This window comes from Prionailurus viverrinus, chromosome B1 (genome assembly GCF_022837055.1).
Source record: "Prionailurus viverrinus isolate Anna chromosome B1, UM_Priviv_1.0, whole genome shotgun sequence".
NCBI lineage: Eukaryota > Metazoa > Chordata > Mammalia > Carnivora > Felidae > Prionailurus > Prionailurus viverrinus.
This window is the reverse complement of record NC_062564.1, coordinates 113,364,171-113,436,259: the sequence shown is the minus strand read 5'-3', so window position 1 is coordinate 113,436,259 and position 72,089 is coordinate 113,364,171.

Sequence of the window (72,089 nt, the reverse complement as noted above, 5' to 3'; positions counted from 1 at the left end):
AATTTCTGAGCCAAATTTTTGGAGTTTTAGGTAGGAACAGCGATGTGCTTCTTTCTGAGTAATACGTCTGCTTTAGCAACTGGGTACTTGGCAGAGGTGTGAAGAGTAGTCTCTGGGCTTCTCAGCTCCAGCAAATAAGCTCTCCTTATGAAGGAACCAGAAGAAGGGCAACTGGGACCCCACTATTCTGAGGCACTGCCCCCAAGTTAGAGCCTCTATCCCATGAGTTGGGGTGGTTGATAGAAGGGACCATCATTGGAACCCCTGTTCAAAGTCTCCTCTGTATTATACTGCAGGGAATTCCATTTCCCATAATCCCCTTCCCCATCTGATTCTGAGTTAGATTTTGCTGATGCCAAACTTGAAAGAGATCCACAGAGGCATTTGAGAACCACCTGCTTCAGTGCTTTGGAGTTAATTAGTTGATGGAAACTTGTTGAGAGAAACTTGAAAATTCCAATTCTCCCTATGGACTTTAGCTAGATAATGTGTTGCCTTAGTGCTTCAGGTTGTGGCCATCAGTGTCTGTTTCACTTTTCCTGACCATTGGTGGTGAATTCCCCATTATTTGTTCTCCCAGCTCTTCCATCCTTCAGGTAAATTTTAATTCTTACATTAAACCCTTTGTTTTTGGAATTTGTAGAGTGCCTCTGCTTTCTTAACTAAATCTAGACTGAAAGGAAACCAATTCCTAGGGCAGATGTTTTAGTAGTTGTTGTTTAGGTGAGAGAGACCACAAATACCAAGAAGATAATGGAAGTATTATAAGTAAGACTTAGAGGGACAATAAGGTCCTGGGGAAGACAGAAGGGATCGAGGCCAATAATATTGTTGAATGAACTACCCTTGAGCAGGAGGAGGAAGGAACATATCCTTAAGGCTAGAAAGAAGTTAATGGATTTTGTGTTAGCTTGGTTCCTCTGAGAAGCAGACATCAGGATGGAATTAAGTGTGCACATTATTTGTCAGGGAAAATGCGTTGGAAGGAAAATGGGAAGGAAGGTGGAGGGGGCTGGAGCACTTTGCTTTAGGCATGACTTCTGTGAGGGAAAGAGGGAAGGAAAAAAGATTGAGTAGGATGTGTCGTAGTTGCAGTGCGGTTCTATGAAGATTTTGACAAGGCCATGGGAGGTCCTTGAGTCAAAGTCAGAGGAGTCTCACAACTTGCAGGAGTGAGTCTACCTTTGTATCTCTTCACCTTAGTCATTGGCTGCCATGTGGGAATTGTGGTCACAGCTGAAACTCTGGTGGATTTGGAGCATTAGCAGTTGGGGCCATCAGTGGTTATATTCCCCGCGGCCAGGAAACCACGAGGCACATTTTCGTGTCCACTACTGATAGAGATCTAGATGTTGGTTCGTAGGTTTCAGAGGAACAAGAAGTTGAGGTGGTTCATACCTTAGTTTTCTCATTTGGGAAATGGGGTAACTAGAATAATAATTTGAAAAGTTCCTTATGCTTCTTAATCCTAATATTTCCAAGTAATACAGCACCTTTGTTTTTTTTGTTTCATTTAAAATAAGAATAAATTAAACCAGTGTAATTACTGTATGCTTTTCAAAACTCACATGATACAGAAGAGTTTGTAATGATACTAACAATACTAGCCATAATGATGATGATACTAACAATGTTGTTCACTGAATGCTTTCTAAGCAATTTTTATGAAATCACTCAGTCTGGGCCCTATTCTTTTCACATTAAATTCTGCTCTACCAGGGCAATTTATTCTAGTAATTTCTATTTTGAGTACTTCTGAGGGTTACTTCCATATCTTTAATATGTTTAGATTGGTATTTCCTGGCTTATCACCTTTGTCTATTATTTTGTGATAGGTGGTCACCTTGAAAAGCTGCTTTGGTTTCAAGAGTTAGGTGCTATGAATGGGTAGCTTACCCTTTCCATAATAAAGGATAGAGAATATGGTCCAAAAGGATTTGGTATCTGTAAATAAGAAACATGTAATCGACTATTATGGCTATAGGCGAATATATATAAAATACATCTAACACAATAAAACACAGAAATAACCAAATACATTTCACTAATCCTTTTTTTTTTAATTTTTAAAAAATTTTTTATTAAAAAAAATTTTTTTTTCAACGTTTATTTCTTTTTGGGACAGAGAGAGACAGAGCATGAACGGGGGAGGGGCAGAGAGAGAGGGAGACACAGAATCGGAAGCAGGCTCCAGGCTCCGAGCCATCAGCCCAGAGCCTGACGTGGGGCTCGAACTCATGGACCGCGAGATCGTGACCTGGCTGAAGTCGGACGCTTAACCGACTGCGCCACCCAGGGGCCCCTTCACTACTCCTTTTGAGCGATATGCATCAAATTGTAGTTACCTATTCCTCATTGCCTTGAGGAAGTAAAAGGATGGCATGGAGACTGCCATTCCAAACATTATCCATGATATGCTATAAATGTCAGAGGTTAATTAATTACAGGATTCATATGTGCCACATGATCATAGGGGCACATGTTGGGCATTTGTGAAATAATGGATAGTTCCTTTATCAATTGGCTTTGTCTACATGCTTATATGTAACCTAATTACTGAGTAATACCTTTATTAGAGTGATCATTTCTTTTTTGAATCACTCTGAATCACGTAGCTTACATCTTATTCATGATGCAATCTGTGTGCTGTATGTAAACATTTTATCTCTTCTTTCTACTAAAAGTAAGAGCTCATTAAAAAAAATCCAAGAAAAACAGAAAGAAGAAAAATATCAAACGAATTGTGAGAGAATTATTTAAGTTTTTAACATTTTTTCTATTTAAACCATATCTGTCTTACACAATAGGAAACGGTATAGTGTTTCTCTACTGGAAGTATGGCTTCTAAGAGGGAGGAGAAAAAAAATCTATGTATTTCTCGTCAAATTGCTGGCCGTTAAGGCACAATTTTGGTCATTTTAAACAGGCTTATTTAGACTGATGTATGTGGGGAACATATTGAACAATCATGCTGACAGTTTGAAATAGGTTCTGTCAACACTGCACTGAATTATTTCAATAGTTTATTTTCTCCCTTTGTGCAGCTACCCAAAAGGAGAGGATAGGTGAGGTCCAACATTTACATTGAAATTAGTCCAATTAGAACTTTGGCAGCAGAACCATAACCTCGCCAGCTATGGACTGAGTATTTTCGAGATACTTGCGTGTGGTCAAGGCATGTACGTGGAATGCCTTGGACTTTGGGTATAGGCCATTCACAGCATGATAAGTTAGTCTGAGTCACTTATTCACTCTGTTTACGGAGTGAAGAATGATCCTTCCCTGGGGGGATTATCACGTTCACAGTGGAACTGAGGACGTCAAAAGTATCAATACCATGTTCTCTTCAGTTTATGCCAGTGTCTTGCTTTTATCTGTATTGAATTGAAATGTGGATTTATTGGGTTACTAATCTTAAAAACAGGAAAAAAATGTAGATCTTATCTTCCAGTGAATACATCTCCTACTCTCTGTAGTGGCTTGGAGCTCCTGATGTTAGAAGCGCATAACTGATTTTTGTTGATTCAATATGTAATAATGGCCCATTCTGAAGGCCTTGATCCTGCCTCTGGAATAACTTCTGAATGGAGTGACACCATCTTAGGCAAATTGTAATGTTTGTTGATGATGCGTTGCTGTATTTTTTCCCCCTGGCAAACAGTAAGCCCTCACTACGCGTTAGCTGCTCCTATTATTACCACCACCACCACTGCCACTCCTACCCCCTTTCCTCTTCCTGCTGGCTCCCCACGTCACCACGCTATTTCACATTTCTGTGTCTTTGCTGATGCTATGCCTTCTCCCTGGAATTGCTCTTTTTTTTTTTTTTTTTTTTTTTTTTGCCTAACTTCTCGTTCTTTAAAAAAAAAATCTGTTTATGTTCTTTCTTCTTCAGATAATCCTGTCTAATGTCTCAGGTCAGGCTAAGCGGCCATATTTCCGTGTAAACCTGTGAAAACTTTGATCGCATTGCTAAATACACCATAATATGTTATAATCATCTAATGTTATTTGCCAACTATAGCAGTGGTTAACACATTACAGTCCTGGGGCCAACTCCAACTCACTTCGGCCTGAAATGAGTTATATGGAAATAATATTTTCCTAAAACACAAACACACTGATGTGTTTATGTATGGCTACTTTTATGCCGCAAAGGCAGAGTTCAGTAGTTGTGATAGAGACCCTATGGCCCACAAAACCATATCTTTGCTATCAATTTGCATCTTTTTTTTTTTTTTTTTGAGAAATGCTTTAAATTACATATTTGTTTTCTTAACTGGGTACAGAACTATTCAGATTTTTCATGTTTTTCTGCATTAGTTTTCATAAATAATATTTCTTAGGAGTTTTTAAAATTGAGACATAATTGACACATAACATTATATTAGTTTTAGGTGTACAACATAATGATTTTGTATTTGTTTATATTGTGAAATGATCACCACCATAAATTTTTTTTATTAAAACAATTAAAAAAAAATTTTTTTTTAACGTTTATTTTATTTTTGAGACAGAGAGAGACACAGCATGAACGGGGGAGGGGCAGAGAGAGAGGGAGACACAGAATCGGAAACAGGCTCCAGGCTCTGAGCCATCAGGCCAGAGCCCCACGCGGGGCTCGAACCCGCGGACCTCGAGATCGTGACCTGAGCTGAAGTCAGACGCTCAACCGACTGAGCCACCCAGGCGCCCCTAAAACAATTTTTTTTAACATTTATTCATGTTTTTGAGAGTGAGAGAGACAGAGCCTGAGTGGGGGAGGGGCAGAGACAGAGGGAGACAGAATCTGAAATAGGCTCCAGGCTCTGAGATGTCAGCGCAGAGGCCGATGCCGGGCTCGAACTCACAAACCGCGAGTTCATGACCTGAGCTAAAGTCGACTGCCTAACCGACTGAGCCACCCAGGCATCCCGATCACCACTATAAGTTAACATTCATCACCACACAGTTCTAAAATTAATTTTCTTTTAAGATCTATCCTCTTCGCAGCTTTAAATTATGCAATACAATACTAGTGACCATAGTCACTCTGCTGTACATCATATCCCCATGACTTATTTATTTTATAACTGGAAGTTTGTACCTTTTGATCTCTTTCATCCATTTTGCTCATCCTCACCTTATACCCCTCCTCCCTGGCCTCTGGCACTCATCAATCTGTTCTCTGTACGTATGAGTCGTTTATTTTTTTTGTTTCAAATTTTTAAAGATTTTATTTAAATTCAAGTTAGTTAACATATAGTGTAGTATTGATCTCCGGACTAGAATTTAGTGATTCATCACTTACATATAACACCCAGTGCTCACTCAACAAGCGCCCTCCTTAATGCCCATCACCCATTTAGCCCATCCTCCACCCACCTCTCTCCAGCAGCCCTCAGTTTGTTCTCTATAGTTAAGAATTTCTTACGTTTGCCTCCCTCTCTGTTTTTATCTTACTTTTCCTTCCCTTCCCCCATGTTCATCTGTTTTGTTGCTTATATTCCACATATGAGTGAAATTATATGGCATTTACCTTTCTCTGACTGACTTACTTCACTCAGCATAATACTCTTTAGCTCCATCCATGTCATTGCAAATGGCAAGATATCCCTCTTTTGAGTAATATTCCATTGTATTATATACCATATCTTAAATTTTTTTTAAATGTTTATTTATTTTTGAAAGAGAGAGAGACAGAGAGACGGAGCACGAGCAGAGAGAGGGAGACACAGGATCTGGAGCAGGCTCCAGGCTCCGAGCTGTCAGCACAGAGCCTGACGCAGGGCTCAAACCCATGAACTATGAGATCATGACCTGAGCTGAAGTTGGACACTTAACCGACTGAGCCACCCAGACACCCTATACCACATCTTCTTTATCCATTTGTTAGTTGAAGGACATTTGGGCTCTTTCCACAATTTGGCTATTGTTGTTAGTGCTGCTATAAACATCAGGCTGCATGCGCCTCTTCAAATCAGTATTTTTGTATCATTTGGATAGGTTTGGATATCCAAACCTTTGGATAGGTTTTGTGTCCAAATAGTTTTGGATAAATACCTAGTAGTGCAATTGCTAGATTGTAGGGTAGTTCTATCTTTAACTTTCTGAGTTTTTTTTTTTTTTTTAATTTCTACATATAAGTTAGGTCATGCAGTATTTGTCTTGGTCTAACTTATTTCTTTTAGCATAATGTCCTCAAAGTCCATCTATGTTGTTACAAATGGCAAGATTTCATTTTTTTAATGCCTAAATAATATTCCACTATATATATATGTATGTGTATATATATGTATGTATCTATATATGTATGTATCTATATATGTAGGTATCTATATATACATACATACCACATTTTTAAAAATTCACCAATGGACACTTAGGTTGTTTCCATATTTGTACTATTGTAAATCATGCTATAATATACATGGGGGTGCATATATCTTTTTTGAGTTAGTGTCATATTCTTTGGGATAAATAACCATATGTAGAATTGCTGAATCATATGGTAGTGCTATTTTTAATTTTTTGAGGAATCTCCACACTACTTTTCGTAGTGGCCAGACAACTTTACATTCCTGCCAACAGTGCACAAGGGTTCCCTTTTCTCCACATTCTTTCCAACACTTGTTATTTCCTGTCTTTTAATGATAACCACTCTAACAGGTGTGAGATGATATCTTATTGTGGTTTTGATTTGCATTTCCCTGGTGATTGGTGATGTTGAGCATCTTTTCAGGTACCTGTTGGCTCTTTGTGTGTCTTCTTTGGCAAAATGTCTATTCAGAACTTCTACCTATTTTTAAAGCAGATTTTTAATTTTTTTAATTTTTTGCTCTTCAGTTGTGTGAGTTCTTTATATATTTGGATGTTAGTCCTTTATCAGGTATATGATTTGCAAATATTTTCTCCCATTCACCAGGTTACTTTTTCATTTGTTGATGATTTCCTTTACTGTGCAAAGGCTTTAGTTAATGTAGTCCCATTTGTTTCTTTTTGCTTATGTTGCCTTTGCTTTTGGTGTCAGATTCAAAGATATCATTGACTAATGTTAAGAAGCTTACTGCCTATGTTTTCTTCCAGAGGTTTTATGGTTTCAGGTCTTACATTCAAGTCTTTAATCTATTTTGAGTTAATTTTTGTGTGTGGTGTAAGATAGGGATGCAGTTTCATGCTTTTGGATGTAGTTGTCCAACTGGAAAACTTTCTGAGCACCACTTATTGGGGAAACACCCTTTCTTTATTCTATATTATTGGCTTCTTTGTTGTAAATTAATTAACGATTTATGTGTGGGTTGATTTCTGGGTTTGACAGTTCATTAGTGTTCTTTTTTGTTCCATTTCCAAGCTGTTGTTTTTTACAATAAAGTTTTCCAAAGGCTGACAAAGGAGAGTATATTTTAGACTTACACTGTTCAGTATGGTAACCATTAGCTACCTGAGCTATTAAACATTGAAATATGGCTAGTTCACTTTAAGATGTTTTGTAAGTATAAATACATACCAGATTTCAAGTCTTAATACAAAAATTATGTAAATTAGTTATTGATTATATGTTGAATCAATAACATATATATACATATATACTGAATAATTTTAGCTCTTTATTTTTACATATGTGGCTCACATTATATTTATATTGGACAACATGGATATAGAATATTCCAGAAGGAAAGATGAAGAAGTATCAGGATATTTGCCTACTACAAGGCAAGAAAAAGACTTAAAAAAAAAAGCAAAGAAAAATCAGAGTGAATAGAAATCAGGAAAAATATGGTGGGAATAAAATAAATATATAAGTAGTCATAATAGATATAGAAGTTTCATGACCTTGCAGATGAGTTCAGAGACATTTATGTGAGACAAATGTGCTCACGAAAGGATCAAGTGTCTTTTTCAGTTTTTCAAATTATTCTGTGCCGGGAATATTGGCATGTTGTATTTAGTCTTTTCTTCTAATGCTAGGGCTATGGGCATACTGCTTTAGAGACAGGTGGAGGAAAAAATTTAAGAACTGTGCCAAAGAGAAAAAAAAAAGATTTCTCTTAAAATTATATTTTATTATCAGGGACAAGGAGCTATATAACAGCTAATCATCTCAACGGTATTATTGCTCTGAGTACCATGTTATTACACTCATAATTTTGAATCCCTTTCTATTTAATTTCAAAGATTCTGTTCTTAAAAAAATAACTTGCATTTTGAAAATATACAAGAGGGGTGCCTGGGTGGCTCAGTTGGTTAAGCACCGACTTTGGCTCAGGTCATGGTCTCATGGCTCGTGAGTTTAAGCCCGTATCAGGCTCTGTGCTGAGAGTTCAGAGCCTGGACCCTGCTACAGATTCTGTCTCTCCCTCTCTCTCTACCCCTCCCCCATTCATGCTCCGGCTCTCTCTCTCTCAAAATGAATAAACATTAAAAAAAAAAGAAAATATACAAGAAATTACACGAATTATTTTTCATTTGAATAGGAGAAAGGATATATAGTCATGTGCAAGTTGTATGTTCCTAAGTTAAACATGTCCATCTGTTAGAAGCAATTAGTAGCTATCTTCAACAGTTAACACTTACAATTTTGGTTAAAATCATTCAACACCTGGCATTTTTGCAAGATTAGAAAGGATTGCAATTTACGACAGTAAAATAGGTATTTATTTATTTATTTATTTATTTATTTATTTCAACGTTTATTTATTTTTGGGACAGAGAGAGACAGAGCATGAACGGGGGAGGGGCAGAGAGAGAGGGAGACACAGAATCGGAAACAGGCTCCAGGCTCTGAGCCATCAGCCCAGAGCCCGACGCGGGGCTCGAACTCCCGGACCGTGAGATCGTGACCTGGCTGAAGTCGGACGCTTAACCGACTGCGCCACCCAGGCGCCCCAATAGGTAATGATTTATTAACTTACCTAAATTTCCATTTAAATTTGGTGGGAGAGAACATCCAAATATTATGAAAGGAAAATTCGGAACCATCAAACCCCTGAAAATCTACTACATGTCCAAACATGTCTCGTAAACTTAATTTTGTGGCTAGCCTAGTTATGACAAAGAAGACTTTGAGGAATTGTGTTTTTGGCAATTCCTTGCTGATATATTAAATTCATTTGGAGTTCAATTATTTAAAAGTAATAGAACGACCCCAAGTTCATTATTATAAATATTGTCATTAGTTTACTTTATCCAGAGAATAGTATGGCAACATGCCATTTTCTTTCATTGGGTTTTCCATTCATTCATTTATTCAGTAAGTGAATATTTATCTATACCTACCATGTGCCCATAATTTGACACAAATAAGTATTTGTTGATCTCCTGAAATTCAACTAACTAACTGAAGTATTAGGATTCAGAATAGCAAAAGACATGTTCATGATGTTATGTTGCTGTCAACCTAGTGGAGGAAATAGCCATATGAGCAGATCAGTCGAATCTAATGAGGGAAGGGGTGTGAAAGGGAGTTGAACCAAGTGTAGTTCAACAGGGAGCAAATGAGTAACTTCTTGGTGGGCAGGTAGAAAGAACTTTAGAGTAGAGACTTTTGAACCAGGCCTTGAAGGATGAGTTAATGAGAAGAAACTTGAGGACTGGATCATTCTTGACAGGTGAGGAGTATGTACAAAACAGAGAGGCATGAATGACGTTGGGGAAAGATGAAGAATAGAGTGAAGATAGTAGTGGTTTTAATCTTGTATTTCACAGTAATGAATCCAGGAGTATCAATAATTTTATAAAAGATAGAAATTTTCATTTAAAGACAATCGATTTCTTTCACAAAAAGGATACAAGGCAATGCATTTTTTATTTCTGCAAATACTCAAATTGAGTAAATATTTCTAATTAGATGCTATAGCTGCTCCTGTATTTATGAATGGGGAATTTCACTATCTACTACAATGTATTTTGTACATTCTGCATGCACCTCTGAGCACAGAAGGAAAATCATTATGCAGCAGAAGAAAATAATTTTATAGAGAGCACAAGGTGCTCGAGCTGAGTTTCCTGTTAGTAAGTAGCAAAGAGATGGTTACAAAGAAAAGGCTTCAATCAAATGGCAACACAAGCAGCCAGCAGCAAACATCTGCTTTCATTTATGTTTACATAGTATTTTAGACAATGGAATTTGGTGCCAATCAATCTTGGGTTAAATATATTTTGGCTTTGCCATTTACTAATTGTGAAAACTTGGGAAAGTCAATCAATTTCTTGAAGCTTTAGTTTCTTCCTATGAAAAGTGAGGATAATAATAATACTTTATAGAGTTATTCTGAGGAGTAAATGAGAAAATTTTGGTAAAACTTGGCACAGAGCCTGTGAATAGGACATGTTTAGTAAATGGCAAGTATAAGTATTAATTTTCTTTGTCAAGTTATTTAATTTTTTTTTTTTTTTTTACATTGGCTATTGGTCCTCTGGCACTGTTTTGGGGACTTCTCTTACTCTCTGAGGCTGATTGGTAGTTAACAAAGGGGAAAATTTATGGGGAGACTGGTGCCAGATCTAGAAGAAATAGCCACCTGTTTCTAGAGCTTTCTTTCCCAGAAAATACAAACTGGGGAGAAGCATCTAATTCTAATACAATCTGAAATTGGAGCCACAGATTATTCAGCCCAACCCTATAGATAAGGAAACTGTGTATCAGAGAGATCCAATGATATGGTCTACATAATTTTGTGCCCATAATTTGACACAAATAAGTATTTGTCGATCTCCTGAAGTTCAAATTATTTTGTTGTTTATTTATTTTTGAGGGAGAGAGAGAGAGGGAATCCGAAGCAGTTTCCAGGCTCTGAACTGCCAAGTACAGAGCTCGCCTTGGGGCTCAGACTCACAAACTGCGAGATCATGACGTGAGCAGAAGTTGGACGCTTAACCTATTGAGCCACCTAGGCGCCCTCCTGAAGTTTAACCTTGGGTGCTATCCACAATACTTCTCCTCAGTTTGAGTTTTCTAGGAAAGAAAGCACTAGAAACAGTACCTAAAACTGAGGGACTTAGAACAGTAGAAATGTGCTGTTTTATAGATTTGGAGGCTAGAAGTTTGTGATCAAGTTGTTGGCAGGGCTGGATTTTCTCGAGGGTTTTAAGAGAAAATCAGTTCCACAAACTCTCTCCTAGCTTCTGAAAGTTTGGTGGCAATCTTTGGTGTTTCTCGTCTTGTAGGCACATCATTCTGATCTCTGCCATGCTCACATGGCATTGTCCTTTTGTGCATGTCTATGACCAAATTTCCCCTTTTTAAAAGGATATCAATCACATTGGCTGTGGGCTCACCCTACTTTACTATCACCTCATCATAACTAATGACATCTACAATGATTCTGTTTACAAATATGGCCACCTTTTGGGGCATCTGGGTGACTCAGCTGGTTAAGCATCCGACTTCAGCTAAGGTCATGATCTCACAGTTTGCGAGTTCAAGCCCTGCATCGGGCTCTGTGCTGACAGCTCAGAGCCTGGAGGCTGCTTCAGATTCTGTGTCTCCCTCTCTCTCTGCCCCCTCCTGCTCTTACTCTCTCTCTCTCTCTCAAAAATAAATAAAAATTTAAAAAATTTTTTTAAAAAGAATATTCATCGGGCACCTGGGTGGCTCAGTCAGTTAGGCATCGACCTCAGCTCAGGTCATGATCTCACAGTTTGTGAGTTCAAGCCTCGCGTCAGGCTCTGTGCTGACAGCTCGGAGCCTGGAGCCTGCTTCGGATTCTGTGTCTCCCTCTCTCTCTGCCCCTTCCCTGCTCATGCTCACTCTCTCTCTCTCTCTCTCAAAAAAAATAAAAATTAAAAATTAAAAAAAAAACAAATATGGTCACCTTCTGAGGTACTGGGGGTAAGGAGTTCAACATATGAATTTGGATGGGGGACACAATTCAATCCAAACACCATTTAACATATTATATATTTTATTTATTATGCTTATTGTTTGTTTCCTCTCATTTAAATATTAGCTGCCAGGAGAGCCAGTATTGTCAGTCTTCCTAAACTAGTAAAACAATCAATGAACAGCCAAAAACTGGAATGTAAATACTTTGGAGACAGGGAATTTCTCATTTTTGGGTTCTGTTGAATCATCATTGCCTATAACAAAGTCTGGCACACGGTGGGCCCTCGGTTCTTGGATGAACTAATGACATTTAGATTTAGATAGCCCATTCTTGCCTTTATTTTATAGGCTCTATTGTAAGCAATAAATGTAATAATCGCTTATGGAGAAAAAAGAGGGACACTTGAGTTTCTGACAATCAGGACATGAAAAGAGTTTTCAATGGGAGGCAATATTCTTTATTCATGACTTTTTTTAAATGTTAATTTATTTTGAGGGAGAGAGAGACAGAGTGCAAGCAGGGGAGGGGCAGAGAGAGAGAGAGGGAGACACAGAATCCGAAGCAGGCTCCAGGCTGAGCTGTCAGCACAGAGCCCGACGCGGGGATCAAACTCACGAACCGTGAGATCATGACCTGAGCTGATGTCAGACGCTTAACCGACGGAGCCACCCAGGTGCTCTTTTATTTACAACTTTTAATAATCATGCGAAATGACTAATCCAGCAGAAAAATTAGAATTACTACCTTAACACTTTCCTTTATTTTCCAGATATGAGATCTGAAATTATATACATTTCCATAGATGAATTTTTGTTTGTTGTTTGTAGTATTTAAATTACATGATATCAATAAGATGATTTTTTCGGGGGGGGGGGTGAGTGATAATTACAACACAAACTTATTTTTTTTTAAGATTTAATTTATTTTTTTATGTTCTCCCCCCTCCCCATTTTTTAAGTTTAAATTTTAGTTAGTTAACAGTGTAATATTGGTATCAGGAGTAGAATTCAGTGATTCATCACTTACATCTGGGTTCATTCCTATGCATGTTGCCAACCAGTTTTCCCAACTCCATTTGTTGAAAAGTGTCTTTTTTCCATCAGATATGCTTTCCTGCTTTGCTGAAGATAAGCTGACCATATAGTTGTGGGTCCATTTCTAGGTCTTTTTAAAAAAATTTTTTTTTCAACGTTTATTTATTTTTGGGACAGAGAGAGACAGAGCATGAACGGGGGAGGGGCAGAGAGAGAGGGAGACACAGAATCGGAAACAGGCTCCAGGCTCTGAGCCATCAGCCCAGAGCCTGACGCGGGGCTCGAACTCACGGAGCGCGAGATCGTGACCTGGCTGAAGTCGGATGCTTAACTGACTGCGCCACCCAGGCGCCCCTGTTAGGTCTTCTATTCTGTTCCATTGATTTATGTGTCAATTTTTGTGCCAGTACCATACTGCTTTCATGACTACAGCTTTGTAATATAGCTTGAAATCCAGAATCATGATGCTTCTAGTTTTGTTTTTCTTTTTCAGGATTGCTTTGGCTATTTGGGGTCTGTTGTGGTTCCAGACAAGTTTTAGGATTGTTTGCTCGAACTCTGTGAAAAATGCTGGTGGTATTTTGATAGGGATTGCATTAAATGTGTAGATTGCTTTGCGTAATATAGACATTTTCACAATGTTTGTTCTTCCAATCCATGGGCATGAAATGCTTTTCCATTTCTTTGTGTCCTCTTCAGTTTCTTTCATAAGTATTCTATAGTTTTCAGAGAATATATCTTTTGTCTCCTTAGGTTTATTCTTATTGTTTTTGATGAAATCTGCAAATGGGATCCATTCCTTGATTTCTTTTCTGCTGCTTCGTTATTGGTGTATAGAAACGCAACAGATTTCTGCACATTGATTTTATATCCTGCAACTTTGTTGAATTCATATGTTAGTTCTACAATTTTTTGGTGGCATTTTTTGGGTTTTCTACATAGAGTATCATGTGGAAGTTTGACTCTTCCTTCCTGATTTGGATGCCTTGTGTTCCTTTTTGTTGTCTGATTGCTGAGCTTAAGACTTGCAGTACTATGTTAAATAGTGATGGTGAGAGTGGACATCCTTGTCTTGTTCCAGACCATAGAGCAAAGGCTCTTTGCTTTTTCCCATTGAGGATATTATTAGTGGTGGGTCTTTTGTATACGGTCTTTATGATGGTGAGAATGTTCTATCTCTAGTTTGTTGAAGGTTTTTATGAAGAATGGATGCAGTATTTTGTCAAATGCTTTGTCTGCCTGTATTGACAGGATCATATGGTTCTTATTCTTTCTTTTATTAATGTGGTGTATCATGTTGATTGAGTTGTGAATTTTGAACAAGCATTGTAGCCCGGGAATAAATCCCACTTGATCACAGTGAATAATTCTTTTAATGTCATTTTGGATTCTATTTGCTAGTATCTTATTGAGCATTTTTTGCATCCATGTTCATCAGGGATACTGGCCTGCAATTCTCCTTTTTAGTGGGGTCTTTGGGAATCAAGGTAATGCTGACCTTGTAGGATGAGTTTGGAAGTTTTTCTTCCATTTCCATTTTCTGGAACAGTTTGAGAAGAACAGGTATTAACTCTTCTTAAAATGTCTGATGGAATTCCCCTGGGAAGCCATTTGGCCCAGGACGGTTGTTTGTTGGAAGATTTTTTATTATTGATTCAATTTCTTTGTTGCTTATGAGTCTGTTCAAATTTTCTGTTTCTTTCTGTTTAAGTTTTGGTAGCTTGTTTCTAGGAATTTGTCCATTTTTTCCAGATTGTCCAATTTGTTGGCATATAATTTTTCATAGCATTCTCTTATAATTGTTTGTATTGCTGTGATGTTGGTTGTGATCTCTCCTCTTTCATTTGTGATTTTGTTTATTTGGTTCCTTTCTCTTTTTTTTATAAGTCTGGCTAGGGGTGTATCAATTTTGTTAATTCTTTCAAAGAACTAGCTCTTAGTTTTGTTGATCTGCTCTACTATTTTTTGTTTCTATAACATTTATTTCTGCTTTAATCTTTATTGTTTCCCTTCTTCTGCTGGCTTTAGGCTTTATTTGCTGTTCCCTTTCTAGCTACTTTAGGTGTAAAGTTAGGTTGTGTATTTGGGACTTTTCTTGCTTCTTGAGATAGGTATGAATTGCAACGTACTTCCCTCTTAGGGCTGCCTTTGCTGCATCCCAAAGGTTTTGGACTATCGTGTTTTCATTTTAATTTGTTTCCATGTATTTTAAAAAATCTCGGGGCACCTGAGTAGCTCACTTTGTTAAGCATCTGACTTCAGCTCAGATCATGATCTCACAGTTCATGGGTTCGAGCCCCGCATCAGGCTCTGTGCTGACAGCTCAGGGCCTAGAGCCTGCTTTGGATTCTGTCTCGTGCTCACTCTGCCCCTCCCCTGCTTGCACTCTGTCTCTGTCTCTGTCTCTCTCAAAAATAAAAATTAAAAAAAAATTTCTTCTTTAATTTCCCAGTTAGCTCATTCATTCTTTAGTATGATGTTCTTTAACCTTCATGTATTTGAAGAGTTTCCAAACTTTTCTTGTTGTTGACTTCAAGTTTCACAGCATTGTGATCTGAAAATATGTATGACCTTGATCTTTGGGTACTTGTTGTGACCCAGTATGTGATCTATTCTGGAAAATGTTCCATGTGCACTTGAAAAGAATGTGTAATTGGCTGCTTTAGGATGAAATGTATGAAATGTTCTGAATGTTTCTGTTAAGTCCATCTGGTCCAGTGTGTCATTCAGAACCGTTGTTTCCTTGTTGATTTTCTGCTTAGAAGATTTGTCCATTGTTGTAAGTGGGCTGTTAAAGTCCCTTACTCATTATCAATGAGTTTCTTTATGTTTGTGATTAACTGATTTATATATTTGGGTTCTATCAAATTGGGGGCATAAATATATACAATTGTTGTATCTTCTTGATGGGTAGCCTTCTTAATTATGATATAATACCCCTCTTCATCTTTTGTCACAGTGTTTGGTTTAAAATCTACTTTGTTTGATATAAGTATGGCTACTCAGGCTTTCTTTTGACCTCCATTAGCGTGAGAGATGGTTCTCCATCCCCTCACTTTCAATGTGCAAGTGTCTATAGGTCTAAAGTGATTCTTTTGTATGCAGCATATAGATTTTTTTTTATTAATCCATTCTGATACCCTGTGTCTTTTGATTGGATCAGTTAGTCTATTTACATTCAGAGTGATTATTGAAAGATATGAATTAGTGCCATTGTGTTTGCTGTGGAGTTGGTGTTTCTGGTGATTCTCTCTTTTGCTTTCTAGTCTTTGTTGCTTTGGTCTTTTTTTTTCCCCTCTGTTCTCAAAAAGTCCCCCTTAGAATTTCTTGTATGGTTGCTTTAGTGGTCACAAACTCCTTCAGTTTTGTTTGTATAGGAAACTCTGTCTATCCTTCTGTTTTGAATGACAACCTTGTTGGATTGAGTTTTCTTGGTTGTGTATTTTTTCCATGCATATTGAATATATAATACCACTCCTTTTTGGCCTGTGAAGTTTCTGTGGATAGATTGCTGTGAACCTGTTCTGTCTTCCCTTGTAAGTTAAGGACTTTTTCTCCCTTGCTGCTTTCATGATTCTTTACCTGTCTGGGAATTTTGTGAATTTGACTATATTATATTTTGATGATGGCTGGCTTTTGTTGAATTTAATGGGAGTTCCCTGTGCTTCTTGGATTTTGATGTTTGTGTCTTTCCCCAGATTAGGGAAGTTTTCAGCTATAATTTGCTTACATAAACCTTCTGCTCCCTTTGCTCTCTCCTCATCTTCTGGGACTCCTGGTATGAATGTTATTATGTTTTAATAAATCATTGAGTTTCCTAGTATGTCTTTATTTATTTATTTTATTTTTTATTTTTTAAAATTTACATCCAAATTTGTTAGCATATAGTGAAACAATGATTTCAGGAGTATATTCCTTAATGCTTCTTACCCATTTAGCCCATCTGCCCTCCCACACCCCCCCCCAGTAACCCTCAGTTTGTTCTCCATATTTATGAGTCTCTTCTGTTTTCTTAGTATGTCTTTATTATCTTGAATTTTGTTTCCCTCTTCTTTTCAGCTTCATTATTTTCCATAATTTTATCCTCCATATCACTAATTCACTCCTCTGCCTCTTCCATCCTCATTTTTATGGCTTCCATTCAGGTTTGCATCTCGGTTACAGCATTAAAAATATTTGTTTAATGTTTATTTATTTTTGACAGAAAGAGAGAGAGAGAGTAGGGAATGGGCAGAGAGAGACAGAGACACAGAGTCCAAAGCAGGCTCCAGGCTCTGAGCTGTCAGCACAGAGCCTGATGTGGTGCTTGAACCCATGAGCTGTGAGATCATGACCTGAGCCGAAGTCAGATGTTTAACCAACTGAGTCAACCAGGCACCCCAGTTACAGCATTTTTAATTTCATCCTGACTGGATTTTAGTTCTTCTATCTCTACAAAAAGGGATTCTCCCGTGTCTTCTATGGTTTTGTCAAACCCAGCTAGTATCCCTATAATCGTTTTAAATTCTAGTTCAGACATTGTACTTATATCTGCATTGATTGAATCACTGGCCGTCATTTTTTCCTGTTCTTTCTTTTGTGGTGAATTCCTCTGTCTTGTCATTTTGGAGGAAGGAAAACAACAACAACAGCAATAATAGAATGAAACAAAAATTAAAAAATTAAAAAAAAAATCAAGTAAAGAAAACTAGATCCTAAGTGTGTTTTGGTCTGCTTGCTAAGAGAAGCTTGGTAGAAAAAAGAGAAAAGGAAAAGAAGAGAGAAAAAAACATTAGAAATTAAAAATATAAAAAATAAAATAAAATAAAATACTTTAAAATAAAAAAACTAACTCTTTCTATATCCAAGAAACAAAAGAAAAAAACAACAAAAACAAAAGCAGACACAACAACAACAAATGAACAAACAAATGCAAAAGAAGCTAGATCCAGTTTCCCCTAGAGCTGAAACTTTGCAGCAGTCTATGGTCAGTAGACTAATCTCATGGCAGGGATTTCTGCTGGGCTTCTGGGGGAGAGAGAGGCTTGCTGCTCTGATACTCAGGTTCACTTGTCCTAGTGGAGATGTACCTGGAAGGCCCAGAGGGTGGGCCTTGGTGTAATGGCTGTGTTCTCCACTTGGTGGCGCTGTTTAGCCCCCTGGGTTTGATCAGTGTTGGTGGGCTAATGGTGACAATGTCTTCACTAGGCTCTCTAGTCTCCAGACCAGGAAGTTGATGCCCTCACAGATGTGTAATCAGTCACCCCTCCTGTGTCCCCGACTTCAGTTAGCTCCCCCCACCCCCCACCTTCCCCTTGTCTGTGTCCAAACTGTCTGCTTACCAGGCGGTGTCAGTCTCCAGAGTTTTATCTCAAGCATGGCTGTGTTTCAGAACTCCACACCTCAGTCACCCCAGGGGTTTTGACCTGAAGTGATCTTCTGGGGGAGGATCTCTTGGCACTGTAGCCAGGGCTATCTTGTCCCAGGAAATAGTTGCACCACTGTGCAGGAGCAGCGGCTCAGAGTTTATGGTAAATTGCAACACACAGCAGATTCCAGGGTTTGGTTTCTTCAGTCAGCATCTTTGCTCCTATGTGGGTGAATGTAGTGGCCTGATGGTGCCACTGGGTCTCCTGCTGAGGAAAGTCTATATCACCTCTATCAAATGCACTCCAAGTAGGGGAAGGACTTCTCGCCATGCAACCCAGGAAATCCTCAGACCACACTGCGTGCTTCCAGCCCTGCTTCCTACCCAAGCACCACTAGGTGCTGATCTCTGCAACTTCAGACTCTGTGCTCTGTTTATAAAACAAACAAACAAACAAAAAAACAGGTGGTATTGAAACCCTCTCCTTTCTCGCCATCAATGGTTTTGGAGAGCAGTTTTCTTGTGCAGTCCCCTGTGCGGGTTTTCACTCTTTCTTTCTATCTGATTTCAGGAGTGCTTTCTTGTACAAACCCGATTGCTGCTCTCTCTCCTCTGTCTTTTTCCTCTCTCTGAAAATGGCTCCATCCCTTCTCTGGCACTGTGGCTCTTTTCTCCCCCAATCTCTCCACACCATGTGCCTGCCTCCTTCTCTCCTTCAAATTATGCAGATTGTTCTGTTAATCCTCAGATTGATTTCCTAGGAGTTCAAAATAGTTTGGCGTTGATTTAGCTGTGTTGGAGGGACAAGACAAATCCAGGGTCTCCTTACTACTTGGCCATCTTAACTCCTCCTCCCTCAAGCATATCTTAAGATTGTATTTTTAGAGATCTCTATGCCCAATGTGAGGCTCAAACTCACAATCTGGAGATCAAGAATCACATGCTCTACTGATTGAGGCAAGCAGTGGCCCCACACTTATTTTTTTATAAAAGAAGAGAAAAAATTTTAGACTGCCAGATAAGTTTTGTGTGACAACAAGGCAGATAGAAGAGAACAAAGTTAAAAAGTTAACTATTAAACTATCTTGGAGAACAAACTGCTTCTGGAAAGGCCCAAATTAGTTATTTCATCAAGATCAGCAGGCTGACAGCAGATGGTGCTGTTCCATCTTTACTTCTTAGGGCAAGAAACCCCCTGGGACAGGATTGTGAGAGACAACGGCCACTGTCCCTCTTAGCACTGTCATTTCGACAAGTGATCTAGAGTTAAAAATCTTTTTATGGAAACATGTCTGTCTCCTAGTATTTTACTTTCATGAAAATTATCTAAATGTGGGTATCCTATTCATTGATTGAAGTGTAAAAAATTAAAGTAGTGAAGGAAGGGATACAAATGGGAAAACAGGGATGCCTGGTAGCTCAGTTACGTATCTGACTCAGATCAGATTTCAGCTTAAATCATGATCTCGTGGTTTGTGAGTTCAAGACCCACATCCATCTCTGCACTATCAGCACAGAGCCTGCTTGGGATTCTCTGTCCACCTCTCTCTCTGCCTCTCATGTGCTGTCTCTGTGTCTTTCAAAAATAAATAAATAAACATTAAAAAAAAAAAAAAGGATGGGAAAACAGGGTGGAACTTGTGTGGCCATTTTCTCACCATGCCCAGAAATTCCATTCTTTTTTTTTTTTTTTAATTTTATTTATTTATTTATTTATTTATGACCCTGGGATCATGATTTGAGCCAAAATTCTCTCTCTCTCTCTCCCCCAAATAAACTCATAAGCTCAAACTCCTAAAGTGTAAAATCATATCCACCCCCACCCTCGAGAGGAAGAGAAAGGGAGAGTGAAAGGGAGAGCAAACAAGAGAGTGAGAGCGAGCGAGAGAGAGATAGAGTCAGATGCTCAAATGAGTGAGCCACCCAGATGCTCCAGAAAGCCCATTCTTAATTAGTTGGGATTTAATTAATTCAGTTCATTAAAAAGCAGTTAGCGTTCACAATATGTTCAGCAAAGTAATAGGTGCTTAGTATATGTCTATGAACACAATAGACAAAGATTCCCGTAGCTGTGGAGCTGCTATTGTAGGTAGTAGAGCAAGAAGGTCAATAAAAATAAGAAATCAGGAAACTGCATAGAGTTGGTGAGTGTTACCATGAAAAGATAAAGGTAAAGCATGGTAAGAAAACTGAAGAGCCCTGGATGATAGGGAGGGTTTGACCTTGTAGAAGGTATTTATTCACCGAGAATAAATAGAGAAGGTGAAATTTAAACAAAAAAAATAACGGATATAAGAGAAACAGCCAGGTAAATATCTGAGGAAAGAGTAGTCCATGCAGAGAGAATAGCCTATTCAAAGATCTTAAGGTAGAGGCTGTCTGTCTTGTGCAGAGAACCAAGAAAGGAGGCCAGCATGGCTACAGTAGAGTGAGCGAGAAGGAAGACAGTAGGAGATGAGGTCAGAAAGGCAAGGTGAGAAGCAGATCATGCAAAGCCTGAGACCATCATGGCAAATTGAGTGCCATTATCAGGTTTTGAACAAAGGAGTCACAAATCTGATTTATGTTTTTAAAGAATCATTCTGTCCTGTGATGAGAATAGCAGATTTAGAGTGCCAAGAGTAACTGATGGGAGACTAACAGGGAGCTATGCAGCAATGCAGGCTGAAGTTGATAGTGGGTCAGCCCAGCCATCAAGAGAGGCACAGCAAAGTAGCTGGATTCTAGCTGTCATTTAACCAGAGATTAGATTCTTGTGTTATAATATAGTGGTTAGTGACATTGGTAAAATAGAAGACATGAATTGCAGAAGATTTTTTTCTTCTGTGCATGTATTTGTCTATTCATTCCTCAATTCTCTCGCATTCTGCAAAATTCTCTTTGTATCATTTCTAAAAAGTTTCACAGAAACCGGGAAAGCTACCCTACTGGGCTTAGGGGGAGAAAACCCATGATACTTTGCCGGAGTCCAGCTCCAGCAGGTCCAGGGGTTCCCGAAGGATGAACGGCATCGGCGAAAAAGTGAAACTAAAACAAAAATAAAAATAAAAAACTAAAATAAAAAGCTAAAAAAAACACTAAAATAAAAAACTAAAATAAAAATGGACACAGACAACAGCAGTGTGTTGAACTGGCCGATTTATTGCAGTAAACGTGGCATTATATATACTAGTGATTTCCTTGTAACATACGTCATCTATGTTTTTCTAACATTACCCAATTCTAAAATTGTTCCTTTGTATAATCACCCAATAAGGAATAACATGATTGTTTTGTCATAACGTTCCCTCCTGCCCTTTGCTTATTGATTAATTTCTTATATTGTTTTTTTTTATTTTTTATTTTTGGGACAGAGACAGAACATGAATGGGGGAAGGGCAGAGAGAGAGGGAGACACAGAATCGGAAACAGGCTCCAGGCTCTGAGCCATCAGCCCAGAGCCCGACGCGGGGCTCGAACTCCCGGACCGCGAGATCGTGACCTGGCTGAAGTCGGACGCTTAACCGACTGCGCCACCCAGGCGCCCCGGGAAGAGTTTTAAGCAACTATATGAAGACTGCCTCTGGCTGACAGATTGTAAAATACTGTGGATTATAGGTTGCATAGTAATTCTATAGGTCAAGGTGTGAAAAAGAAAGCATCTTAAAATTGACAAAATAAGGAGTACGTAACATTTATTAAGCACCAACTCTGCCAAGCATCATGCTAAATGCTTACCACGCACTGATCCTAGTCTAGAACACCTGCATTCAAGTTAAAGTTTTGTCGAAGTCACGATTTTCTATAAGAACATGGAAGATATTTGCTTTGCAGTTTCGTAGCTAAATTATCTAATTAAATACAGTTTTCCCTCTTGCAGCTTAGAAATGCAAAGTTTATTTTCTTTTCCAATTTTACCTGTTAAGAATCCCCCAATCCATAGGACGTGAGTTTTCAGCAGGAGTTTATTATATAATTTGTGTAAATTAAATGTAACCAAGATTACTTTATTCCTTATTTTGTGGTAAACAATATGGTAGTTTCTTTGATAATAGGCTGTTGCCATCAAAAATTTAAAATTCAGTGGAAGTATAGATGTTTTTACATTCCATAAGCCAAGGCAGAGTGACCTATGGGCTGAAGGTATAAGTCACATGTTGAGGGCATATGGAAGAAAAACGTTGTATATTAATAGGGGTGAGGTAGATCAGAGATCAGAGAAAATTTGCAGGAGACAATGGCATTTGAGTTGAGGGTCATGAATAAGACTTCCAGGAGTAGAGAACTAGTCCAATCAAATATGTTTTAAATTCAATGACATATCTGACAGCCTAAAACCATGGGTTGTAAATATGGTAATGGAACAACTTCCTTGAATTGAGAAGTAAACACCAAGGATCTTTCTATAAACACAGACACTCAAAAGAAGCAACCAGCAGGGCATCTGGGTGGCTCAGTTGGTTGAGTGTCCAGCTCTTGAATCGGCTCAGTTCATGGCCTCATGGCCGGTGAGATCCAGCCCCGCGTCGGGCTCTGCACTGACTGCGTGGAGCCTGCTTGGGATTCTCTTTCTCTCTCTGCCCCTTCCCAGCTCATGCTCGCTTTCTCTCTCTGTAAAATAAATAAACATTAAGAAAAAAGAAGAAGCAACTAGCAGCCACATTAGAGATGGCTGCATTGTCCCTGCCAGCCTGTGTGGACTAGCCTGAACTTCACTTACCAAGAATGCAAAGCTTGTTGATTTTTTTTTTTTTTTGACTTGGCAGAATAAAGGGATGAGGCAATTGCTTTGGCTTCCAGACAAAAGTCAAATTGATGTAAGTTGTCCTGAAGCAATATCTGTTGTAAGGTCAGAGTCCAACTTTTTCAGAAGCTGTAGAGGAATATTCTAGACACTCTTTCTGTTTAAAATCTATGCTATTCTAGAGCACAGTTAAAATTCTTTACCATTCTGTGAAGTTTAACTATGTTTAATTAAAATCAACTCTGAGCAGAGTTCCTCAAATCAGAAATAAATGGAATATATTTTTTCCTTAGATATTTATCCTTAGGTTTTGTTTTGTTTTGTTTTTGCCTTTTCCAGAGACTTAAGGTCAGTACAGTTTCAAAAATCTTTAAGAATTTTTTTGTTTTGAAAAAGTTACAAATTCATAGGAAGTTGCAAAAAGCTAACAGATGGGTCTCATGCATCTTTCATCCATTTCCCCCAGTGGTTATATCTTACAGGATTACAATATAATATCAATACTAGGGATTTGATATCAGTACCCATGTGTTACATAGCCCTTTGTCATTTACTCATATGTGTAGATTCACTACTGCAAATTGCCATCACCACAAATATCTCCCTTGTGACTTTATAGTCACGCTCCCCTGACACTTGGTGACCACTAACTTATTTTCCGTCCCTACAGTTTTGTCACTTATGGAGTGTTATATAAATGGAATCACACAGTATATGAGCTTTTCAGACTGCCTTTTCACTTAGCATAATCCCTTGAGCTCCATCCAAATTGTTGTGTCCAATAGTCTGTATCTTTTTATTGCTGAGTATTCATGGTATGGATGTGCCATAATTTATTAACTGTTCATCTATTGAGGGACAATTCACTTGTTTCTTCTACTTTTTAACTGTTGCAAATAAAGCTGCTATGAACAATTATGTATAGGTTTTTATGTGGGCATAAGTTTTTATTTCTCTGGAATAAGTTTCCAAGAGTGCCACGGTCAGGTGTATGTTGAGTACATGTTTAGTTTTTGTTTTTGTGTTTTTAATGTTTATTTTTGAGAGAGAGACAGAGCACGAGCAGGACAGGGGCAGAGAGAGATGGAGACACAGAATCTGAAGCAGGCTCCAGTCTCTGAGCTGTCAGCACGGAGCCCAATGCGGGGCTTGAACTCACGGACTGCAAGATCATGACCTGAGCCGAAGTCAGCCGCTTAACTGACTGAGCCACCCAGGCGCCCCTAGTTTTTTTTTTTAATGTTTATTTATTTATTTTTTTTGAGAAAGAGAGGGAGAGGGAGTGTGTGTGTGTGTGTGTGTGTGTGTGTGTGTGTGTGAGCACCAGTGGTGGAGGAGCAGAGAGAGAGGGAGAGAGGGAATCTCAAGCTGTCAGCGCAGAGCCCTACACCGGGCTCAGTCGCACGAACCATGAGATCATGACCTGAGCTGAAATGAAGAGTTAGATGCTTAACCAGTGGAGCTACCCAGGTGCCCCAGTACATGTTTAGTTTTAAAAGAAACTGCCGAACTATTTTTCAGAGAAGTTGTACCGTTTTATGAGGGACATATGAGGGAAGATAAATTTGTTAAAGAGAAGGGCTGTCCTAACATGTTTTTGAAACAACCTACTGGTTCTTTTACCCTATGGCATTTGGTTGACAAATTATCCATATTCTTGTTTGTTTGTTTTGTTTGTTTGTTTTTCTAGTACAATTGGACTTACTCTTTTTTTTTTAATTTTTTAATGTTTATTTTTGAGAGAGACAGAGACAGAGACAGAGGGTGAGCAGAGGAGGGGCAGAGAGAGAGGGAAACATGGAGTTTGAAGTAGGCTCCAGGCTCTGAGCTGTCAGCACCGAGCCCGATGCAGGGCTTGAACTCACCAACTGCAAATGACCTGAGCCGAAGTCAGATGGTCAACCGACTGAGACACCCAGGAACCCCCAGTTTGACTTATTCTTATTGCATGGTGAAAAAATACACTACTCACTGTTGGAAGCAAAACTCAGGTTTGTCTTCATCTGGCAAAGATAAATCAGATATGGCAAGAAGAGATGTTGTCTTGATTAAATCTGCCTGGGAGTAACTGAAGGCTTCCAAATCTTTCCATCTCCCAGCCTCTACTTTCTCAGGGTCTTCCTACAGGTAATCTCTCCTGTCTAGGACCCAGATTTGTCATTTTGGTTCTCTGCATGTTACAGGATATATTGAAATATTATCTCAAGTAACAGAGAGTCTCCAGCTGTTTTGGTTTCATGCTGGCTCCTCGTTGCCAGCTTTTGTCAAAGTCCCAGCACTTCTCACTGAGACAGGCTCACGACTCTCTTGTTCATGTCTAAACTCAAAACCCTCTGCAAGGTCTTCTCTGCTCCACCCAACGTCATTCTCTACGCCCTAAGCTGGCTTTATCTTTCCTCATAGCACATATAATCACCACATAGGATGTGTGTATCGGTAGTGTTAATGGTCTTACCTTGCTGGATTTTAAACTACTTGATGGCAGAGGCTCTGTGTGGTTCAGTGCTATTTCTGTGGACCTGAGATAGTTTGTGGTCCTTCCTAGACGTTCAATAAATAGGTGGTGAGCAAATACATCAACAGAGATTTTACAGTGATTTCCTACCTATTCTTATGTCTCTACAGTTTATCTTTTGCTTAAAGAACTGAAATTATCCTCCAAAGACATGGATTGAATCTGCTCCCTCTCCTCAAAACCCTTAAATGGTCCTCCATTATTTATTGAGGAAAACCCAGACTTGTTTAAAGTAGCAACTAAACTCCCCACAATTTATCTTCCAGAAGACTTGGTAGCATACGGTTATGATTATGATTTTTTCCTCCATCTTCTAGCCCAGGCTCACTGGTTCACTCACTTTTTCTGACAATGCCAGACATTTTCACGTCAACATAATTTTAGTCTTCTTTATCCCCTTTCCCATTCGGAGTTAAGTTGTCAAAGTCCAGGGCTGTGGTGTGTTTGTGTGTGTGTGTGTGTGTGTGTGTGTGTTTCCATTCCATTCCATCCATCCCATTCATGAGTTCTAATCTGCATTTGCTTTGTGACATTTTTTCTGGCAAGTTTGCTTTATCTCCTTTCTTAGAGTATTTTGTTTGGAGGTTGTATTTACGTGTATTTGAATAGGTTTTTCTTTTTTTTCCTTTTTCTTCCAGACTAGCCATTAGCAAAAGATTCTTAAGGAGCAAGAGGAAGACCCAGCATAGTTTTCCAAATTCTTCTGCTCAACTTTCTCCTCTTCTGATGTTTCAGTGCTGGACTATTTCTTCAAAAACATGGCCTCACTGTGAAGTTCCACTTCCTTTGGCTCTAGCAAGAGCAGAGCTACTGGCTGTTTTGAGCTTTCTTGGCTGTTATTAATGAGAAACTCAGCATCTGCCTTGTACATACATCTTTCTCTTTTAAAAAGTGGTGCTTTCTCAATTCCCTTTGCATGGGAAGCACCTCCAAAAGGGTTGGCCTTCAGGGCTGTGCACAAATGGGCTTCCTTGTACTGTTGATCCTGACACTTCCTATCTCGTTGGTGGCCGTGGATCTTCCTGGCAGTATGAAGACCGCGACACTTGCCCATCCTGCCAGTGCCATGGGCTTGAGCAAAAGAGACACCAGGTCTCTCGTTTTATGTCCATCTTTGTTTATTCTTGAACTTCTCCACACAGAGAGCCCTACTGGCTCAGTATCTTAAAGCATGTTCTCTAATACAGCCATCTCCAACTGCTACAGAGCCTCTAAGCAAGATGGGAGTGGTCTTAACATGAAGGAATCATTACAGTTCAGAGAATAACATTTTCTTCAACTTCCAGCTGACTTTTGTTAGTACATAGATGTTAACCCACTCACATGCTCTTCTAAATTTTTTTTGGCTTTCTGGAGATTATGTAGCAATCATTTGTTTATGAATCTTGTACCTTCCTATTGTTTTTTATATTTTGCACTCCTGTAATAAATGATGGTTAAACAGAATGAATGAATGAATGAATGAATAAATAAATAAATAAATAAATAAAGTGGTGCTTTCTGAGTTCAGTCACCTCCAGTCCTCCCTGGGCTTTCCCCCCCCTCTGCTTCTTCCGTCTCAGGCCTGTGCCCAGCATTCCAAGAGTAAACTCCTGCTGCCAGTCTCTGAGATGGGCCACATGACAACTGCACCAACATTGCTTCTTAAGTTTTTCACATCCCAGACGTTTTGACCATACTTTCGTGTGCTTTGGAGTCTTTCAGTGTTTATTTTGCCGAGGACGTAGTTTGTACTTTTTGTTGTGATTGATCTTGTTCTCCTTATTGCTCTGTGTGACTTCCAGGAGAAGTGAGAAGATTCAGTACTATGCTGCTGCCATTTTCCTATCTAATTGATTCAATTTAAAGGACTATGCTTTGGTCTGCGATTTATGTACTTCTTGCTAATTGGGGATAAATAGATCCCCTCTCATATAAAATGAAGGTGAGGAAACTGGAGTTTTATGGAGTTTTTTAGTGTTCCGACTTGGAAGATTAAATCCTCACAGCTTTGTAGTTGTTCTCAATTTTTTTTTGAAATGTTATTGTTTTATAATACATTAAAGTAGAGAAACTGCTGATACGTATTTCTTTCTTTTTCATCTATCCACCTACCTATCTACCTATTCTATGTACTTCAAACAATATTACTACATCCTAGGCACTCATCTCAGAAACAAAAGCAATACAGAAATTTAAAAGATCCCTTTCGTGGCCCTTTAAGGACTTAAAACTAGGGAGATCATAGATATACAATGAATAAACTATTCTACAAGCTAGGGATTAGATCTGTGCAACAATGCTACAGCAAAACAGAGAAATGAGCTATGACTTCCAGATAAATAAAAAAAATTCAGGGACCTCTTTGGAAGAAATTTTACAAACTTGGATTTTGACTATTAGATGACTGAAATGGAAACAAGAAATAAAAGACTAAACCACATTTACATGAAAGTGTATGGCATGGTCAGAAAAAGTGAGTGAAGCAGTATGGTTGTATTGAAAGATGGAGGCAAAAATCATACATTATGTCACAATGTCTTCTGGAACATAAATTGTGGGAAGTTTAGCTGCTAGGTTAAACCAATCTGGTTTTTCACTAAATGAAAAACTCCATCTAAGTAGAAAAAAAACACTAAAAAAATACTACACACACTAGGACAAACTGGTAATCAATAGTTTTCATGTATTCAATCAACAACCAGTTAGACTCTATGAAGATGGAGAAATCTTAATTTATGGTAGTCACACAAAAGACAAAATATGAAGGGAAAAAACTTAATTCAAAATGGGAAAAACTCAGGGCGCCCACGTGGCTCAGTCAGTTAAGCATCCGACTTCAGCTTGGTCATTATCTCTTGGTTCATGGGTTGGAGCCCTGCATTGGGCTCTGTGCTAACAGCTCAGAGCCTGGAGCCTGCTTCAGATTCTGTGTCTCCCTCTCTCTCTTCCCCTCTCCTGCTTGCACTCTGTCAATCTCTCTCAAAAATAAATAAACATTTAAAAAAAGATAAAAACAAAAACCCAAAATGGGAAAAACTCATTACTAAATCCGATGTCATGAAGATTTATCATATATTTTCTCCTAAATGTTTTAAACATAATTTTTGATTTTACATTTGGGCTTTCACCCATTTTGATTTAATTTTTGTATATGGTGTGAGGTAGGGGTTCACCTTTGTTTTTTTTTTTTTTTATGTGGATATCCAGTTGAAGAGGATATTCGTTCTCCAGTGAATGCACTTGTCACCCTTGTCAAAACTCAATGGACCAAAGATGTATTATTGGTTTATTTCTGAGCTCTCAATTCTATTTCACTGATTAGTGAAATTAGTGCCTGATTTTCTTTGAAATCAGAAAGTGTAAATCCTTAAATTTTGCTTTTTTTTTTAAGACTATTTTTTTAGAGCTGTTTTACGTTCACAGCAAAATTGAGAGGAAGGTACAGAGATATTCCATACCCCCCTAGCCTCCCCCATTGTCAACATACCACTGCTTTTTTTTTTCAAGATTGTTTGGGCTATTTGGGGTCTCTTGCAATTCCAAATAAATTTTAAGATGGTCTTTTCCATTTCTAAAAAAAAAAAACTGTTGGTAATTTGGTAGAGATTGCATTGACTCTAGATCATATTGGGTAGTATTGCTATTTTAACAATATTAAGTTCTCTGATCCTTGAACATAGGTTATCTTTCCATTTATTTAATTCTTTTTAAGTTTCTTTTAGCAATGTTTTATAGTTTTCAGCATACAAGTCTTTTGACTCCCTGGTTAAGTTTATTTCTAAATACTTTATCCTTTTTGATACTATTGTCAGTGAAATTGCTTTCTTAATTTTACCTTTACATTGCTTAATTTTAACATACGTAGCTAGTATGGAAATATAACTGTATTTTTAAGGTTAATCTTCTATCCTACCAGTTTGCTGGATTTGATTATTAGATCTAATAATTTTTTGTGGATTTTTTAGGACTTTCTACATATGAGGATCATGTCATCTAAGAACAGAGATACTTTTCCTTTTTCCTTTCTAGTTTAGATACATTTTGTTTCATTTCTTAGTTCTTTTCTTTCTTTCTTTTTTACCCTAATTGATCTGGATAGAACTTTCAGTACAACATTGACTAGAAGTAGCAAAAGTGGCATTCTTATTTTGTTCTTGATTTTGGGGGAGAAGCTTTAAGTCTTTCATCAGTGAGTAGAATTTTACTTATATGGTCTTTCACAAATGCCTTTTATCATATAAATGAAGTTTCCTTTTACTCTTACTTTGTTTATTTTTATCATGATATGGTGTGAAGTTTTGTCAGATATTTTTTCCTGTGTGAATTGCAATGATTGTGGTTTTTTTTTCTCCTTTCTATTAATGTGGCATATTATATTGCATTCCTGGCATAAACCCCACTTAGTCATGATGCATAATCCTCTTAATATGCTACTGAATTCCATTTGCTAGAATTTTGCTTAAGATTTTTCCATATATATTCATTTTTCTTTAGCAAAATAGAATAACTACTTCTCATGTCCTATTTTTCCAAGTTTATTTCCCTTAAGGTTTTTTAAAAGTTGAATTTTATGATGTTATAAGATTAGTAAAAATATATTTGAAAGCACCTATCTGACACATAGGAGGCATTTCAAAAGTACTACCTTCTCTCCCTGCCTCTTTTCACCAAAATGTTATTTAAGAATGTTAAAAATGTTTATTGAACATTATGTCAAAACACATTTTCCCCACACCATTCTACTCCTTCTGAGGAAGTTTCTGAAGGATAAGCTGCTGTGAGTTACTTTGTTGAGAAGGAATTTCTAGAAGGTGCAAGGAAAGGGTGTACTCACTGGGTTGCAAAATCAACACTTTCCCTATATTCTGTAAGGATTTGTGATTGTTTTGATTCATTTATTGTATTCTCCAAGTTACAGTTAAAGGCAAATACTGCTTTTGAAGCCACGTTACTTTATAAAAGGATCTTCTTACCGTTTATCTTATCTTTTGATTTAGATCAAGCATATACATTTTTTTTTTCAACGTTTATTTATTTTTGGGACAGAGAGAGACAGAGCATGAACGGGGGAGGGGCAGAGAGAGAGGGAGACACAGAATCGGAAACAGGCTCCAGGCTCTGAGCCATCAGCCCAGAGCCTGACTCGGGGCTCGAACTCACAGACCGAGAGATTGTGACCTGGCTGAAGTCGGACGCTTAACCGACTGCGCCACCCAGGCGCCCCTCAAGCATATACATTTAATTTGTAGAGGTGATAAACCAAAACAGACCTCCAGACCTTTGCTGATCTTAAGTTTAAGATTGCTAAATTTCTTAAGATTGGTAAAAGAAGGGTTAAGTTATGTTTGCAAATTGCATGGCTCATTGTTAAGAATCCTCCTGTTACTACTTGAATACATATTTGCAACAAAATTTTCATGAGTCTTCATTTGTATTTTGAGGTTACTTATGTATGTCTCTGTTCTCTCTGTCTCTCTCTTTCATCCTATAATTCCCTGTTTTACTTTTAAGAAGAAATCAAATTTTCACATAAATGAACTTATCTGTTGGTGGTGGAAATTATCATTATTTTGACGTTTATGCTTTGACAGCTTTTTTAAAAAATTTTTTTTTTAATGTTTATTTATTTTTGAGACAGAGAGAGAGCATGAATGGGGGAGGGTCAGAGAGAGGGAGACACAGAATCTGAAACAGGCTCCAGGCTCTGAGCTGTTTGACAGCTTTTTCAATTCCAGCTAATCCCTTAACATTCATCAGTGTAAGAAGCTTTATGCAAATTTTGAAAACCTATTTACTTTGAATAAAGAAGTGCCCTCCAAGGCATCAATTTTTCTAAATCAAATTATTTATTTATTTATTTTTAATGTTTATTTACTTTGAGAAAGTGCTAGCGGGGGAGGAGAAGAGAGAGGAGAAGAGAGAATCCCAAGCTCAAACCCACAAACTATGAGATCATGACTTGAACCAAAACCAAGAGTCCAATGCTTAACTGACTGAGCCACCCAGGCACCCCTCAAATTTAATAAGTAGATTTTTGTTTTTCTGCATTTCTACTTCTTTTATAGGTCTATGATACTATGTGATTAAAAAAAATTCTCCATATAATAGAACTCTTCATATAATAGAATTGCTTCTAACTTTTAATCTTACTGTACCCTCAGTATCATGTTAAACTTTAGATGTTATGATGTGTGATATAAATTTACTTACAGATAATTAAGATCTATTTTTTAGGTAACAATTCAACATTATTATTATTTCCATAAGTGAAGATTTGACATTCAATGATCTTGTGAATAATTATAGGCATGGTAATAAAAAAGGAGAGATGTTTCTTCAAATAGAAAAATATAGACATTGAAAAGTATGTGTTAGGGGCGCCTGGGTGGCGCAGTCGGTTAAGCGTCCGACTTCAGCCAGGTCACGATCTCATGGTCCGTGAGTTCGAGCCCCGCGTCGGGCTCTGGCCTGATGGCTCAGAGCCTGGAGCCTGTTTCTGATTCTGTGTCTCCCTCTCTCTCTGCCCCTCCCCCGTTCATGCTCTGTCTCTCTCTGTCCCAAAAATAAATAAACGTTGAAAAAAAAAAAATTAAAACAACAAACCAAAAAAAAAAAAAAAAAAAAAAAAAAAGAAAAGTATGTGTTATAAGTTAAAAGAGACTTACACAAAATCTAACTGTTATGGGTAGACTTTGTTTGGATACTAATTTGAACCAACTGCAAAAAATATTTAGGGGACATTGGGTAACTTTGAATGTGGACTGGATACTAAATAAATACATTATTATTGATAATAATAAATGATTATTAATTTGGTTAGGTACAGTAATAGCATTTCAGTTAAGTAGGAAAATATCTTTGGTAGGGCAGCACATTCAAACAATGAGGATTAAAATGTCAGAAAAAATAATGAAATATTGAAAATATGAATAATTGTTATATCTGGCTGGTGGGTATATTTTGAAAATTTTAATAATAAAATTTATAAAGAAAAATGTAGGTTGAAGCATATGTTTTTGGTAAAGAGAGAAATAAGTGCTTTGGGGTGAGATTTTTAGTTGAAAGCATTTGTTTTTTTTAACATCAGAAGAGATATGTATTTAGAAATAAGAAACAACTTCTACTGATAAATCACTTTAGCTTTTCCTGTCGTTTGAGTAGGAATTAGTGACCTTTCGACCTAACTGATAAGTATGCTGAAACTCAAGACCCACCAAAGCACTACTGAGTCTGAGACTAACACCTTTTTTCTTTTTCTTTTAATGCAAGTGATTTCTCAAATTAAAGTAATTGATGACAAAATCTGGTGAGGAAGCTGCCTTAGTTTTTGTGTTCTTAAGCAACAATGGAATATTAAATAATAGCTATGTTAGTGTTCTCCTTTCTATGATTATTGACTTTACCTTACACAGGTTGTGGTAGTACTAGAACCACACTCAAATTTGGACAGATATTAAGGTGGTCATTCTTCAAGATTCATATTCCGACACAGAAATCACCAAGTCAAATGGTATAGTCTATCTGCGGGCAACGTCACCAAGTCAAATGGTATATAGTCTATCTGCAGGCACTGAAGTGCAGAACTTCCTATGTTTGGTAGTCCCAAGGAAGTAAGACTCAATACTGGAAGCTAAAGAGTGCAGCTTGGGATGAACTAGGGCAGGTCCAGAGAACTTATCAAAACAAAATTGAATTAAAGTAAGATTTATTGGAAAGTGTCCTGATTTTCTCTGGAATGTTATAGGATGCTCAGTCCTTTCCCTGTTCGTCAAACTCACTCAGGGACATATCTTGGTTTCCTTTTCCTTTTCTTTTAAAATTTCTGGGGCACCTGGGTGGCTCAGTCAGTTAAGTGTCCAGCTCTTGATTTCAGATCAGGTCAAGATCTCATGGTTTTTGAGACTGAGCCCCTTTGCTTATAGCACAGAGCCTGCTTGAGATTCTCTCTCTCCCTTTCTCTCTGCCCCTCCCCTGCTCTCTCTCCCTCTCAAAATAAATAAACATTAAAAAATAAATAAATAAAATAAAATTCTCTTTATCTCTAGTCCATATGTTTAACTTCCTTCTGGATAACTCTACCTGGATGTACAACCTCCAGCACCAATTTAACAGATCCAATCCAAACTCAGTAGCTGGTTCCCATTTCACTCTGCCATAACAACCCTTTTCAAAAATATTTAAAATGTTTAAAATATAGTATTAGTTTACATTTTAATAGAGCATAGGGAACTGAAGGTTTTTGTGTTTATGATCATGAAAGTGATTGTTTTGTAATTTTCTTGTAATGTCTATTTCTGGTTTTGGCATTAAAATTGCTGGCCTCATACTATGAGGAAGTATTCTCTGTTTCTAAACTCTGAAAGAGGTTGTAGAAAATTGGTATAATTTATTCCTTATGTGGTGAATCTATCTGGACCAGGTGTTTTCTGTTTTGGAAGGTTATTATTTATACTGATTCATTTCCTTTAATGGATATAGGCCTATCCAGATTTTCTATTTCTTTTTTTCTGAATTTTGGCAAATTGTGTCTTTTAAGGAATTGTCCATTTCATGTAGGTTGTTACATTTGTGGGCATAATGTTGTTTATAGTTATTCCTTTATTATCATTTTAATTTCACCTCTTTCATTTCTGACACTAATCTGTGTTCTCTCTCACTCTCTTTTTTTCTTAGTTAGCCAGGCTAGAGACTTATCTATTTTATTGATCTTTTTATAGAACAAAGCTTTAGGTTTCATTGATTTTTCCCTATTGATTTCCTTTTTTGAATTTCATTGTTTTCTACTCTAATTCTTCTTATTTTTTCCCTCTGCTTACTTGGGATTTATTTTACTCTTCATGTTCTATTTTCCTAAGGTGGAAACTTACATTATTGATTTTAGATCTTCATATTTTCTAAATATATGCATTCAATGCTCTAAATTTCCCTCTAAGCATTGCCTTCCCCACATCCCACAAAATCTGTTGTGTTTTCATTTTCATTTAGTTCAAAATACTTAAACATCTCTCTTAATGTTTCTCCTTTGATATATGCATATTGTTTAATCTCCATGAATTTTGGGTTTTCCAGTTATCTTCTTGTTATTGATTTCTGGTTTAATTCCATTGTGATCTGAGAGCAGACATTGCATAGTTTCTATTCTTTTAAAGTTTGTTAAGGTGGGTTTGGGCTCAGAATGTTGTCTATCTTAGTGCATATTCCATGTGAACTTTAGAACAATGATTATTTTCTGCTCTTGTTAGATGAAGTAACCTATAGATGCCAAATCATATTATATAATATATATAATATTCAGTTACATATATATATGTAATATATATAATATATAGTATTCAGTTGATTGGTGGGGTGTTGAGTTCAACCATGTCCTTGCTGATTTTCTGCCTGCTAGATCTGCCCATTTATGAGAGAGGAATGAATCTGTTTTTTAGGTTCATCATAGTGTAGCATATATCAGTTGCTCCTTTCATTTTATTGCTGAATAGTATTCTATCATATGGATTCACATTTTGTTTATCCATTTCCACCAGCAATATTTGAATGAGTCCATTTCACAGGAACCAGTATCCCCCTCAAAACAACAAATTAATAGATGACTTGCTTGCAAAATATGTCATAATTTCTGCCTTAGTTGACCCATACTTTTGCCCTTATACAGCGGCCAGGGTGTTCTCATCCATGTGAGTATATCATAAACATTTTTTCTAAACCTGCATATTTCTTTTCTTTTTATCTTATTATTTTTTAATGTTTATTTATTTTTGAGAGAGAGAGAGAGAGACAGAGCATGAGTGGGGGAGGAGCAGAGAGAGAGGGAGACACGGAATCCAAAGCAGGCCCCAGATTCTGAGCTCTCAGCACAGAGCTTGATGTGGGGCTCGAACTCATGGATCATGAGATCCTGACCTGAGCCGAAGTCAGATGCTTAACTGACTGGGCCACCTAGGTGCCCCAAACCCACATATTTCTTGAATAAGGACTTCACAAACCCATTATTGAAGCACTCCTAGTTTCTTTTGGAGTATAAAAAATAAGTTGCTCTGACATGCCTAGTATTTCCTCCTGGAAATGGGGATTAGTTGATACTAACTAATGCAGGTAAACCAATTAAGATATGACAATATGGTTAAAATCCTTATGTGCATTTTACTGTTTAAAAACTTTTATATTATCTCAGCTAATCCTTTCAATAGCCCCTCAAGGTAAGCAGAAAAGATATTTTAATCCCATACAGATAATAAACCTGAAGCAGGCTCCAGGTTCCGAGCTGTCAGCACAGAGCCCAACGCCATATGGGGCTCAAACTCACTGTGAGAGCATGACCTGAGCAGAAGTCGGACACTTAACTGACTGAGCCACTCAGGTGCCCCTAGATGACTGCAGATTTATGTTCTTTGCTAATATTGTCAATTTATCTCCAAGACAGAAGAAACCACAGAATAATTGTAATTGGAAGAATTAAACTACAATTATATTAAAAAAAATAAATGTGACATACACTTAAGGATGGTTTTTTAGGTGCAAAACTGAAAGCAAGAAGGCGAATTAGGAAGAAACACCCAAAATTCAGAAAACGTAAGGGCCTCAAGGCCATGAGATTTGAAATGCAGAACAGGGGTCAGATGTGGGAAGTACTGGTCTGTGAAAGTGGGCACTTTGACTTTGAGCCCCGTGGAGAGCCAGCTCAGCTCTTATACCTCCCTGAGCCTCAGCTTGCAAAGTCCCTCCAGACAGAAAGCTGGGGATTTATCATAAGGCTCATCATATTTGTATTGTCTCTTTTAGGAAACAGTTTTGTGCTTCCAGTGTCATTTCTTACATTTTCTCCAGTCTTAAAACTAAAACAAAAAATTGTAGGCAGTAAAGCCTAGTAGCAGTTTGTCCACTATGGCTGGAAATGGAAAACTAGTACTTTTGAATTTAGTAATCTAGCGTATTCATCTGAGGAAGTATCTCTCCTGGACAGTTAGTTAACATTTGGGGAGTAATTTCTGCTGTGGTGAAGGGAACTGAATAAGGAAGCATTTAAAAAATATTAAAATTAGGTGTCCATTGCACTCTTGTATTTTTATTATTTGGAAATGGAGAGGGCCCCCAACTTCTTGCAATTACTTGACTAGATGCCTAATTAAATGACAAAGCTGTTTCCCCATGGGTATCATGCATAGCTTCTAACCAGAAAACAAGATAGCTTTGCAATGTTAGCACAGTGTTTGTCTATTTGGATTTTGCATAGTAACAGATATCAAATGAAATTTCCTGTTCCTTAAGAGATTTCTTGTCCTTTGGCCTCTGGTTCCACCAAAAGCATCAGTCTTTCTTCAATAACTTCTACCTGATAATTTTGAAAAGCTGATATTATTTGGAATACTATACTCAATTTCTGCTTGTTCAGCTCTCTCTCTGCTGCAGATAATGGCCTGTATGATTCACATGAGGATGCATAAGCCTTAAATCAACCAGCTTGCACTCATTCAGCAGTTTGTATCTTTGTGTTAGTATTTATTAGTTTACAGGAACTAATCTATCTTGGCTGTGTTAACTGTAATTAGGTGTGCCACGAAGAGGAAAGTGCTGTTCTTTGCATTGCGTCGTATTTAGAAAAATTGATGTTTCAGAAGAAAATTATTTTCCAGGAAGAATCAAACACTATGACCATACCCTGGATCTCTGTCCATAATTCCACTACTTCTCTGTACCACACAGTATATTGGCTATTTCTTTAACTTTAGATTTTCAGGTTAAGCTCTCAAGGAGTCATTCTCTTCTTAGCAATTAGGATATGGTGCCATTAGGTAAAAACAGATGCCTTAACTTATGGAATCTAATAAATATTTAACAAATACTTACTGCATGTGTACTATGGATAAGTATTATTCCAGGGGCAAGTGTTACCTGTGATTTTTACAAATCAAAAGCAGAGCATTGTTTCAAAAAGTTATTTTTCTTTTTTGGAGCTCAACATGGCAAATTAAATTTAAATGAAGCTGGTTTTGACCGAAGATAATCTGAAACAATTTGGACCCCATAGGCGGTCCAATGATTATTGCCTATGATTATGTCTGATGCTGGCTTAGATGCTGTATTAGGTCCCCCAGAGAAACAGAAGCAATAGTAAGATATCTATCTATGTCTATGTCTGTATCTAATCAATATAGATATATATCTAGATGGTGTTATGTTGAGACAACAAATTATTTTTGCAGAACATGATTTTCCTATACCAATGTTTTGTTTGAATTTAAGTCTTAGTTAAATAGCTTAGTGCCCTAGCTGTTTTAATGCATCTAAAAGGTACTTTATCTGGTCTTACTGCTCAGTTAGAGTGGGGTAGTCTTCTTAAAGCATGGTAAGGAAGACAGATTAAACAAGTTTAAGCTGGTGACAGTTCAAGTGTTTTTTCCCAGAGTCTTGTACTCAGTATTGCCACTTTTGTTGTGATTTCCAAGAAATAGAAATTCATTCCCATAAGAAATTAGACCTCTGATTCTTCTTCTCAGGATTTGAACCCCTAGATGCAGTAATTTCTCTTGTCTTGACTTTCCTTCTTGCTGGTATGTGAACATCCAGAGCTGCACCTAATACTAATGTTCAAGGGGAACGCACACTTGGGTTGAGACCTCCTCTGACTAGTTCTTGATTTTGTGCAGGGCACCTAACCTATTTAATTCTTAGTGTCCTCATCAGAAAGATGGAAATGATATTCTCTACTTAGTTAAAGAGGGAATATATGCAAACTTCTCCAGTGCAAAGTAAGCATTCCATAAATATCACCTATTGTATTCGTTCTTAACTCATTGCTCATTCAGTGCTAAGAGCTTGTTGGCAAAGGCAGCCAAGATAAAAGCAGGAGAGGCTGCTGGGGATAAACAGGAAGTCTTCTGTTGACAGATAAAGACACAACAGAGACAGCAGCTAACATGTAATAACTGCTTTTTAAAAACCCACGACACTTGGCTTACAAGGGTTTATACATCATTATGAGGTAGCATATTCAAGAACAGGAGGAAAGACAATGTAACCGGAATGGAATGAACAAGGAGGAGATAGGAGATGGAATTGGGAGGTAGTCAGAAGGCATTATAGAAGTCCACAAAGATCATGGCAAAGACTTAAAATTTTGTTCAAAGTAGGAAGGAAAACCATGGGATGGGTTTGAGGAGAATTCAGTTATAACCTGATTTACATTTTAAAATTTTATTTGTTTATTTATTTTGTGGGGAAGAGGCAGAGAGAGGGAAAAAGAGAGAATCCCAAGCAGACTCCTCACCTTCAGTGCAGAGCCTGATTCGGGGCTCGATCCCACAAACCGTTGAGATCATGACCTTGTTATGCCCAGAATTCGTGATCCCCAAAGACCACCAGGGAGCCGAATCCGATGCAAAAGCAAAGAGCTAGCTCTTTGCAAAGAGCTCAAACCCCTACCTGCACCGAGGCAGCGGTGAGATACTGGGGAGAGAGAGCGAGTTTCAAAAGCACAAAGGTTTTATTGGGGTCTAGGGGCAGTTGGTGAGGTAATGGCTGTGGCCTCAGCCGATTGGCTGGGGAAGGGTCAGAGTTCTGTTACGCAGGTCGCCGGGTGTGTTTTGATCGGGAAGTTTGAACGGATGAGCAGGAGGTTACTCAAGGGGAGGAGGCGTGGTTAAGGTGAAGGACACAGAACAAGATGGAGTCCCGGTGTAGGCCCGCCTTTTCAACCTGAGCTGAAACCAATCAATCAGCCACTTAAATGACTGAGCCACCCCAGTGTCCCTGACCTGATTTAGGTTTTAAAAAAGATTATTTCACATCTTTCATAGAGAGTGGAATACAGAAGGAAAGGTAGAAGCATAAAGAGCAGGGAAGATGTGATGGCAGTGATCTGGGAGGGGAATTCTAGCAACCTGTTTGGAAAAGGTAGGGATGGAGAGGGAGAAATAATTGCATTCATGGTGCTCCCTGATGGTGTTGCTGACAGCATTTCCTGATGGATTAAACTAGGCTGTGAGAGAAATCAAGGATGATACTTAATTTTCAATCTAAGCAACAGAGTTTACAGGAGTGTCATTAATTGAGATGGGGCAGAATGTGTGAAGAGCAGACTTTGGGAGAGGAAAGTCAGGACTTACGCTTTGGCCATAATGTATATGAGACACTAGACCATGACTTCAACTAGGATTCAATATGGCTATAACAATAGCTTAAATAAGATGAAATTTTATTTTTCCCTATCACAAAAGTCTGGGGGTAGGCAATCCAAGGTTGGTGAAGCAGATCTGCTCCATGAATTCCCTAGAATTTAAAGCTGTTTCCAGGGTTCTGGTCTGCCATCCCTTGCTCCTGGCCCTCATGAGCTGAGCTTGAATTTGCATAATTATGTTCATGTTTCAGGCAACAGGATGCAGGAAGGAGAAAGAAGTGGCAAAGACACATGCTAGCTAGATTATAAGGAACAATCCTGAGTTGGCCCGTGATACTTCAACTTATATCTTAATGACTTAAATCAATCACATGTTCACAGCCAGCTGCAAGGGGCACCGGGAAATGGAGTTTTTATTCTGGGCATGATGTATCCAACTAAAAATTCTATTACCTTGGGGTACCTGGGTGGCTTAGTTGATTGAGCATGGGACTCTTCAGCTCAGCTCATGATCATTGGGTCATGGGATGGAGCCCATGGGATTGAGCCTGTAAGATTGAGCCCATGTGAGGTTCTGTACTGAGCATGGAGACAGCTTGAGGTTCTTGCTCTCTCCCTCTGCCCCTCTCCCCAGCTTGCGTGCGCACTTTCTCTCTCTCAAATAAAAAAAAAAAAATGAGATTACCAAAGAATAAGGAAAGAATGGGTATTGGGAGACAGCAAATTTCTGCCATGCCTGGTTTGTTCTCTCCCCATTTCTTCAGGACCTCCATATTTAAGGTCTCATCTTATTTGACTTTTCAACACAGTCTGTACTGTTGATCATTTCTTTCTCAAAACACACACATCTTTTGGTTTCTGTGTCACAGTTTCTTATTTCCTGTTTCTTATTTGTTGTTGTTTTCTTCATGTTGTTTTTGTCCTGCAGATTGCCCTCCTATCTCCAAGAGTGAGTTAAATGGCTCATGAAAGGGACACCACTCCAGGTGTCAGCCTCCCTTGGGGCCATTTCTCCAGATCCACTAGCAGATCCTCTTCTTCTCCCAAGCCTTGTCCATTTGGCCCTAGTCCAAGACTAGTACTTGAAGATCTAACAGACTCCCAGTAAGAAAGAAGGCAAATTTGTTTCCCTGAAGTCCTAGATGGATTTATCCATGGCTAAAAGATACTAGTGATTATAATCCCATGACTACCCCTACAGAAGCATGCTGTGAGAGATCTGGAATAGCTCCCTAAGAGTCCTTCCCCAAACTGCTCATCACTGAGCTATAGCTTCTGACTGGCCTCTCATTCCTTTTCCAAAATTGCCTTTGGAATTAAACAAATTAAACGAATAAGTGTTTCTAGAAAATCTTTGTTAAACTACATGGGTTACCTGAGAAAGGCTGTGAGACTTCGTGGGTGCTTATAAATAAAAACATATCGTGGTTAATTTTGGTTCCTTTTGAGTCACTGACACTATGTGAGATAGTGTCAAAGGGCAAGTTAGAGCTCAAAGGAATGGTGTTGTAACTTGATTGTTTCCCATCAATGGTAGCGGTACTCATTACAAAACATCTCTTATAATCAAGATTAGAATCTTGTTTAAAAAATATCCTAGAGCACAATAATGTTTGGTGCTTCCTGAACCATGAACTAGTTTTCTTGACTACTTTGTGGAATCCATTTTTTCTCTCTTCTCAGCTCTGCTTCTCAGGGGGTGATGGCTCCCATCACTATTAAAAGCAGCAGATCTTCTGCCAGTGGTCAATGAGGGCATGACCTCCAATGCCAACCAGTAACTTTGCTTATGTCTCTCATGCCCGAGGGCAAGAGCATTGTTGTCAGTATAAGGGAGTATTTTTGAAGCCAGCAGCCCTGTCTTTGGTCACTGTTTAAACTTCTATCACCAATGAAGCAGCTGTGTTGTGCTTTCATATAGTTTGCAAAATAGTTCTAATCTTTTTTGTAGCTTTCTCATGTTGTAGTTCAGAGAAATCTGTAGGGAATGGACAGAAATGCAGTTCATTCAGTTATTCAATAAATATTTACTTGATACCTGCAATGTACTCACATTATTGTAGGTTTTAAGGACATATCAGTGAACAAAATAGATGAAGTCTTTGCTCTCATGGAGCCTATATTCTTGTCTGTGGTGTAGGAGAAGATAATAAACATATGACACACATTGAACCCAATGTCAATCCTCTTTTTCCTTCAGAAACGTTTTCATTGTTCTTGAATGAAACTTGTGATCCTTGATGCTCTTTTTCTCTAAAAAATTAGTTACTTTTCAAGATGTCCTTGGCCCTCATATATATAGAGTCATGATGATTCACTGCATTTGACTCCTGGGGTCAAATAGGATAACATAGGATGTTAGACTGGGACCCTTATTACATAACAAAGTGAGGGTTTGAAAACAAAGGAGCCTGTTGGACTATCTCATATTTTATAGAGCACAGAAACATCACCCAAGATAAAATACCAGGTAAACTTGTCATGTTGGAAATGAAAAGATTTTAATTCCCCCAAAATGATCTACAACCTGGAGAAGACCTTGCTGGTTGTTGCTCCATCAACCTCAGCTCCGGTTTTGGAGATCTCCTTTGGGATACATTGCAAAATTACCTCCTATGTGTAGTTTGGAATGGAGTCCTTCAAAGACATTTCATCACTGAACACAGTTGATGTTTCTAGAAGCCCTAGTTGATGAGGCAACATCACCTTACATCACAGACATAATAGTGAGCATCTTCTAAAGTGAAACTGTCTGAAGCAGAGCACACTTGCCAGGAGGCTCCCAGAACTCAGGAAACTGTCTCCACGAGAAGCCTGCAGGCCAATTCAGACACGCCAACACTTGTCAACACTTGCTTAGCTACCAAAGCTCTACTTGTAGTTTCAAGGGTGCAGACTAAGAAGTCTACCCCAGAGAGGGGTGCTTTGAATAAACAGGCCTCTTGCTATTTGTTAGCTAAGTCTACGGATTGCCATTGCCTCTTACATCTGTTCACAAGACTGTAAAGCCACAGGGTGGTATCACACTTAGAGAGGGCAGGGACTTGCCCTGAAGGGTTATACTGGCAAGTGGCTCTCTGTGCTTGATCAAAAATCTGTAAAGATAGTGCAGTTTCTCACAAAGCTATTTACTGGTGGTGTTAAGGACTTCATAGTTTGAAATTATTGAACCACGGTGTCATGTTGCTGGAAGTCAAAAATTATCAGGGCATGTTCCCTAATACCCAAACAACTCATGGTCATGCATTCAGTCATTAATTCATTTCACAAGTATTTATTAAGTGTCTACTATATGCCAGGTCCTATTCTAGGTATTGAAGACACAGAAGTGAATGATACTGATAAACATCTTTGCCTCTTATGGTATTTACATGCTAGTTGGGAAGACCAGGGCTGATTTACCCATTAGACAAAGTAAACACAGTGCCTATGGCCTTTAATCTTAACTTCTTTTAAAATCAGAAGAAAAAGGATATAAAATAATGAATGGAGCCAGGTTATATTTGTCTTTATACCAATATAGTTGTCATATGAAAATTTTAATATATTTGTATGTGTGTGTGGAGAAGGGGGCTCACAAAAGCAAAAATGCTTAGGATCCATGAAAGTCACATGCAGCCTAGGGGGAGACAGACAATAACCAAGATTTAAAAAGTATATAGTATCTTAGAAAAAAATAAATCAAAGAATGGTAATTAAAAGTGTTAGGGAAAGGGAAGTTCAAATTTTAGGTGGCTCCCCCTGGTTCTCAGGCCTTTGGGCTCCATCTGAAATTCATCACTGGCTTTCCTTCTTCTCCAGCTTGTAGATGGCAGGTTGTGGGACTCCTCACCTCTGTAATTGTATGAGCCAATTTTTATAATAAATCTCTTCTTATGTGTCTTTCTCTGTATATCCTATTGGTTCTGTTTCTCTGGAGAACCCTGACTAATACACACAGATTATGGAGGTCATTTCGTAGGACTGACCTTTGTTCCTAGGGGCTAGCCTTCTCTTCTCATATTCCTAAGCAGTTTTGATTTCTTTTTTTTTTTTTTTTTAAGAAGTTTTGACTTCATTTGTAAGGAGATTTTTATGAAATCAATTTCTGACTTTCCACGATGAGGAGATTCTTAGAAAGCCACTCATCTCTGCCCTTGTCTCCCTTTGGGCTTTCATGGTTTCTCAGGGCAGCAGTGTCAGCCAAGAAACAAAGGTGAATGATATTCTTATCAGTGCTACAGCCAATGCCAGAGGACTGACCCAATTGGCTTTTGACTCCAGTTCATTGTCTTCTGACTTCCTTGGATCCAGTTGGGACTCTGATTTCACAGTTCCTACACTGGCTATTGCTCCTACTCTGGCTCTGAACAAAGAATCCTCAATGTGTCTCTTATCCTCCTCCTACCGTTCAAGGAGGCATTTCTGAAAATGTGCTGCAGATGTGAATATTTTCTGCAAGTTTCTGCAGGTGCCCCAGACTACCAAGTCTGCCTGCCCAGCATCACTTCTCTGTAACCACCCTTGGGCCCTCTTCCCTTCTTTCTACTTGGAACTCCAGATCTTTCTATTTCGTCTTTATCTCCAAGCTCTGCTGGACCTGACTCAAGTGGTTTTAAATTCCATAGCTTTAACTTTGCTAAATCTCCCAGTGTCCTTTGATGATTAAGTACGCTCCACCAAGTTCCCAAACCAATATAGTATTCTCTTACGGGGAAAGAGAGGATGGAAAGAAGGAAGAGAATTGACATTAAGCACAGATTCTGTTCCCAGCACCATGCTAAGGTGCTTTGTATGTTCTCTTCTGAATCTTTTAAAATTTTGAGGATGAGTTATTGAAACCTCACTTTCCTGATAGGAAAAACCCAAGATCAGAGACATTAAATTACTTGAACCTAATCATTAAATCGGAAAGATTGGAATTCAGCTGTATATGAATCTAATATTGTTCTATATTTACTATGTGAGGCTTTATGTCCCTTAAGCTGGATCATGTGTTTCTATTATGGCAACCTAAAACCCCAAGAGATACTTTTCTTTGTTTTTGATTGTTTTTTTGTGACCATATCATACTGTAAAATTGTTTGGATTTTGTGAAGTCACTTAAAAACATTTTCACATGAATGGGATCATACTAAGAATCTTGTTTTTCAGCTCTAACCTTATTGCTTTTATTGCTGACTAAGATAAGGTTTTTTGAGAGGTTTTCTGAGAGCGTTTTTTGCATGGGCCATTGCATAGATGCCTATTCCCATCCTGTATCTGGTGCTTTTGGATTTTACATTTATCTGCATGACAAGCATTTTATTAGTTCATGCCCTTACAGTTTCTTGTATTTGTTTGGAGAGGTTTTTTTTTTTATTATTATTTTTAATGTTTATTTTTGAGAGAGACAGAACACAAGTGGGGGAGGGGTAGAGAGAGAGACAGAATCTGAAGCAGGCTCCAGGCTCCGAGCTGTCAGCGCAGAGCCCGATGTGGGGCTCAAACTCATGAACCATGAGATCATGACCTGAGCGGAGTCAGAGGCTTAACCGACTGAGCCACCCACGCACCCCAGGTTTTTTTTTTTTCTTAAAAAATGTTTAAAGTTTTGAAAAGGTAATATAATTTAATAAGAGAAAATGGTATTATATTATATTTTGTTTGCTTATTTATTTATTAAAGTAGGCTTCACACCTAGCCTGGAGCCCAGCGTGGAGCTTGAACTCAAGATCCTGAAATCAAGCCCTGAGCTGAGATCAAGAGTTGAAAGCTTAACTGACCAAGCCATCCAGGTTCCTTCCCCACCTTTTTTTTTTAAATGTTTATTCATTTTTGAGAGAGAGAGAGAGAGGGAGAGCACAAGCAAGGGAGGAGCAGAGAGAATGGGACACAAAATCTGAAGCAGGCTCCAGGCTCTGAGCTGTCAGCACAGAGCCTGATGGGGGGCTCAAACTCAGAAATGGCAAGATCATGACCTGAGCCAAAGTCGGAGGCTTAACAGACTGAGCCACCCAGGCTCCCCTTCCTTTTTTTCTTTTTAAAGTAGGCTCTATGTGGGGCACCTGGGTAGCTCAGTCGGTTAAGTATCTGTGCTAACAGCATGGAGCCTGGAGCCTGCTTTGGATTCTGTGTCTCCCTCTCTCTCTACCCCTCCCCCCTTCACAGTCTGTCTCTGTCTCTCTCTCAAAAATAATAAACGTTAAAAAAATTTAAAAAAAGTAGTCTCTATGCCCAACGTGGGGCTTGAACTCATGGCCCTAAGATCAAGAGTCACATGCTGTACCCACTGAGCCAGCATAATGCCCTGAAAATGGGATTTTACTATAGCTTTATTTTGCATTGGCTCTAATTATTAATGAGATTAAATATTTTTGAATATTTAAAAGCCATTTGTAAGTTGTGAACTGTGCAGTTTATAATTTTATTGGATTATTGATCTATTCTCATGATTAATGAAAATTCTTTGTTTATTCAGGAAAGTAGCCCTTGTGATATGTGTTGCAAACATTTCCCCCAGTTTGTTGTTTATATTTATAAAAATAGAAATATTTTTATGTTGTCCAATTTAGCATTCTTCTCTTTTTTGACTTCTGAGTTTCATACATAAAAAGCATTTTCCCTACCTAAATCATAATAATTTCTTTTTTTTTTTTTTTTCCAACGTTTATTTATTTTTGGGACAGAGAGAGACAGAGCATGAACGGGGGAGGGGCAGAGAGAGAGAGACACACACAGAATCGGAAACAGGCTCCAGGCTCTGAGCCATCAGCCCAGAGCCTGACGTGGGGCTCGAACTCCCGGACCGCGAGATCGTGACCTGGCTGAAGTCGGACGCTTAACCGACTGCGCCACCCAGGCGCCCCATAATAATTTCTTTTCACATTTTCATCTATTATTTTCACACATTTTTTTAAGTGTATTTATTCATTCTGAGAGAGAGAGAACAAGCAGAGGAGGGGCAGAGAGAGAGGGAGGCAGAGGATCTGAAGCAGGCTCTGTGCTGACAGTAGAGAACCTGATATGAGGCTCAAACTCACAAACCATGAGTTCATGACCTGAGAGCCAAAGTTGGACACTTAACTGACAGCCAAGCAGGCGTCCCTCACACATTTCTTTTTTAACTATCATCATTTTGGCACGTTTTTGTGATAGCCTTTAAATAAATCTCTCTTCCTCCAGCTTCAGAACTCCTTGAACCTATCCTTCATACTGTAGTCAAAATGATCTTTAAAATCCAAGTTGAACCCTGGTACTTTACTGGTTAAAATTATTCATGATTTCCATAACCCACAAAGTTCATCTCCTTAACATGACACTACACCAGTAGACTCTTAGTGATCACTCTGTTCTCTCTCAGTTCCATGACTATTCATGATGTTACTTCAGTTTGGAGGCTTTGTCTCTGTACCAACTCAATTCCATCTCCTTGGAAAATGCTTGTTAATCCTCTGCTTTTTTTTTTTTAACTTTTCTTTTGATGTTTTTATTTATTTTTGAGACAGAGAGAAAGCATGAGCTCAGGAGGGGAGAGAGAGAGAGGGAGACAGGATCTGATGCGGGCTCCACACTGACAGCAGAGAGCCCAATGTGGGGCTTGAACTCACAAACTGTGAGATCATGACCTGAGCCGAAGTCAGATGCTTAGCCTACTGAGCCGCCCAGGTGCCCTCATGTACCACTGTTCTGCCCAGCTGTCTCCTCCTTCATGAAGCCTATCCTGACCTCTGCTCCTAAGTGTTCCCCAGCTTGTATGCACTTCCATTGTGTGTCCCTTATGTTATGGCGTTGGCTGGTTTACTGGTATCTTCTATTGTCAGGGCAAGTGCCTTGTTTTAGTAATGTTTGTACCCCCAGCACACGCACAAATTTTGGAACTTAGCACCAACTTGATAATGGTTTGCTGGAATGAATGAGTTCCTTATTCTGTTTCGTATTATTCAAAGTAGGATTAGGAATGACTTGCATCAGAATAACTCTGGGTGCCTATTAAAAAAGTAGAAATAATTGGACCCAAGGCAGACATGCCAAGTAAGATCATTTTGGGATGAGGCTCAGGAATCATCATTTTTACTAAGCTTCATAGGTGATCTCTACTCACGCTAAAGTTTGAAAATCACCAGTATTGCCTACGCCTGCAAATAGCTTTTAAACATGACACATAAGAATGGAGGACCACTTGGAGAAGTAAAGTACTAAGTGTTAGGATGAGGAGGAAGATAGATAAATTTATGATAGGACCATAAAATGCAATATCATGCAGCTGTTAGAATTCATGAGCTAGATATATTTTCTCTTATGAAAGTTTTCCAAGAGGTATTGTTAATTAAAAAAAAAAAAAAAAGCAAAGTAAGGACCATGTGGTTATACATATGCTCAGAAAGTCTTCTGGAAGTTTACAAAGACAACTGCTAATAATGCTTATCTCCAGGGAGTGAGACTGAGTGGCTGGGCCAGGTGTAATCTTGCATCATTATCTGTACTCTTCTCTACTGTGTGAGCTTTTTCATTTACTGGTTTCACTTTTATAATAAAAATTTTTAAATGTAAAATCTTTCTTGGTGATTCACATATTAAGGTAATAAATTGCTTTCCCATATCTAATTTTAAAATGTGCTGGAATATCATTTTCTTTTTTCTATTTTCAAACTTAGCAAACAATTTTTTTTCAGTGAAAGGAGCTCAGGTTCTGGCAATCCAAAAGCCTGCTTTTTCTTTTTTAAGTGAGCCGAACTTCATGTAACATCAAATTAACCATTCTGAAGTGAGCAGTTCAATGGTATTTAGTGCATTCACCACACTGTGCAACCACCGCCTGTATATAGTTCTAAAGCACTTTGTCACCTCGAAGGAAAGCAGTTTCCCCGGAAGCCAACAATCTGTTCTCTCTGTGGACTTACTTATTATGGATATTTCATATAAATGTGACCTTTTGTGTCTGGCTTCTTTCACTTAGCATAATGTTTTCCACGTTCATCCACAGTGGAAGTGTAGAATGGCTTCAGCACTTCATGACTTTTTGTGGATGAATAATATTCTATTGTGTGGATATAAGATCTGGTTTCGAGAGCAGACTCCATTTAATTCTTGGCTTCAGACAGGCAAGACACTTAGCCTCTTTAAGTCTCCGTTTTCTGAACTCTGAAATGAGGATAAGAATTTGGACACCTGTGTTACAGAGTCGTGTGTATAAGATGAGAGAATGCACATGAAAGTGTCTGCTACTTGATCAGGCTGAGTGGCAGGTGCCAGATCCAGACCCGGATCTACTTAGGAGTAAAGCTGGAGGGAAGGGATGCAGGCTGTAGAAAGAACTCCAGGTGGGTGGAGAGGATAAAGGTCTGAGAGTGGATATCTAGGTAAGATGTCAGCATCAGAAAAACTTGGACTGAGAGAAATGCAGGGTCACACTGATGGCTATAACACAACCTGGGGGCGTCTAGGAATTGTTAAATTCAGACATCGCCACAAAGAGAGGAGACAATGAAGGACAGGCAGGAGCTGTCATCCAGATAGGGACTCGGCCTCCAAGAAAGCAGGCACGCAGTAGGTTGGGAGATGTGAGGGAACAAAGCAGAACTCCGGGGTTAGAAAGAGTGTGCTCTAAGATTCACTGATGGTGGGTTACTTGAATTAGAGTTTATATCCTGCTCAGGGGCAAGACTGGTCCCAAAGACTCCCTCCTCAGATAGGGCAGGGGAGCCCTGGGAGGTGAGGCCGGGCACCTACGTGAGCAACATGTTATGCAGAGACTCATGTGACAGGTCGCCCTGGCTCATTCTTCTCTTCTTTATAACTCTGTATGTTAAATAGTGTCTCCATAACGTCACAACAGCCAGTTCAATCAGTGGAGAGTAGGTCAGTAAAAACTGGCTATTTGAAAAACAAACTCTACTTCCTGTCCCAGGAAGGAGCCATGTGGGGAATGCCCCAGAGATTGAGCAATTGTCCTGGCAGCTGCCACACAAGGAAAAACCAGGAACCCAGAAGGCCAGCTCCTGAGACAGTCTGGCTGGAGGCTGATCCTGGCTGCTCTCACCAAATCAGGAGGTAGGCTGTGGTAAAACCTGTGGAGAAAAAATTACAGAGAATTTGTGATTTTTTTATATGAGATTTTGAGCATTATCTAATTTTTTTTAAACGTACATAAAAATATTACTTTGACAATAATCGAATTAAAGTGTTACGTAAGGCTAACCACCAGAAGGATAGATATAATGATTATTTTATGTATACATTTATTAAAAATGTATATAGTATTAAAATATGTAAATGTACTATATATTAACATGTATTACCAATACATATCATACATATTAATATATAGTTAACTATATAAAATTTACATATTAGTAAACTATATTATATGAGTGAAATGAAAGGCAACTTAATCTAACAAAAGGATATAAAGAGAAAAAAATAAGAAAACAGAGTAGAGATGGGACAAAATATAATGATCATAAAATCCAAAATTATAAAAAGTCATTACTATTAAATATCAGTAATCAGTAATACTCAGTAACATAAATACTCTCAGACTGCAATAATAAAATATCTTCACAATTAAATAATCTTGAAAAGCAGAAAATAAAAGATTGGCAAAAAATGCATCAAGTGAATGTACCAATAATGACAATAACAGCAAATGCTTAGATTTTTTCATTGTTTAGCTATTATTTTATATGTACAATGGCAGAATAATAAAAGCCCTATAATTCCTTTAGGTTACCTGATGGTTTATGGAGTGTAACACTGGTTATTTACACCCAAACCCCCAAATCTGCAAACTCGGCATCAGAAGGGGAAGTAGTTGAATGAAGGTGAGGCGTTGACTTTGTCTCATTATTTAGGAATCTTGTGTTTAATAGCTCCTTTGCTTCCAGAAATCAGTCTTGTGTTGCTGGATATGTCTGCAATGGAATTTGCTGAGCAGGACAACTTTGCTTTTATGGGCATTCGCTTGTGGGACAGTTAATAATATCCTGTGCCTGCCTCTTCATTCAGCTGTGACAAGACTGCTCAGGAGACTCAAACTTGTGTTTGGCCTCTGTGCTCCTCTCTGGTTAATTATACTCCACACTCCCTGACAGATGAAGCGAGCCTTCTAACTAAGACCAACCTTGTGACCACAGCTTGGACCCTTTGTCCTGTTGTTGCCATTTCTCCTTCACTCACATTGTACTTAATCAGCTGTTTGGAGTCAGATATTATTAGCATAAGCTGCACACATATACTTGAATCAGGGATGGTCAGCTTAACTACACCTTCCTCTCACAGCATGCAAGCTTGGCTTTTTTGGTTCTAATGTTTGAGATAATGGCATTCTCCACCTCTTAAACCCTCCCATTCTCTGAGGGCTCAGGCTCTTATAGCTTAATAATAATTATAGCTACCAGCAAACTAAGCACCCATTTATACTAGATGTGTCAGTCACAATCGTTATCTTTTATTGATGGCTTACTACGTGCCAGTCATTGTTCCAAACACTACATGTATTATTTCATTTAACCTTCCCCACACTTCTATGCATAGGTGCCTCCACCAGTTAATGGTGATATTAATGGTGATAAAACTGAGGCCAGGGAGGTTAAGTAACTTGCCCAAGGTTATATACCTAGTAAATATTAGCAGTAGATTGGAATCCATGGAGTCTGGTTTCTGAAGCTGCATTCTTGATCACTAATACTATACTGTTTTGCTTTACAAATACCATCTCTATCTAATATGCATTATCCCTCTACTGTGGGCCAGAAATGATTCCCAGTGCTAGGATAGTAGCAATCAGATTAAAAAAAAAATCCCTGTCCTCATGGAACTTCCATTCCAGTTGTAGAAACAGACAAATGCAAATATAAATAAGTAAAATACATAGTATGTTAGCTAGTGATAACTGCTAAAGGGAAAAACTCATGTAGAAATATCAGAGGAGGGTGGAAATTTCTGGCAGCATCAAAGAGAGGCCTGGGACACCTGGGTGGCCCAGTCAGTTAAGCGTTTGACTTTGGCTCAGGTCATGATCTCGCGGTTCATGAATTTGAGTCCTGCATTGGGCTCTGTGCTGACAGCTCAGAGCAGCCTGCTTCGGATTTTGTGTTTCCTTCTCTCTCTGCACCTCCCCTGCTTGTACTTTGTCTCTGTCTCTCTCTCAAAAATAAATAAGCATTTAAAAAAAAAATTAAGAGAGGCCTAAGGGGGTGACATTTGAGTAAAGAAAGCTGTGTGGATACCTAGAAAGGCACACTCCAGAAAAAGAGTAGAGCCATTGCCAAGGTACCTGCGGTAGGAGTGTGCCTCGCATAGTTGAGGGATAGCAAAGAGGGCTTTGGGCTGGTTTGCAGGGAGTAGGGGAGAGTAATAGGACAACAGGTCAGATAGGTAACAAAGGGAAAAGACCTGGTAGGACCATGATAGTAAGGACTCAGGCTTTTACTTTTAATGAGATCCACCCAGTCATAGACAATGGCCTGATTTGACTGGCTATAGGGCTGGACATAGATTGGAAGGAGGAGGAACTGTAGTGAGGGCAGGGAGAGCATTCAGGACCTTTGGCAATATTCCAGTAAGAGATTATGGTGGCTTGGGCCAGAGTGCACAAGATCACAGCAGTCCCTATTTTCAGAGGTTTTATTTTATTTTATTTTATTTTATTTTATTTTATTTTATTTTATTATTTTATTTCATATTATTTTACTTTATTTTTATTTTAACTCCAATATAGTTAACATACAGTGGTATATTAGTTTCAGCAGTAAAGTGATTCAGCACTTTCATACATCACCCTGTGCTCATCACAAGTGCACTCCTTAATCCCCATCATCTATTTCACCTCCCCCAACCCCCATCTCCCCTCTGTTAACCATCAGTTTCTTCTCTATATTTAAGAGTCTGTTTCTTGGTTTGTCTCCCTTTGTCTTTTTTCCCCTTGCTTGTTTTTTTTTTTTTTTTTTGCTTGCTTGTTTGTTTCTTAAACTTCAAATATGACTGAAAATTTATGGCATTTGTCTTTCCTTGACTGACTTGTTTCACTTAGCATTATACTCTTTAGCTCCATCCACGTAGTTGCAAATAGCAAGATTTCATTCTTTTTATGGCCAAATAATATTCCATTATCTATATCTATATATCTATCTATCTGTATATCTATATCTAATTCTATGTATATCACATCTTCTTTATCCATTCATCTATCAATTCACACTTAGGCTAATTCCATAAGTTGGCTATTATAAATAATGTTGCTATAAACATAAGAATGTATGTATCCCTTTGATTAGTGTTTTTGTATTTTTGGGTTACATATCCAGTAGTGTGATTATTGGATAGGGTAGTTCTTTTAACTTTTTGAGGATCCTCCATACTGTTTTCCACAGTGGTTGCACCAGTTTGCATTACCACCAACAAGAGGGTTTTTTTTTCTCAACATTAGAGAAGGTATTCCTATTCTGGTTTTATAGGTTGAAAAACTGAGGATCAGAGAGGTTAGAAAACTGGCTCAAAGTAAACTAGCTGGTAACAGCAGCAATGGGATACAAATTCACTTCTGATTTTCCCCAGAGGCCATGTTCTTTCTTCTACACATAGATTCTTTGAAGTGCAATCCTCAGTTCAAAGTCAAAACCACAATCTCCTTGGAATATTGAGGATAAAGATCCCTTGAACTTTATTGAGTGATATCTCCCAATTTATGGATCTATTTATTGATTTACTCATCAACTCTCACACTTTTATGAAGAATTGGTATTGAAATATTTCCTGCTTCAAGCCAGAGCTAGTATAGGATATATATATATATATATATCATCTATATATATATATGTGATATATATATATATATGTGAGAGAGAGAGATATATTATATATATATCATATATATATATATGATTCTGGAATGGTAGGACATGAATAAACCAAGATAGGGGTTTAATAAACCAACTTGGAAAGACAGAAACTGGAATGTCAGATAGGACATGACCATATCTCAATGCACATTTCCTAGATGACCATAACTCAATGCACATTTCTTAGATTTTGGAGCCTAAGTGTCCAAACTGCCTCTTCTCATTTGATCTTATCAAGCAACTCAGAGTTAGTTTTTTTTCCCAAAAGGGGAACATGTCAAATTTCCCCCCAATCATCAAAGGAATACCTAGAATAGGCTCAATGTGGTGGATTAAACCCATGTTCCTTCCCGCTATTCATCCCAATGACAGATGATGACTATAACAGTACTGGAAAATAAGAAGAGGTTCTTGGTGTTTTCTGTGGACCAGAGGGAGAAACTCCCAAAAGATGGATTGTAATTGGGAAGAACTATAGCCCACAAGTTGCAACAGAGAATTGCTACCAAAGAGAGAAGTGGCTTTGGAAGGGCTTCAGAAGAAAATTTAAGAAGCAGGAGGAAGCTTTGTGGAAATGGTCAGGGAAAGGATTGGGGCACCAGACTTGGAGCAACTGGGTACTGTGCCAAGCAATGGGAAGGAGAGGTGCCTATCCCAGGAAGAAGCCATGTGTGGAATGCCCCAGCAACGGAGAAGATGTCCTGGTGGCTGCCACACAAGAAAAAACCAGAAGCCCAAAAGGCCAGCTACGGAGATAGTCTGCCTGGAAGCTCATCTTACCTCCCCTCTCACCATCTCAGGGGGCAGACTGTGGTAAAACCTGTGGAGAAAAATTATAGAGATCTGATTTTCTTTATGAAATTTTGAGTGTCATCTAATCTTAACTTATATGAAAGCATTGCTTGGGCAACAATAAAATTAAAATATTATATAAGTAAGGTTAACCACTGAAAGAATAGATATAGTGTGTGTATAATTATATATATGTAATATATAATAAAAATATCATTTCATATATAGATTAAATAAAAGACAACTTAATTTAACAAAAGAATATAAAGAGAAAATAAAAAGAAAGCATTGGAGAGAGAAAACAATATAATGGTCATAAAATTCCAAAGTATCAATAATCAGTATTATTAAAATAAAAGTACTCTCAGATGGAGTAATAAGATATCATCATAATGGGGTGCCTCTGTGGCTCAGTTGGATAAGTGTCTGACTTCTGTCTCAGGTCATGATCTTGTGGCTTGTGAGTTCGAGCCCTGCCTCGGGCTCTGTACTGGCAGCTCAGAGCCTGGAGCCTGCTTCAGATTCTATGTCTCCCTCTCTCTCTGATCCTCCCCAGCTTCCACTCTCTCTCTCTCTCAAAAATAGATAAACATTAAAAAAAAAGTATCATCATAATGAAATAACTCTAAAAAGTAGAAAATAAAATATTAGTAAAAATATTGGGTGAAATTAATAACAACAATGACAATAGAAAAACAGGTATAGAAATACTCATATCATACCAAATAGAATCAATATTAAAAGCATTAAAAGATGAAAAAGCAATATTTAATAATAATGACAGAATCATTCTCCAAAGATATAACAGTCATGAGTTTTATGTCTCTAAATACAGTGTTTAGAAGACAGATTAAGATGGTAGAGTAGTAGGAGGACCCTAAGCTTGTATCATCCACCGAATACAGCTAGATAAATATCACACCATTTGGAACACAGGAAATCCATCTGAGGACTAAGAGAGCAAAACTGAACAATTAGAGGTAGAAAAAACAGCCAAACTGTGGAAAGTAGAAGCTGCAGAGAGTTGATTTGGGGGAAAGAAGAGCTACCAGGGGAGGGAGCTGTAGGGGAGGGAGCCCTTATCATGGAGAAAGGAATGAAAGAGAAAGAAAGACAGAGAAAGTGCAGAAGTTCACAAAGGGAGTTGCACAAGAAAAACCTTTCCCAGAACCATTGATTGGGAAAAGAAAGGGGCAGATACTGCCAGTTTTTTTTAAATTAAAATGTTTTTTTCTTTATTTTTGAGAGAGAGAGAGAGAGAGTGGGGAGGGGCAGAGAGATGGAGATACAGAATCCAAAACAGGCTCCAGGCTCTGAGCTGTCAGCACAGAGCCTGGTGCAGGGCTCAAACACACAAGCTGTGAGATCATGACCTGAGCTGAAACTGGACATTTAACTGACTGAGCCACCCAGGAGCCCCAATACTGCTAAGTTTTATAAACAGCAGAGCAGAGAGTCTGAAGTATCCAGGTCTGTGCCATTGCCAGAGTCATGCTTTGTGGCTTAGCAGTGCTCTGGTGGGGAAGCAGGGCGGAGACCTGGGAGCAAGCAATGTGGTCTGAGGATCCCTTGGGCCACATGGGGAGAAACAGTTCCCATGCTTGGAGTGCATTTGAGAGTGGGGTCATGGCCTCTCCAGGGACAAAAGAACTGGCAGTGCCAGCATGCTGCTCTGTTCCCTAGCATAGGAACAAAGGCACCAGCTGAGAGCAGCAAACCTTGCTTCTGGCTTTTAGCTAAACTTTACCATAAACTCTGAACCACTGTGAAGTTGTGCAACCAATTTCTGGGACAAGCTGGCACTGGCCACAGGTAATAATACCCACCTCCAGAGGACCAGCATGGGTCAGTGCTGTATGGACCTCTAAAATTTGCAATTTTGAAACCCAGCCCCATGCCTAAGATAAAACACAGGAGTGATGTGCTGCCTGGTAGGTAGACAGTGTGGATGAAAGCAGGGATCAGGTAGAAGCTGGGGACACAAGAGAGGTGATTATTTGTTTTTCTGTGATAGCTTCCTGAAGAGTGGCAGGTTCAAGCTCCCTGCTCTGGGACTGAGAGAGAGGGATAATGATATCCCCCCCCCCCCCCCCCCCCCCCGCAATCCATCAGCATTGACTGACTTCAGGGAGTAAAACAGCACCACCCAGTGGAGGCTGGAGCTGCTTACACCAAGTCCCATCCCCTGCACCTTGCAGGTGCATCTCCACTAGGGCAAAGTTTGTCTGAGAATCAGAACACCAGTCTTCTCTCCCAGAAGACCACACAACACATCAAGTCTACTGATCATAGAGTGCTGCCAAACTTCAATCTAGGGAAAATAGGATCTAGCTTATATATATATATATATATATATATATATATATATATATATATATAGCTTCTTTTAAATAAAAAAAAAGTTTTTATTTATTTTTGAGAGAGGCAGAGAGCACGAGTAGGGGAAGTGCAGAGAGAGAGAGAGGGAGACACAGAATCCAAAGCAGGCTCCAAACTCTGAGCTGTCAGCACAGAGCCCAATGCAGGGCTTGAATTTGTAAACCATGAGATTATGACCTGAGCTGAAGTTAGACACTTAACTGACTGAGCCATCCAGGCACCCCTGGATATAGCTGCTTTTAATTAACACCAAAACACACAATATATCCTTCCCCCACCTCCCACCCCCTTTTAGGAGCTCTTAATACAGCCATTACTCTCAAGAGAAGGAATACAACAGGCTTTCCTAACAATAACACGCACACAAAAACAGTGACCCAGACAAAATGAGAAGATGGAGGAAAGAAAGAACAGGAAGAAGTCATGGCCAGGGATTTAATCAACACAGATACAAGAAAGATATCTGAACTCGAATTTAAAACAATAATCATACGGATACTAGGTAGGCTTGAGAAAAACATAGAAGACACTAGAGTATCCTTTATTGCAGAGCTAAAAGAACTGAATACTAGTTAGGCCAAAATAAAAAATGCTATAACTGAGATGCAAAACTGAATAGATGCAATGACAACAAGAATGGATGAAGCAGAGTAACGAATCAGTGATGTAGAAGATAAAATTATGGAAAATGAAGCTGAAAGGAAGAGGAAAAGAAAGTTATTGGATCACGAATGTAGACTTAGGGAACCTAGCTACTCCTTAAAGCTTAATAACATTTGTATCATAGGAGTCCCAGAAGATGATGAAAGAGAAAAAGGACCAGAAGGTTTATGTGAGCAAATTATAGCTGAAAACTTCCCTAATCTGGTGAAGGAAAGAGACATCAAAATCCAAGAAGCACAGAGAACTCCCATTAAATCCAACAAAAGCTGGCCATCACCAAGATATATCATAGTCAGATTCAAGAAATACACAGACAAGGAAAGAATCCTGAAAGCAGCAAGGGGAAAAAATGTCCTTAACCTACAAGGGAAGACAGATAAGGTTCATAGCTGATCTGTCCATAGAAATTTGGCAGGCCAGAGGAAGTGTCTTGATATATCTAAGATGCTACATGGGAAAAATATGCAGATAAGAATAGTTTTTCTAGGAAGGCTGTCATTCAGAATAGAAGGAGAGATAGTTTTCCAGACCAACAAAAACTAAAGGAATTCATGACTACTAAACTAGCCCTGCAAGAAATATTAAAAGGGATTCTGGGTGGGAAAAAAAAGACCAAAAGCAACACAGAATAGAAAGGAACAGAGAACATCACCAGAAACACAAACTTTTTATTAATTTATTTTTTATTTTTATTTTTTTTAATTAAAAATTTTCCATGTTTATCTACTTTTGAGAGAGAGACAGAGAGACAGAGCATGAGTGGGGGAAGGGCAGAGAGAGACAGAGACAGAGAATCTGAAGAAGGCTCTAGGCTCTGAGCTGTCAGGACAGAGCCTGATGCAGGGCTCGAACTCATGAGCTGTGCGATCATGACCTGAGCCAAAATTGGATGCTCAACCAACTGAGCCACCCAGGCACTCCCAGAAACACAAACTTTACAGGTAATACAATGGTACTAAATACATATCTTTCAACAATCACTCTGAATGTAAATGAACTGACTGCTCCAATCAAAAGACAAAGGGTATCAGAATGGAAAAAAAAACAGGACCCATCTATATGCTGCCTACAAGAGACTCATTTTACACCTAAAGACATCTACAGATTGAAAGTGAGAGGATGGATAATGATATATCATGCTAATAAATACCAAAAGATAGCCATATTTATATTAAACAAACTAGATTTTAAGCCAAAGACTATAACAAGAGATGAAGAAGGGCATTATATCATAATTAAGGAATCTATCCCTCAAGAAGACCTAACAATTGTAAATATTTATGCCCCCAACTTGAAGAACCCAAATATATAAATCAATTAATCACAAACATAAAGAAACTCACTGAAAATAATACAATAAAAACGGGGGACTTTAACACCCCACTTACACAATAGACAAATCATCTAAGCAGAAAATCAACAAGGAAACAATTGCTTTGAATGGCATCATGGACCAGATGGACTTAACGGTTATATTCAGAACATTTCATCCTAAAGTAGCAGAATACATATTCTTCTAGAATGCACATAGAACATTCCCCAGATCAGATCACACACTGGGACACAAATCAGCCCTCAACAAGTACAAAAAGATTGAGATCATACCATGCATACTTTCAGACCACAACACTATGAAACTTGAAGTCAACTACAAGAAAAAATTTGGAAATACCAGAAATACATGGAGATTAAAGAACATCCTACTAAAGGATGAATGAGTTCACCAGGAAAGTAAAGAAGAAATAAAAAGTATGTGGAACCAGGGGCACCTGGGTGGCGCAGTCGGTTGAGTGTCCGACTTCAGCCAGGTCACGATCTCGCGGTCCGTGAGATCGAGCCCCGCGTCGGGCTCTGGGCGGATGGCTCAGAGCCTGGAGCCTGTTTCCGATTCTGTGTCTCCCTCTCTCTCTGCTGCTCCCCCGTTCATGCTCTGTCTCTCTCTGTCCCAAAAATAAAAAATAAAAAATGTTGAAAAAAAAAAAGTATGTGGAACCAAATGAAAATGAAAACACAACAGTCCAAAATCTTTGGGATGCAGCAAAGGCAGTCCTAACAGGAAAGTATATTACAATACAGTCCTACTTCAAGTACCAAGAAAAGTTTCAAATACACGAACTAAGCTTACATCTTAAGGAGCTAGAAAAGGAACAGCAAATAAAGCCTAAAGCCAGCAGAAGAATGGAAATAATAAAGATTAGAGCAGAAATAAATTCTATAGAAACAAACAAACAAAAAAAGCAGAACAGATCAATGAAACTAAGAACTAGTTCTTTGAAAGAATCAACAAAATTTATAAACCGCTAGCCAGACTTATCAAAAAGAAAAGACAAAGGACCCATACAAATAAGATCACAAATGAAATAGGACAGATCACAGCAAACACCACAGAAATACAAACAATTGTAAGAGAATACCATGAAAACTTACATGCCAACAAACTGGGCAGTCTCAAGAAATGGACAAATTCCTAGAAACATACAAATTACAAAAACTGAAACAGGAGAAATAGAAAATTTGAACAGACACATACACAACAAACAAATTGAATCAGTAATCAAAAATCTCCCAACAAACGTCCCCTTCCCAGGGGAATTCTATCAGACATTTAAAGAAGAGTTAATACCTATTCTTCTCAAACTGTTTCAGAAAATAGAAATAGAAGGAAAACTTCCAAACTCATTCTACAAGGCCATCATTACCTTGACTTCCACACCAACAAAGACCCCACTAAAAAGGAGAATTATAGGCCAAGATCCCTGATGAACATGGATGCAAAAATTCTCAGTAAGATACTAGCAAATAGAATCCAACAGTACATTAAAAGAACTATTCACTGTGATCAAGTGGGATTTATTCCTGGGCTGCAGGAATGATTCAATGTTTACAAATCAATCAATGTGATGCACCACATTAATAAAAGAAAGGATAAGAAGTATATGATCCTGTCAATACAGGCAGCAAAGCATTTGACAAAATACTGCATCCTTTCTTGATAAAAAGTGGGGATAGATGGAACACACCTCACCATCATAAGGCCAAATACAAAAGACTCACAACTAATATCACCGTCAATGGAGAAAAACTGAGAACTTTTTCTCTATGGTCAGGAACAAAACAGGGATTTTTCTCTCTCACCATTACTATTTATCATAGCACTGGAAGTCTTAGCCTTAGCAATCAGACAACAAAAAGAAATATGAGGCATGCAAACTGGCAAGAAAGAAGTCAAACTTTCACTATTTGCATGTCATCTGACATGATAGTCTATGTAGAAAACCTGAAAGACTCCACAAAAAAATTACTAAAACTAACACATGAATTCAGCAAAGTCACAGGATATAAAATTAATATACACAAATCTATTGCATTTCCATACACCAATAATGAAGCAGCTGAAAAAGAAATCATGGAATCAGTCTCATTTAAAATTGTACCAAAAACAATAAGATACCCAGGACTAAACCTAACCAAGGAGGTAAAAGATTTGTATTCTGAAAACTGTAGAACACTTATGAAAGAAATTGAAGGGGACACAAAGAAATGGAAAAGCATTCCATGCTCAGAGATTTTAAGAACAAACCTTGTTAAAATGTCTATACTACCTAAAGCAATCTACACATTCATTGCAATCCCTATCAAAATACCACCAGCATTTTTCACAGAGCTAGAACAAACAATGCTAAAACTTGAATGGAACCACAAAAGACCCTGAATAGCCAAAGCAATCCTCAGAAAGCAAAGCAAAGTGGGAGGCATCAAGATTCTGGACTTCAAGATGTATTACAAAGCTATATCATCAAGATAGTATGGTACTGGCACAAAACCAGTCACATTGATTAATGGAAAAAAATAGAGAATCCAGAAATAGACCCACAAGTGTATGGCCAACTAATCTTCAACAAAGCAGAAAAGAGTATCCAAAGGAAAAAAAGACAGTCTCTTCAGCAAATGGTGCTGGAAAAACTGGACAGTGACATGCAGAAGAATGAACCTGGACTACTACCTTACACCATACACAAAAATATATTGAAAATGGATGAAAGACCCAAGAGTAAGACAGGAAATCATCAAAATCCTAGAGGAGAAAACAGACAGCAACCTCTTTGACTTTGGCTACAGTAACTTCTTTCTAGACATGTCTCTGGAGACAAGGGAAACAAAAATAAACATGAAGTATTGGGACCTCAGCAAGATAAAAAGCTTCTGCACAATGAAGGAAACGATCAACAAAACAAAAAGGCAGCCTATGGAATGAGAGAAGATAATTGTAAATGACATATTAGATAAAGGGTTAGTGTCCAAAATCTATAAAGAATTTACCAAACTCAACACCCCAAAAAAGACAAATAATCCAGTGAAGAAATGGCAGAAGACAAGAATAGATACTTTTCTAAAGAGGGCATCCAGATGGCTAACAGACACATGAAAAGATGCTCAACATCACTCATCATCAGAGAAATACAAATTAAAACTACGATGAGATACCACCTTGTGCCTGTCAGAACAGCTAAAATTAACAACTCAGGAAACAACAGATGTTGACAAGGATGTGGGGAAAGGGGAGCGCTCTTACCCTGTTGGTGGGAATGCAAACTGGTGCAGCCATTCTGGAAAACAGAATGGAGATTCTCCAAAAAGTTAAAAATAGAAGTAGCCTATGATCCAGCAATTGCAGTACCTGGTATTTACCCAAAGGATAAAAAAAATACTGATTGGAAGGAACACATACACTGTGATGTTTATAGCAGCATTATCAACAATAGCCAAGTTATGGCTAGAATCCAAGTGTCCATCAACTGATGAATAGATGAAGAAGTTGTGGTGTGTGTGTGCGTGTGTGTGTGCGTGTGTGTGTGTGTAATGGAATATTATGCAGCCATCAAAAAGAATTAAATCTTCCCATTTGGAACAATGTGGATGGAGCTAGAGAGCATCATGCTAAGCAAATAAGTCAGAGAAAGACAAATACTGTATGATTTTGCTCATACATGGAATTTAAGAAATGAAATAGATGAACATATGGGAAGGGGAAAAAAAGAGACAAAGAGGGAAGCAAACCATGAGAGACTTTTAACAATATAGAACAAAGATTATTCTGAGGGTTGATGGAGGGAGTAGGTGGGGGATGGGCTAAATGGATGATGGGTGTTAAGGAGGGCACTTGTTATGATGAGCATTGGGTGTTATATGTAAGTGATGAATCACTAAATTCTTCTCCTGAAACTAATATTATGCTATATGTTAACTAACTTGAATTTAAATAAAAATTTGGAAGAAAAAAAACACAGTGTTGAAATAAAGTAAAAGCTGATGGAAATACAGGGATAACTGAACAAATGCCATTTCATATACACACTTCTCTCAGAAACTGATAGGTCAAGTAGACTAAAAAAAATAAGCAATGGTATATAAAAATATGAATGCCAAACTTAAGAATCTTGACCCAATTTTTGTATAAAAATCTATATTAATACATCACATAAGTTAATATACCTTTTTTTCAACCATACATAGAACATTTTAAACCTTCACACTGTATTGAGCCACAAAGGAAATCTCAACAAAATTCAAAAAGCAGAAATCATGTCAATGATTTTCAGTGGCATATGCAATATTGTTGAAATTAACAACAAAAGGATATCACAAACCAAAACAATTTAACAGAACTATCTTTGAAAAATTTGAAAATATACTTTAAAAAACATGAATTCAAGAGAATCACAAAGTGTTTAGAAATGAATAGTGGAGGCATTATATGTCTACCAAGTTTAGCTGAAGCACTATTCAGAGATAAATTTATAAAAACAATTTCATGGGGCACCTGGGTGGCTCAGTGGGTTAAGCATCTGACTCTTGATTTCAGCTTAGGTTATGATCTCATAGTTTGTAAGTTTAAGCTCCACGTTGGGCTCTGTGCTGATGGTGCAGAGCCTGCTTGGGATTCTCTCTCTCTCTCTCTCTCTCTCTCTCTCTCTCTCTCTCTCTCCCTGTGCTCTCTCTCTCTCAAAATAAATAAATTTAAATAAATAAATAAATAAATAAATAAGCAAGCAAACAATTCCACTTATTACAAAACAAGAAGGAAACCTCTGACCACCCCTAACACATTTGCAAATCTATCTACTCTTCCTCTCTCCTAGACAACTCTTTATCTCTTCCTCTTTGTCTCTCCTATCTTCTAATATTTGCTCCCCCATCCTCAATTTTAGCTGAAAAACTAGCCTCTGATTTTACTGGACATATGGAGGTGGTTAGAACATGTCCACCAATGTGCACCTGACACTGCTGTGCACCCACAACTTCTCTCAGCTCAGGTGAGCTGCCTGTGCCATCATCCATTCAGGTTTCACCTCAGAAAGCTGCCTCCAGTAATTATCCTCTGTCCTGTCTCATCCAGTTTTCTCTTCCGAGTTGGTAATTTCCATCAACATACTCATGTCTCAGTATTATCTCCTATCATAAACAAAACAAAACAAAACAAAACAAAGCAAAACCAAAATCCTTTCTTGATCTCACATCCCTCTCCAGATATGGCCCCATTTTCCTGTTCCCTTTTATAGCATAATTCTCAAAATGTCACTGCTTTACATCTCCAATTCCTCTCCCTCTATTCTCTACGGAATCTGCACTTCGATGAATATTGTGGCCCCACCATTTCACTGGGAAACTCTTGTCAACTTGGCCATGCCTTTCATGTTTCTAAACCCAATGGTCAGTTCTTGGTCATCATCTATGACCTGCAGCAAGTAGCCTTTTTGACAGAGTTAATCATATGCTCCTTGAAATACCTGCCCCATATGGCTTCCTGAAAAATCATCCCTCTTTTGATTTTGGAAAAAAAAAACCCTCTGAGAAAATGTAACTGACTGTTTCTTCACAATCTCTCTCTCTCTCTTTTCTTAAAATAAATTTTATTTTATGTATTATTTTATTTTACTTTACTTTACTTTACATTTAATTTAATTTAATTTAATTTAATTTTATTTTATTATTTTATTTTATTCTAAGTAGGCTTCATGCCCAGTGCAGAGCCCAACATGGGGCTTGTACTCACTACTCTGGGACCAAGAGTCAGACATTTAATTGACTGAGCTGCCCAGATGCCCCTCTTTCTTTTTTTTATATCCTGATCTCTTAATGTTGGTGCATATCAGGGCACATTATGAGCGCATTTTCTCTTCTCTACCCATTCACACTCCCAGATGATCCCATCCTGCTTCAAAGTTTTGCATTCTATATATATGACAATGGTTTTTTTCTGGACTGGTCCTTTCCTCTGAAATCTAGATTTATATCCAACTTCCTACTTGATGTTTCCACTTGGAATTCTAATAAGCACCTCAAACTTAACATTCAAAACTGAACTCCTCAAACCGCCCCCCGCCCAAACCTGCCCATCTTCCCTCTCAGTGAATGGCAAACATCATCTGCACAATGAAATCTTCCCTGACCACCTAAAATCACAAGTCTTCCTACAACGAAGACTTTACATCCTCCCTCCCTGCTTCTTCCTGATAGCATTTCTCATTGTTTGAAATACTACATATGTTATTTTCATATTTTGTTTATTTTAACAATAAGAGCCTGATGCTTTTATTTTGCATTTTGTATTTTGTATTTTAGAATACAAAATCTAGCTTCAGATTTTCAGTAGGCAGGGGAATGTGTTTGAGGAGAGGTTCATGCTGAATAGTACAATTTTGAGTTGTCAGTGTACATGTGAAATTCAAAGCTATGGGGATGCTGAGATTACTCAGAGAGTAAATGAAAATAGAGAAAAGAACCATTCCAAGGATTGAGTTTTGGAAAAATCAAAGGCCAAAGTTTAAAGACTGAGGAGAAATAGGGATCGAGTAGTAGGAAAATCATAAATCTGTCTTGTCCTAGAAGTAAAGTTACAAAAATGTTTCAAGGAGGAGGGAGGGATATATCATGTCAAATACCACCGATATATCACCTAATATGAGCAACAAGAATTGGCCATTGGATTTGCAACATTAGAGTTTGAAAATTGTTAACAAGTAAAATTTATTACAGAAAACCAAGAATGGTTCTCTATTAACAGTATTCAGTACACTCACAGATTAAAGGAGAAAAGTCTTATGATCATTTCAGTGATGGCATAAAACCATTTAATAAAATTCAACACTCATTCCTGATCTTTAAAAAAATTAGGAAACTAGGAATTGTTTAACTTTAAACTTGAAGAGTCAGTGTGTTAGAAGATAATCTATAGCAGGGTAGTCAAACTTTTCTTTAAAAAGGGAAAATAGGGGCGCCTGGGTGGCGCAGTCGGTTAAGCGTCCGACTTCAGCCAGGTCACAATCTCGCGGTCCGTGAGTTTGAGCCCCGCGTCGGGCTCTGGGCTGATGGCTCAGAGCCTGGAGCCTGTTTCTGATTCTGTGTCTCCCTCTCTCTCTTCCCCTCCCCCGTTCATGCTCTGTCTCTCTCTGTCCCAAAAATAAATAAACGTTGAAAAAAAATGTTTAAAAAGGGAAAATAGTAAATATTTTAAGCTTTGTGGGCTACATAATATCTCTATTGCATCATCTCCTCCTCCTTCCCCTCCTCCTCCCCCCTTCTTCTTCTTCTTCTTCTTCTTCTTCTTCTTCTTCTTCTTCTTCTTCTTCCTCCTCCTCCTCCTCCTCCTCCTCCTCCTCCTTTCTTATCCTTTAAAAAGGTAAAAACCATTCTTAGCTCTCAGGCCATACAATAATAGGCTGTGGGCCAAATAGCCCTTAGCTTGGCAAGCCCTAATCTAGTGTTAGTAATATTCAAATTGTAAAACATTAAATATATCTTCTTTAGATTTGTAAACAAAATAAGGATTCCCACCATTCCTACTATTTCTCAAGTACTATGAAAGAAATCTTAGGTAATATGTATGGCAGAGAATAAAAAAGGAAACAAGAGGTATAAATTTTGAAAAGGAGTTATATATCCAGCATTTATTCACCTCTATTCCTTGCTAACCTCAACTGAGGAAAGGTGGAAAACTGAAAAACAAACAAACAAAGGCGTTTATTTGGGATCTCACAATTGTAGTTGGAGGAACGTAGATTCTGGAATAACCAGAAAAGTATCCTGTTCATATAGGGGAAGCAAGTGGGCTTTATGAGAAAGAAGGAAAGAGTTATTACATGATTTATATAAAGAAGAGAAGAAAAAAACCCTGCTAATTTAGTGCTGACCAGTTGAGTTCCTTCTGATTACTATCTTACTGCCTTTTTTGTTTTTTTTTGGTGCTATAAGATGAAACTGTCCTTGTTACATATTAATTAACATCACTGTTCTCATATGATCTTGAGTGTCATTTGCTCTGTTGAAATTTTATGAACAATTGCTTGTAAAGCTATTGCCACTCTGGTGCAGCTCAAGAGTTCATTAGTTGGGAAGGAAAATGGAGCTTCAAATGGATTCTCTCGTGTCCACAAATTTCATACAACTCCACACTAATAAGAACCCAAGTTTTATCCTTTTTTGTGTATCATCATGGTGAATGTGACATCTGGAGCTGCTGTAGTCACCTTGTAATCATGAGGTGAACCGGCCTAAGAAAAAGCTTAGCCACTGGAACTGGAAAGATGTAAAAAAAAACCAAACCCAAAACAAAACCCTGGGTATCTGCCTCAGGGATGTACATTATAAATCTCATTATTGTTTAGGTCTGTGGCTGTTACTTACAGCTAAAAGTATTCTGATCGAATGTTTTTATTTAGAGGCAATACTCATTGTCCATCTTAAAAGTCCACAGAACCAACCAACTCATAGAACCACTAAGGTTAAATGTGATCTAGAAAATGGTCCAACATGATCAGCTTACAAAAATCAAAGGCTCTCCTATGCACAATAGCCAGGTAGAATGTATTTGTAGGTAATAGATTTGTATCAAATGTCTTTGTGCATTGTGCCACAACTGGGCTTGCCTGTTTGCTAAAAGGCTAAACAAAGGGTAGACAAATTCAGCCCTTCTGCTTTTTGCATTTAGATATAACAAATTTAGATAATGTAAAACTTAAAAATTTCTATCAATAAAAGTAAATTAAAGTGAAAAAGTCATAAGAAAATGTCTTATGGAATAGGAGCAAAACCATAACCTGCATGTAAAAAACAACTTCTTACTAGATACATCTCCAGAAGCAAGGGAAACAAAAGCAAACACGAAATATTGGGACTTAATCAAGATAAAAAGCTTCTGCACAGTGAAGGAAACAATCAACAAAACTAAAAGGCAGCCTATAGAAAGGGAGAAGATATTTGTAAATGACATATCTGATAAAGGGTTAGTATCCAAAATCTATAAAGAACGTATCAAACTCAACACCCAAAAAACAAATAATCCTGTTAAGAAATGGGCAGAAGACATGAGTAAACATTTTACCAGAGATGACATCCAGATGGCTAACAGACACATGAAAGGATATTTAAAACCACTCATAATCAGGAAAATAAAAGTCAAAACTATGATGAGATACCACTTCACACCTGTCAGAATGGCTCAAATTAACAATCCAGGAAAAAACAGATGTTGGCAAGGATGCAGAGAAAGGGGAAACCTCTTACCCTGTTGGTGGGAATGCAAACTGGGCAGCCACTCTGGAAAACAGAATGGAGATTCTCCAAAAAGTTAAAAATAGAACTACCCTATGATTCAGCAATTACACTACTAGGTATTTATCCAAAGGATACAAAAATACTGATTGGAAGGGACATATGCCCCCCCTATGTTTATAGCAGCATCATCAATAATAGCCAAACTGTGGAAAGAGCCTGTGTCTATCGACTGATGAATATATATGTGTGTACGCGCGCGCGCACACACACACACACACACACTGGAATATTACACAACCAACAAAAATAGTGAAATCTTGTCGTTTACAAAAATGTGGATGGAGCTAGAGATTACCATGCGAAGCAAATAAGTCAGTTAGACAAAGACAAATACCATATTATTTCACTCATATATGGAATTTAAGAAACAAAACAAATGAACTTGGTGGCGGGGGGAGAGAGAGACGAATCAAGAAACATACTCAACTATAGAGAACAAACAGGGTTGTTGGAGGGCAGGTGGGTGGGGGTGGGCTAAACTGATGATGGGTACTAAGGAGGGCACTTGTTTTGATGAGTACTGGGTGGTATATGTAAGTGATGAATCACTAAATTCTACTCCTAAAACTAATATTACACTATAAGTTAATTAACTGGAATTTAAATAAAAACTTGAAACTAACAAACTACATAAATAAATAAAAACTAACAGTTCATCCATTTGAAAGTTTATCAAAGGATATAAAAGGAGATCTAGAGAAATAGGTATACCACATTCTGGTAGGGGGGAGAGTCTATGTTGAAAGGAAACCCCCAATTAATAAAATATTCCAACATATTTTTTTCATAGAAATTAACCATCTGACTCTAAAATTAATCTGAAAAAGAAGAGATTAAAAATAGCTGAATTATTTTAAAATAAAAAAGGGCACTCTTTCCCAATCAGGTATCAAAAGTTACTACAGTAATATTGAAAATGGCATGGTATTTTTGTAGGACTACATAAATAGATAAGATAAAAACAGACTCACATACAAAAATTGACCCAGGTATTTATAGGAATTTAGTTTATCAAAAAGTGGCATATCAACTTGATGGTCAAGGGATGCCTGGATGGCTCAGTCCATTGAGCATCTGACTTCAGCTCAGGTCATGATCTCACAGTTTGTGAGTTTGTGGGTTTGAGCCCTGCGTTGGGCTCTGTGTGGACGGCTCAGAGCCTGGACTCCGCTTTGGATTCTGTGTTTCCCTCTCTGCCCTTCCCCCACTCATACTCTGTCTCTCTCTCAAAAATAAATAAACACTAAAAAAAAATTAAACTTGATGATCAATTCAACTTTTATTGAATTGATTGAATTTATTTTATTAGGACAATTATCCATTTAAAAACTGATACTTTACATTGTTTAAAAATAGGGGCGCCTGGGTGGCGCAGTCGGTTAAGCGTCCGACTTCAGCCAGGTCATGATCTCGAGGTCCGTGAGTTCGAGCCCCGCGTCGGGCTCTGGGCTGATGGCTCAGAGCCTGGAGCCTGTTTCCGGTTCTGTGTCTCCCTCTCTCTCTGCCCCTCCCCCGTTCATGCTCTGTCTCTCTCTGTCCCAAAAATAAATAAAATGTTGAAAAAAAAATTTAAAAATAGATTTCACAAGGAATAAGGAGGTAGATTTAAAATCCAAATTATAAAAGTGTTAAAATAAAATATATGTCTGCTTCTCTAACATTGGGGGAGATAAGCCTCTTAAAGAAGACACAATCAGGGATCATCAAGGAAAAAAATAAAAAATATTAAACCATGGTAAACAAAAGACACCAAAGATAAGCAACAGACTAAGAAAAATATATACAACGTACAAAACACACAAATACACATTTAAAGAATATATAAAAGTCACCTATAAATTGGCAGGGACAAAATTACCTGATAGGAAAAGGGAGGAAAAAAAAAGAAAAGAAAAAAAAGTCATGTAAATATGTTCAATTTTGATTGTAATTAAGAAAATTAAGTTTAAAATAAAACTGTATTATTTTACTCACCAGAATGTCAAAATGAAAGAAACAGTCACATTGAGAGACACTATGGATGTGGGAAATATGCATTCATATGCTCTTAGTGTAAGCATAACTTTAAAGTTTTTTGGTATGCAGTTGGGCAGTGCCTATTAAAATTCTAAATGGGTATTAGAGGAGCCAAGATGGTGGAACAGCATGGAAGCTTTTTGCGTCTCGTGTCCATGAAATACAGCCAGACCAACACTAAACCATCCTACACACCTGGAAAAACGAATGGAAGATTAACACAACAATCTGCACAACCTGAACCACAGAATTCAGCAGGTACGCGACACGAAGAGCTGAACTTGGGGAGCAAGAAGCCCCAAAAGGTAGGGAACGCCTTTTGTGGGCAGAGAGAGGACAGAGACTGGGGAGGTGGGGAGCATATAGGAAAACCACCCCTCCCCAAAAGCAGCTGGAGAGAAAGTGGAAAATTGGAAACAGCCGCAGGGAATAAACTAAAAAGGGAGAAAGGAGAGGGTTTAAATTCCATTAAGACTGCAAACAAGGGGAGCGCAAAGGCTGCAACTCCGCAGCTCAATACCTGGCGGTGCTCTGGTGGGAAGGGCGAATCCCCAGGAACACAGTGGGGTCCAGGAGGTTCTCGGGCCACACGGGGAAAGCGGTTCCACTGCTGGAAGGACATTTGGTAGAGACTGTTGAAGCCACCTGGTCTCAGCAGACCCTGGAAGGCAGCCACATTCGCTGGTGCTGGGGCAAGGTTGTTGAGGGTGAAGCCTGGTGTCAGATGTGTGTTGCGATTTTCCATGGTCCCTGAAACGCTGAGGCTACACTGTCTCGCAATTTTTTGGGGGGCGGGCTGGCACCTGGCTGCAGTCTCGGGGCACTGGCAACAGCAGGATCCAGCAGCTGTTCCTGGGTGCAGCCAACATTTGGCCATTGCTCATTTGGCCATCGCTCGGTGAGACCCTCCCGCAGAGGGGTGGAGCGGGTCAAAGCCACAGTCCTTCGGAAGTAAGGGGCTGGGGAAAACAGCCGCATCTGAGACAAAACTTGGGAGAGAGGTACTGCTTGGGGCCTGATCACGGAGAGTGGAAAAGCGGGGAGTAGACGAGAGCTGAAGACGGTGGACCAGTGTGCGACTGCTGATCTGGGAGAACAGACTGGGTGGCTGGGTGACGCCATTTTTCACCGCTCTTGCGCGTGCACATGTGCACCTACAAGCACCACAGCAATCCACCCCAGTAGGCTCGAAGCGCCATCTAGGGGAGAGCGGAGCTGTTACACCGAGTCCTGCCCAACTGGGCCAACTTTCCTCTTCAAGAACACAAACCTCACCACTGGCTTAATCTATGGACTATAAAGAGCTACATCGACTGACCTCTAGGGGAAAACAAAGCAATTTCAGTCCTACTTCAATCTGTTAGCAGTTCATCTATTCAATTTTTTTTTCTCTCTTTTTCCTTTTTCTTTTACAATTCTTTTTCTTTTATACAGAAAGAGAAAAAACTCATTTTTATTTTTGATTTTTATTAAAAATATGTCTTTAATTTTTATTACTGTATTTTTTACTTTTGTGTAAATTTTTTCAAATTCTACTTTACTTCCATTATTTTATTTTAGTCTACTTCAGTGTCCGCACCTTTTCAAATTTTCAAACAACTTTCTTTCTTTCTTTTTCTTTTTTCTCTTTTTCATTTCTTTTCTTTTCTTGAATGCAGAAAGAGAAAAACTTCATTTTTACTTTCAACTTCTTTAAAAAATATTTTTCTTTAATTTTTATTACTATATTTTTTGCTTTTATGTAAATTTTTTCAAATTCTATCTTGCTCTCATCATTTTATTTCAGTCTACTACAGTGTATTCACTTTTTCAAATTTTCAAACGATTTCTTTTTTTTTGTCTTTTCCTTTTTTCTTTTTTTATCCTTTTTCTCTTTTTTGTTTCTTTTCCTTTTTCTTAAATACAGAAAATGAAAAAATTCATATTTCTTTTTAATTTTTATTAAAAATATTTTTCTATAATTTTTTCTACTATATTCTCTACTTTTGTGTATTTTAGTCTACTTTATTCATTTTTTCAAATTCTCAAACGATTTCCTTTTTTTTTCTTTTTCTCTCCCTCCCCCCCTTTTTTTTGTTTGTTTCTCTAATCTGTCAAACCACTTTCTACACCCAGACCAAAACACACCTAGGATCTAGCATCATCTATTCGATTTTTGTGTGGGTGTGTTTTTAATTTTTAATTTTAACATTTTTTTAATTTTAATTTTTTAATTTTAATTTTTCTACCTCATTAATTCCTTTTCTCCCTTCAAAATGACAAAACGAAGGAATTCACCCCAAAAGAAAGAGCACGAAGAAAC